At 40.1% G+C, this 72,089-nt stretch overlaps 2 protein-coding genes and 1 long non-coding RNA gene across 5 annotated transcripts; 1 reads left to right on the top strand and 2 right to left on the bottom strand.

Annotated features, from left to right (window-relative positions):
* Positions 1–16,705: 16,705 nt before the first annotated feature.
* Positions 16,706–28,334, top strand: LOC131249046 (F-box/kelch-repeat protein OR23). 3 transcript variants are annotated; one of them, XM_058249605.1, is made up of 3 exons: positions 16,706–17,704; positions 20,604–20,663; positions 24,835–26,897. In XM_058249605.1, the coding sequence occupies exons 1-3, from the start codon at positions 16,758–16,760 to the stop codon at positions 25,019–25,021; spliced, it is 1,194 nt and encodes a 397-aa protein (XP_058105588.1). In that variant the 5' UTR covers positions 16,706–16,757; the 3' UTR covers positions 25,022–26,897. The 3 variants fall into 3 exon arrangements, with proteins under 3 accessions (XP_058105588.1, XP_058105589.1, XP_058105587.1); XM_058249606.1 differs by lacking the exon at positions 20,604–20,663 and having other exon boundaries at positions 24,835–25,820; XM_058249604.1 differs by lacking the exons at positions 20,604–20,663; positions 24,835–26,897 and adding an exon at positions 27,891–28,334 and having other exon boundaries at positions 16,708–17,704.
* LOC131249047 (uncharacterized) lies at positions 22,667–22,869 on the bottom strand. Its single transcript, XR_009172660.1, has 2 exons — positions 22,741–22,869; positions 22,667–22,706 (listed from the first exon to the last, which is right to left on the bottom strand). It is a non-coding gene; the product is annotated as an uncharacterized LOC131249047 (long non-coding RNA).
* An 11,550-nt stretch (positions 28,335–39,884) lies between the features above and the next one.
* On the bottom strand, positions 39,885–60,966 carry LOC131249045 (GRF1-interacting factor 1-like). Its single transcript, XM_058249603.1, has 4 exons — positions 60,801–60,966; positions 49,081–49,157; positions 40,884–40,968; positions 39,885–40,571 (listed from the first exon to the last, which is right to left on the bottom strand). Exons 1-4 carry the CDS (start codon positions 60,879–60,881, stop codon positions 40,146–40,148), a joined length of 669 nt encoding a protein of 222 aa, XP_058105586.1. The 5' UTR covers positions 60,882–60,966; the 3' UTR covers positions 39,885–40,145.
* Positions 60,967–72,089: the final 11,123 nt, after the last annotated feature.

The following is a 72,089-nucleotide window of genomic DNA, read 5'->3' as shown; positions in this document are numbered from 1 at the left end:
TTTTCAGAAAATCTGAATTTAGAGCATCTCCAAAAAAAAAAAAAAAAAAAACTTCAAGTTCAATATACTTTTCCAAACCATCGAATCGGATTTGACGGATTGCATTGCAAAAATATATTTTCACATAAGAACTTTAAATCATGTACAAACAAGTTACAATGATTAGAAACAATTTGTCCTTAGAAATATTTTGCTCATGAACTATTAAAATTATATATACTTCGAACAGTTTTTGGAACACCAGAAAATAGGTGCGGCGATCAAGTCCTCTGGGTTGAAAATCCCTAAAGCGTAAATAGGTGGGGCGATCAAGACCCTTGGGTTGAAAGTCCCAGAAACCCAATTGGTACCTTTTGGAACATCTACCGTACCCATTGAGTGGGTGAGCATGTCAGGATTGCAAAAGGTTCCCACTGCCAGGTTCGGTAGGGTAGTAGTTTGACCAGCTAACGTACAAATAGGTCCCTCACCAAGTGCCCTTTGGATGGGTGAGCATGTCATGCAAGAGGTTCCCATTGCCAGGCTAGGTGTTGTATTGACGCGGGTGTTGGCCAACCGGTGTAAACTGGCCCTGGTGTTAAAAAGAATAAACCACACCTTTTATTATGGAGTATATCATATGTTGATTTCATTCATTCATGTTTCTTTGAATTTACGTTGAAATTTGGTGTTTATTAGATCTCCTCATTTGTTGTTTTACCTAAATAGATATTGTATCTTTTAATACTTTTATTCATGTTATATGAGGTTATTTTGAAACCTGTGTTGAGATTACTCACTAGGCTTCGCAGCTTACCCTGTTGGGATTTTAAAATTTCAGGATCAGGATCACATGGAGGAGCTTAAAGAGATTTTCTTTTATTTATTTTGTTTCTTTACCATTTTCTAAATAAGTGTAATGAACATTTAGTATGACAACATTACGATGATATGTGTTTGATGATAATCTTGAATAGTCGGAACATGGACATTTTTCTTTAAATAAATGTTTAATTATTAAAATTTTGGATTGTTATAATTTATGAATGAGGTTATTTTGTCAATATATGCGTGGAATATGAAGTGTAAACATACAAAACATAAGTCATGCCTGCGGGTACGGAATCGGGGTCGGATACACCCAGGTGCCGGATTTCGGGGCGTGACATAATATGCCCTGATGTAATGATCTCATGAGTCATCCCCACAATTAATACCCTTTATAAAAGGTATAGTGTTATGACCTAGATTTCATGTACCTGGTGTATACTTCGGATCCAAGATCCATGTCATGACTTTACACTAAGTGTACTTAAATTATTTGATAAGTTTACATTAAATTTGTCTAGCTAGTAGTACTACTATAGATCTAAGTTTCATTCATATTCAGCCACATCTTATGGATAAGAAATTGACCATTAATTTCAATCATCAGTTATTAACATACCTAATAACCCTCCCATTTAGGATCTTATGCAATAAAATAAATATTGTCCAACAAACTTGAAAGAAATAATTAATAATATAAAAAATATTAAATAGAATTAAAATGATAATTATGACTGGTATAGGGTGGCAATTTTTTCCTTTATCAAGTAGGACCACATGTCCCTTAGGTTCTTTCTAACTCGATCATGTACTCCTCTTCTTTAGCCACTGGCTCACCCTCAATCACATTTGTACGGTTTTACATAATATAAGGTAAACTGGGTAGGCCCAACGAGAAGTCTCGACATGGTTCTTCACATCAAAATAGAATAACAACAATCATATACAATATAAATTTAAAAAGCAAATACAAATGTTATACAATGCGTGAATGCATGAATGTATTAAGTGAGAATCTGTCTATTTGCTTAAGTTGAAAATCTGTCAACTAACATTTGCCCCTTAACAGGCTTCTACCATGTAGTAGGCATAACCAAGGTCCGCATCTACTCATTGAGTAAGTTTTCACTGGTATAGTGGGCTTCTGGTAATAATTTTACGAGATATACCATCTAGGGAGGTCCCTCAAGAATTAAACACGTATTGTGCATGCATAAGAATATTAAGTAGTTGTGAATGATATATTATATGATCATTCCCATTTTCAATTTTGAATAATTGTAGTTTTAATGCTAATTGATAACATCATCACAACCATCAATTTATAGTTATATCTATTCAGCAAATCAGGTCACTAGTTGCAATTACATATAAATCATATTATAAGTTCACCAACACAGTAAATCATATTATTGGTTATACTAGTATATTAAACAAATCATATCATTAATAATATAACAATTAAAATGATATATTTAATCAAATCCAATAATAGATCACAATAACAATGTTAAAGCGTACATATAACACATAATTAATTAATCTATTTTAACTTAATAGAGGGAAAACACATCAGAATCACTCACCATGATACAGTAGAAATGATTCCATAAACCAATGGTTTAATTTGAATTTTTTAAAATTACGTAAATGAAAATGATTTTATAAATTAACCAGTTCACATGGTAGGGCCCACCTTTGATCGATCTAAATTTATTTAAACAATAAGATATCACATTGAAATGAATTTATAAATCAGGAACAAATATTGCATAATTAAGGTGTTGTTAGAATTAGCCTTATAGAATTTCTGCAAATTCGGGTTGTTTTCAGTAACAGTCATAAATTTTTTTTTTGAAAGTTCGGGCGACATTTTATAATATTCTAAAATTTTATACCAGAACCCCTTCGAATTTGTGAAAAATTCTATTTTAACCTTGAAATTCTAAAATTTTTATACAGTTTGTGATGATTTAGATCAAATTTTGAGGATTTAATTACTTTGATAATTTAAGGTTCAAATTACCTTTGGTAGGTAGATCAAGGTCAACCAGTTATCATTACTTAATCAATTTCAAGGGACAACCGATAATCAACTTGATTCGACCATCCATACATTAATTTATTATAATTTTTAATAATCACATTAATTGGTCAATGCGGCCCACTAAATGGTTAGATTAATCATCAAATCTGGATGTCATCATCATCTAATGTCCAGATTTTGATACTCGATTTAGATCAAGTTTGATCTCAATTATTCAATGGTTCCATACAATAAATCAACAAATGATTCACTGTCTATCATTTCCTTGGATCGATGCGGCCTATTCAATGATCAGATCGGTCTGAAATTTAAAATTTTAATTCATTTTGTTCTTAAGAATCTGATGAACGAGTACAATTTAATCATACGTTTCAAATTAGGTCATATAATTCTTTGTACCAAGTTGTAGTTTTATGGAGAGAATTACTCTTCTGATATTAATTTAATTTCCTTAAATTAAGGAAGAACCTTGGTAAATCTATAATCAGCATGGTCCATTGAGGTTTCGAATATGTTTGATTCTTGGAATCATTATGTAATTGAGTTTTAGAAAACCCGTGAACTGTACCGATCGTATTAATTCCTATCCATTATGAAAAAATCCCACATTCTACACATCAACCCTAAAGTCATGCGCATTCGTGTACCTTTCCACATGGATAAGTTAGATGTGCACAATGAATGCCTGGTTGATATAATTCGTCTAATATGTAAATCAGTACCGAATTAAACTACTGCAGAAAGAAAACAAATAGAAGATCATTGTACTAACCTGAATAGGCGAATTCAAAATGCATCTCACACTTTCTTTCTCGTTTCTTTTATTTTCTATAATTTTCTTTCTTTAGTTCTTTGAGTCTTAGTAGGACTCTTACTCTCACACTCCCTCTTTAAGAAAGAGAGTTTGTTGGGAGACTACGAGATATGAGGGAGAGTTGGGATAAGGAGAGATGAGATGAGACGAGATCGGCGGATCTCTCTCTCACTCAAAATTCAATTTAAAAATTTATAATTTAATTTTATTTAAAAAATAGGCATTACATATAGAGATGTCAATATTAAGGTTAACTTAATTATTAATTAGCTATTCACTATTATAGTTTAAAATTTGAAATAGATAATGCATGGAAGCATGCTTTCCAAAGGACCATTATTTCAAATCCATCGCATTCTATATTTGCCGTTTACTTTGGGCTTAAGGATGTACCAAGCGCACTTTACAATTCACAATTGTAAATTAAAAACTAAGCTAGGTCAATGAACAAACATATATATACAAATACCGTTAATACATACGTGGTGGGCTCCTATCACATTGACATCTTTTTTTATATGCTTAAAAAACAATAAGGAATATCTAGAGAGGTGGCTCTCTGAACATGTGTAAAGATGGAGCCCAATAGTGGTGGACTTAGATATAGGGTTTAATGCATCTATAATTGTGGCATGTTGCTTTAAGTGGGGCCCACCTAAAATGATGTTATCACTATATGAAAATTAAGCATAAATTCTTTTATTAGGCCTTATAGTTTAAGGTCCACTATTAATGACCACATACCCATATCATGGGTCAAGAAAACAATTCTCTTTAAAGAGAGCAGTTCAAATTCAGTAAGCAATATCAAATGGTTGAAGTTATCCATTTGTAATGTTACTCGCAATTTGGATGGTCTGGAACACCATTCGAAACTAATAATGGCCATAACTAACACATAAGATTTCTTTTAAACATAAACGTGTGTATCAAACCTATATAGTGGGATGGTCCATGATTATTTTAATAGACCCATAACTTAGCCATCTCATCCTATAATAGGAGTAATTTTACAAGGTGATATCTAATATCGCTAGTGAAAATCTCTGGACATCAGAACCTGGTCTTTCTTTTTTGGTTGTCATAACTCTCTAAAAACCACAATATCAATGCATAGGGCCCAATGGTGATGGCCAATTTTCATAGTAATGTTACTCCAAGACCCAGCAAAATCACATGATCATTGCATAACTGAAATCTGTCATTAATGGAGGAAGAGATATATATACAACTCTCATGAATGGTATGTGGATGTTTTGATACCATATGTAAAACTACCTAATTCTAATTTCCATACGTTGTTCAAGGAGCTACATTAGATGGTCAAAATATGCACTTGAATCGGTCGTTGATGATCGAGATGAAACTTGTCGAAATGATGAAGTTACGCCGCTCTTTCACCTCTTTCTCATACACTGCAGATGGGGATCACTATTGGAATGAGTAGATTTGGGGACCATCATTTCTTTTATAAATCATAAGGTAGGTAGCGAGTCTTATCCATCAATGGACTTATCATGGGAATCGTCGCACCACGTCTCTTTCTTAAGGGAGAAGACTCTCATTCGAATACGGTAGAGAAGCCCTACTATACATTTCTTATTAGGGATGGTATGATACTAGTGTGGAGTACAATAGGGTTGTGCACACCTTTTTTTTACACCCACATCCACATACATTATACGGGTACTCTAAGTTATACCATGAGTGAGGACCCAAGGTTGTGCACACCTTATTTATGTGGGCACTTCCTGAAACCCGTGTGACTTTTTCAAACCATCTATTCTGCTTTCCTCATTACTAATGCCATGGTGGCCTACTAAATTGCACCATCAATATTCTTAACTATGGTCGGTATCTTAGATTTAATAGTTTATGTAATTGTTTAAATTGGGCGTATACGCTTGATTTGTTCAAACTCTACTTGCCTTTCATGTGTATTATATATTAAAACTTGACATATTAAAAAAGAACTCTATACTCTAGCAACAACATGCATAACAAATTTTTAGAAAAAATGTATGAAAATGTCAATGAACGATGAAATTATCGAACCTCTATACTTATTAACTTAGTGTGTATGCATTATACTAGAAGAAAGAAATCTATATAGAACAATCTAAAATTTTCTCAATAAATATATCACGGACTTATATACTACTCAACAATGGTATTTTAAGCTTAATGATATCATTAAATCACTCAAATTTAAAACAATATTATTAATAGGTATATGTGCCTAGAAGTTAGTGGGGTAAATTTACATTCATAATATTATATGTGAACAATATTCTACTGATTAATGGTGACTTGAAATTATTGTCTGCAACCAAGTTATTGATTAAAACACTAAGTATCAAACGAAGTCCTTCGTATTAAATAATTATATGCAATAACTAAAGAATGGAAAGAGTGATATATTTTTTCCTTCATTGTCTATTTAATTTTTATTGATTTCATTGTTATTTTGTTCAATTATGCATAAGTTTAAATCTATGCATTGGGTCCAAGTGGGCCATTGCATTGATCAAATGGTAAGCTCTCTTATTTGTTGCTATACTGAACCTTGATGCTCAAAAAGTTGGTTTGGCTGCCCTTCACCATTAGATAGGAGTTTGGAGTTTATTTAAGAGAAATATTAGAGTCGAGCCTTGCTTTAAGAATGTGTTCATTACTTCAATGGGTTAAAAAAAGAATCACTTCTTGAATTTTAAACTTGAAATCAGGAGGTAAAGCTTTTCAAAATTTATCTTAATTAATTTAATGCTCTAAAACCCTTACAATAACATCGGATTTCTTCGATAAAAATCAAAGATGAATGGTGAAAATTTTAGCTTTTAGTATGTAATCACATAGATAAAATTTTCATAATAAAGTTAACGATGCAAATCTTCTAGTTAAGAGGTCTTTCCCTCATCTATCGTAAGTGAGAGAACTATCGTTCAAACCTCTTATAGGAATCAAGAAAGATGTATGCTATTCATAGAGTGTGGCGCATACGTTCACACACATGGAATAGACTAAGAACGAGATGCTGATAGATGAAAGTGGGAGATGCACACCTATCTCCATCCTTTTCCTCTCTCTTAATGATGCCCAGGGGGATGTATAGGGTTCTCTCTTTAGTTATTCTCATCTCTTCACAGTAATATTTATAAATATAGATGAGTTATGTTTTGTGGATGTGTAAGGCCCGTATCTTAGTCCATACCATTCCGTAGGTTCCCGCGATTCTCCCGATCAAATTCCGATGACTTTCGACTTTTATTCCACGTCTGCGCGTGATCTTAAGTCGAGTCCTGCAAACCTGAGTCGACTCAACCCAAGACTTATATCCTAGCGACCGCATCGTCGCCGCAATTCTGATGCCGTATCTCGCGCGCCAAGGTGATACCTAGGCCAGGAGATATGGGCCCGCGTTCAGTTCAAGGAAAAACGCCGCGTTGTAAAACCCAAGAGAATCTCTACCCGAATGTCACCTCAATCAATCAATCAATCCCATTAAGGGTTAAGTATAAGTCAAGTACTACATCACTCAACACATCACAACCCATACCTCTCTTACATAAGCTACCCTAAAAGTCAACAATTTCTTACACAACCCATCTCTCTCTCCCATCCATCACTCCATCACCCATCTCTCTCACTCTCCTTACAACCCTCTCTCTCATTTCTCAACTCATTTTCCAAGCAACCAAAAGATCACACGTCCAAGCTTCCCAAGCTCTCATGGAGGAGCTTTAGTGTGGCCCACTTCTTACCCTCTCATCTCCCATCTTAACCATCAAAACTTTATCATCTTCCATTGAGATTGAAGCTAAGGAGACTACCTTTTCATCGGACTAAGAAGATCAACGGTGGGTGTTCATCATCTCATTGTTTTTTTTTAAAAAAAATTAATTAGGGCCCACTTGTAATGGGATCCATTTGATGTATGCATTATATTTGGAGGGACCCATAGTGGCGGGGTCCCTCCCATCTCCATCTCTCTCTCTCTCTCTCTCTTGATGTGTGGCCCACTTGATGTACACACCATCTAGACCGTCCAGGGCCAACAGGCCCACCGTGATGTAGTTTATCCATGCTGGCCACCCGCGGGGCCCACCCTGCTAAACGTCCAACAACCTGGATGAATGGAAAATATAAATATCAGCTTTATTCAAAGCTGTGGTGGGCCACACATGTGGACCCACCTTGAAGCGTGCATTGCATCCTCACCGTCCACACAACAGGACGGTGGGACCCAACTTGATGCATACATATCTACACCGTCCGTCCAGCATCCAGTAATGAAGTGTGAGTTGACAATGGGGTGTACTAGCCGGCTGCAAACAAAAATTATATATATATATATATATAATATCATTATAATATATAATATATAATATTATTATTTCATGGGAGGGTGGCCCATCACGTGGAACCCACCTCACGTATTTCATCCTCACCATCCTTGGACGGTGGGACCCACCCCACGTGTGGGGCTACTCATTGATGTATGCCATTGTCCAGGCTGTCTAGGGCTTGGACGTTAATATTGTATTAATTTAATATTATATAAATATATATTATATATTCATATATATGGTGGTGGGCCCTACGTGGGACCCACCTACTCTGCTTGAAGTAGGCAGCTATATAGCCGCTGTATTGCAATCAGCAGGGTCTGTGGGACCCCATCCACGTCGTCCATCCATTTCGATGGGCCACACTTGATGCCTGTGTCGTATCCACCGTCCAGCAAGTTGGGACGGTGGGACCCACCAGCAGTGGGAAGGCGGTTTGGCTAGGTGTCGTACACCAACTATAGCTGCTGTAATGACGCAGCAAGTCTGTGGGTCCGAACCTTGATGGATGTGTTATATCCTCACCATCCAGCCCTTGACGGTGGGACCCACCATGATGTATGTGTTATATCCAAACCGTCCAACTATTTGAGATATCATTTTATGGCATGAGTAAAAGAATGGGTCAGATCTAAAGTTCAAATGGACCCCCCCCCAAGAAAAAAAATAAAAAATAAATAAAATTGAAATAGTGGACAGTGACATCCATTGTTCAAACTTCGAAGGGCCACAGTAGTTTTCAATTAAACTGATATTTGTTTTCACTTCATTTATCTCTATGTTAACTTATGAATAGGTCGGATCTCAAAAATACATAAGGGTGGGCCCGATTCGATATACATGAGGCCCATCAGTGCGACCTATTTGATATACATGAAGCACATTGATACGGCCCAAATAATGCGACCCATGTGATGTGGCCCACTTAACATATGAAGCCCAGTGATAAGGCCCATGGGCGAGGCCCATTGTGATGTATTTGAGGCCCATTGTGACGTATTCGAGGCCCATGGGCGTGGCTCATTGTGATTTGTTTGAGGCCCTTGTATGAAGCCTAACGCGATATATGAGAGGCCTATAATGGGGCCCAACGTGATGTATGTGTGGCCATTACGTTGTGTATGAATCCCCTATGTGGGCCACTCCTTAGAAGCAATGTTGGTTAGAGGTCCACATTGATGGGCAATGATGGTTGGATGTCCACATTGTGACCTTCCCTTAGGCCTTGTTAGGCCCATTCTCATCATTTTCTTAGTGGGTCAACCCTAATCAGTGGGCCCCATTCGCCATAGACGGATGGTTTCGTGCTATCGGATTTGATATAACCACGATCGAGGGCCGATCTTTATATTATGGTTGATCGGCTGTTCACCTATGGACCCCGCCTTATTTATATGATAATTATCGGTGCCGATTATTGATGCTGATTGTCTGTGCCGATTGTCGATGCTATCATTGGTGCCGATTATCGAGGCCGATGTCAATTTTATATGCCAATTATCGGTGCCGGTTATCGACACCGATTATGAGTATGTGACAACATAGCATCATGATACATGCCCATACGCATCATCTACATGCCTGTGATGAGATGAGTGATTGATTATAATACACGTCATTGGGCAGATTATTATAGACTTTCTGGTAAGGGGAGTTGCCCACATAAACGCTTGGTACGTGCATGTTTGTTGTATGACTGGATTGCGTGATTCATGCATCTCACATTGTGTGACATGTACACTGTACGCCCTAGCGATATCAGGGTCGTAGCCTCCACAAGCATATCGTGGTTGACAGGATTGGATATCGAAAATCTCGTTTTACATTGGGTACTATAAATGTCCCTGTGTGAAAATCCCTAAACCTTTATGGTACTAGGAGGTTGCTCCAACGTCTAGACTGAGTGGATGCATGAGCGCCGAATGCCGAATACCAGGAGGCTACACTTTCCACTATGTCGTGGTCGGTTGGAAGGGGGTGCGGCCTTATTCGCTCAAGTGGAGAGGGCAAAGCTAGGCTAAGTTTGACCAGCTTGAGGAATGGGTCCGCTATCGACGAGTCGGGCCCGATGTTGGAAGACGGATAGTGAGGTCTCTTCCACTCACCTTGTTGGGCGCGATGGGACGGCAATCTGGTTGGAGTGTACTAGACCCCGGTGATATTCTATAATTGAGCTGTACTGATATGTGGACTTGATGAGGATTGGTGTGCTTGGTTTGCATCTTGCATCGCATGGCCTTGGTTTGGCTGACATCATTCATGCCGTGCATCCATGGCCTTGGTACGACCAATTCATCATCATATTCCGCATTACTCTGATATTGCATAATTGTATTACTACATTGCGCACATACCTTCACCATCCTCTAAGATTTCCATAAGCCTATGCACGATCGTTGCGTGCAGGTGACGTTGGATCGCAGCAGCGCTGAAGCTAGAGCGCGTGACAGATCATTTTGGAGCTTTTGTCTATCATCATTGTATTTCCCTTTATACGCTTTGTACTTATAAGTTTTTGATCAAAGTAGAAATATGATGGAGTTTTTGGTTGTTGTTTGTGGGTTATACCTTTGGTTATGCTTATTACGAATTAAACTGATATTGAAAATCCTCCTCGTAGCATCCGAGGATCGGAACCTGACGGATGGGCCCTGGGAGCCGAGAATGAGGTTCTAAAGAGGCTGTCAGTGCCGGATTCGATGATCGAGAATTTTGTGAGCCTGGTTTCTGAGTTTGGGGCGTGACAGGATGCATATTCGTATGGTGCTCCATTACCCTACAAACTTCTTTGTATTATATTGTGAGGGAAGTTTGTCGATTTGCATTATACATGAATATACTTATGATTTAATCCATTAAATATTATGACATTTCGCCATAAATTTAGATCCTATGTTGATTAAGTCGTGGACTATTAGATTTAGGCAATTAGGTTATCATCGAGTTTGATAAAAATAATTTTAACGGTTAAAATAAAACTTCAATTATGAGAAGCTTTGTGAAATCGATTAAAATATTTTAAATGCTCACTTAGTTACAAAACCTTTCGATGAGACCTTTATCTAATTTGATGTAAGCATAAATAAGTTTATAGGTAAATCCAGTGGATCTCGTGTTAGCCCGAGAGAGAATAATTGAATTTTAATGGACATACTTAGCATTGCTCACTTTCAATGACATCTGAAAAACTTCATAAATCGGGCTAAAGCTGCCTAGTCAAGATTATAGACCTTACACGTCCTTAGGTTTAAAGATTGATTACCTTTCATGCACTATCAAGTCCTTGATCACATGGTTATAGTATAGGCAAATAAGCCCATAAATTATTGATTTGAACTTATCCTCTAATACAAGTATTTAAAGGTCTAATATTAAGATCTTATATCTATGATACGTTTACATTCCTATATAGGATAAGGACAATGACACGATATTCACCTTATCACATCCACGTACCAAGTAGACTAGGGTGTACATTGGTTTCTAAGGTCACAACTCTGACAATGCTTGCACACCTCACATAAGTACTTAAGAAGGTCACTTTTTCTAGCCTGGGAAACAAGGTGCGAAAAATCCACCCATCAATTAGCTACATTATCTGGACATGAAAATTAGGGTTAATTCAATATTCAAGTGGGTATTCAAATAAACTCATACATAAAAACCTCTAAATTCATGTGCTATGACCTACCTGAGTTCTAGAATATTGTGGTCATCAGGTAGTTTTGTTTTTTTGTTTTTTAATTTTTATTTTTAAATCCCATTAAGACAAATCTTATGCATGGATTAGATGATATATAAATACCACGGTAAGCCCGACACAGCTAATAATAGATGTCCCATCATAACTTTTTTCTAAGGTGAGGCGTAGCTAAGTTTTGAATGGAATGATTTTTGTGTTCCAAGGTGAAAATAAAGCGAGATAGCTGATGGGTGGATCTCATTAAGTTTCACCCATGTGACTCAGTGAGCAAGGTACCTAATGGCCCTTAAAAAATATCTGGACGCAATGGAGATAGGAGTTCAATACTTGGATCTTTCTTGAGATCCATGGGCATTTGAACTCCATCACTGGGGTTCGAGTCCTCATCTCAGTGGTAGACTCTGAGGAGTTTCAACGCGAGGTCTTGGGTTCGACACCCATAGGTGCTGAAATCCCACTACGCATGTGTGGGTGCGTGTGTAAATAAAAAATAAAAATAAAAAATAAAAATAAAAATAAAAAACTCCATCACTTGTCCATTGGAGAGGCAAGTGGGTCAACTTTCACATAATGAGATTTTTAAGGCTAAGATGAATAAGCTGGACAGTTAATCAATGTCCAAATGATAACCCCAGCTGCATGGATAAGAAAGAAGATAGTCTGGATCCTTACTCTTGCTCGGGTGGTAGACTCTCATGAGTTTCAACACCCGGTCAAGGGTTCAAGTATCCATAGGTGGTGAAATTCCATTAGCGTGAGTGTGTGGGGGTGTGTAAAAAAAAGTAAATAATAAATAATAATAAAAAGAAAGAAGATAGTTTGCTACCAAATCCGTTCCGTGAAATCAGATGGTTAGGATCATCCGATGAGTGCGATTTCATGCGATGCTACATATCCATTGCATGGCGCATGATTTGGACGGTCGGATTGACCTGACCGCGGGCACGGACCTACAGCCGGCTGGCTTAAGATCTATGAGCCCCACCTTTATGTATATGTTATATCCAATCGGTTCATCCATTTCACCATATCATTTTAGATAATGAGACCAAACAAGAGGCAAATGCTCAAGTAGACTAGACCACGGGACACAATAGGGATTATTGAACGTTCATCATTGAAAACTTTTTAGGGCCCACAGAGGTTATGGCTCGAGATGATATTTGTGTTTGCCTTTCATCCAGGTCAGAGTCACCTTATGAACGATTTGGATGGAAAATAAATATCACAATAGACACTAGGAAGGTTTTATCGGCGGGTGTCATTTTCCCCACTGTTTCTATGGTGTGGTCCACGTAGAGATTTGGATTTGCCTCATGTTTCATGCCCTAAAATAATCTGGCTAACAAATGGACGGCTTAGATGTAACACAGAGACTACAGTAGGCCACACCGAACATAGGGCTGTAAGCAATCCACGTCCCCTGCATGTGTATCACGTGTACGGTGGACAAGTTATCACCGTTCAACAAAACGCAGTCGATCAGCTCCGACACGCTTTATTATAATAGTTTTCTTTTTTCCTTATCTAAAATCCAAAGTCCGGGTAGTTTAAAGAAGCATCTAATGTCGCTTTCACTTACTATGAGACGGATAGATCATCTAAGCCGTTGGTTTGCTCATCAGGTGGGCCACATTTGAACGATGAATACTGATTAGTTATTTGTTTTACCTGTCGATTTTCTCATTAATGCATGGACCCCACATAACGATGAGCAATCGAATCTCACGCACGTGTGCAACTCTGGCACTTAAATGGTATTTGTTCTGGCAATTGAAGATGCTGATTTGTGTGAATCCACATGGAGCGTGCGAGATCTGAGCCATTTGTCTGGCGCATCCCACAACATACATGTTCTCAACCAAAATCTGGCCGCCCGCTCATCTTGTGGGCCATGCACGTCCATTCAATGTGGACCGTGCGTCAATGTCTTCGACATTCAACTTTCTCCTATAAGTGCAACCCACGGGACGAGTAGATTAGCCTGAACCGTGGGACCTATGTTTCAGATTACAAACTAAGGTGGTCTAGCTAATGAATGGCTAAGATCTCACAAATGCTTTTTACGCTAGCAATTATGAAAAAAGTACCTTGGACCTACCTAAGGGGAGTTATTTGATACACTGGCTGTGCATGATACTCGGTACATTGGTATGGCATACCTTAACTATTATTAAGCCGACTACTTTGGTGAAACCACTGTTGCTAAATTATAATCCAAAACTCAAGCATTCCTAATCTCATATTCCTGGTCATGCCTTTGATGAAATAAGATTATTGGAAAATTTTTATTTTTAACTGTCCTATAAATGTCTTTCAATCTAATTGCCGATCATCAAATGAGAGAACTGGGATTGGGTGGACCCCAGGATACAACCAGGTGCATGCTAGCCATATCTATGTTGGGAACGGATTGGGTACTCCCCCTGAAACTAGCCCCATGGCTGGTGGTCAGTGATATGTGGGCCCCACCATGATGTATGTATTTCATCCATTCCGTTCATCTTTGAACATGATATATGTATTTCATCCATTTTCAAAGATGATTTTAGGGCTTTATCCCAAAAATGAGAGGAATATAAATCTAAGGTGGACCACACCACAGGAAAACAATAGTGGTTGGATATCCATCATTTAAATCTTACTAAGGCCCACTATATATTGTTTATTTGACATCCAATCTATTGATTAGGTCATAAAGAACCAAATGAAGGGAAAAAACAAAGATTAGATTGATCCAATACTTTTTTGGGCCCCAAAAAGTTTTTAATGACTGAAGTTCATTCAACACTATTTCCTATAATGTGGTCCACTTGAAATTCAGATATACCTTACTTTAATTTTATGTAAAACCATAAAATGATCTAGAAAAATAGATGAAAAGCATTGATGAAACACATACATCATGGTGAGGCTCAGGGAGCACTGACCACCAGCCATTGGCCAGTGGCAGGGAGAGTAGCCAATCCGCTTCCATCCATGCTAGGTTTGAGATTTTTAGAATGGGAAGGGATGTAACTACACCTCTCACAGCACATGAGACAAATTCTCTTTTATGTAATTTAATTAGAACTATTTTCTATTTCTATTTTTCATGTATATGACCAAAATCATATTGAAGTAGAACCCAAAATGATATTAGATTCAAATCTCAAGTAGACCACATGGTAGAAAATAGAAGTGAATGAACATCCACCGTGAAAAACTTCTGAGGGCTGATGAGGTGCTTATTTGCCATCCATCCGGGTAATAGGATTATATAGATATGGACGAAACGACCCTCCAAATATCAAGTTGATCTAAAGCTTTTGTAGGCAATCATCATTATTCCCATGATGTTCCACTTGAGATTTAAATTCGATATACTTCTGGGCTCATGTCTTAAAATAACGTAGGGTCGTGTATATATGAAATGAATACAAGACAAGTATCGTGCTGGGCTCCATAGTAGGGGATCCACCGAAGCCGTTTTTGGTCTATTATACGTCTAAATGCTAACATAAGACTTGAATTACTTGCACGACAAGTATATTTTAAGTAATTTCTAAGTGCTCGTGTATCATCTACCAATCTGCCAGAGTACTAAAGCTTTTCTTACAAAGTCCTTGGATGCAAATTATATTCTTGTTGTCGGTTTGGAAATGTGCGGGTGAACTTTCAGTAATCCTGGCCATTGATCTTGATGGGATGTAAATGGATGGACGGGGAAAATATCCCAGATAGGAACATTCTAGATACCCGTATTGGGCAATTTCTTTCAGTTCAATGTGAACCGTACACGTGTAGTTTCCACTTAACGGTGTCTCTATTTGCAGATCACAAACGATAAATTAGTACTGTTCCATTGACGGGATTTTCAGGGCATGGTCTATCCAGATTGCGACCTAACAGATCAATGGCCTGGATCAATGAACCATGGACCCACTTGTACGGACACAAAACCCAAGTAGATCTTCGGTAACCTTGGGTTGGGGATCACATACTCTGCCTGGGTCAATGCTAGAGCACTCAAAGGCACACGTGTAACATCTGAACCTCTCATCTGAAGGATTATATGATATGTGGCCCTTATTTTTTCACATAATACACAGGTTTTGAATTATCACAAGTGGGACCCGTTATACGGTGATCTCGGCCATTCGTTAATCGGGTCCCATTGGGGAGGTAGAATAACTCAAAGTAGGACTTTTTTCAATTGAATATGCAACGCTGATATACTGGTCTTTTTAGCCGTCTAAATATAGGCCGTAAATCGAACGGTTCATATGGTCCTATTAAGAAGATTTTTGAACTGCAGTCTATCAACGGCGGGGCACAACAGATCAATGGCTTGGATTACCAAACCACGCTCTCCGCTTGTTAAAAGTGAAAACTCGCGTATACTCTGCATGTCTCAAAATCAGGGCCGTAGAATCATAGGACGGACCACACGTGCACCGAAACAATCACGGAGGACTTTTAGATCCAGTGCCAGTGAGAATGCCTGGTGATCTACTCTAATATCATGCACGTGCACATCGCTTCCGCTCTTTAAGTTTTGTGCATTTCTCTGTTGGAGTTCCCCCACTCGTGCGTTGACTGTTGGAAAGATACAAAGGCGCGTCATCTGTCAACCCTCACGTGTGTCTCCGCCACTGGGACCCACATGCTAAAGATCGGAACCGTCCATCTTCTGGAATCTATTCTATAAGAGGGAATGCAATAAAATTACGCTGAAAAATTAGTTGTGACCATCACAATCTCTGTATGAATTTAGAACAATGAAAACAAAAATTTCCAATCGCTCGCATTCAACTCCAAAAATAAAAGGTGAGGATGCTCACTGAATCAAGATCATAAAAAAATAGCTTATGAATGTTAGCAATGAAAATATGGACGGTTCAAATTATCGGTCCATCTCAGAATGTGGGTCGTAGTGGGTGGCGATGAACGATGGATTGTCAGTCGCGACGGAGACAAAACGAACTACGATAAATCCTTACATCACTACCTGCCCTTTTATCTCTGTTCTGGGCCTCTCCATCAAAAATAGTCCCTAAAATGTCATCTTCTTCCTCCTCATCATCTGCAACCGAAACCCTAACCCTAATTCCAGGCCTCCCAAACGACATCTCCTCTCTCATACTCTCTCTAATCCCATTCTCCCACCACGCCCGCCTCAAATCCACCTCCAAATCCTGGCAGTCCTTCCTCTCTTCCCACCAGCCCTTCCTCGTCCACCGTTCGATCAGGACTCATGGGCCCCACCACCCTACTCTCCTCTGCATATTCCCTGAAGACCCTTCAATCACCCCTCCCTACCTCTTCGACCCCTCCCGCCTGACGTGGACCCCGCTTCCGCTCCTCCCCTGTAGCCCCCACCGCTACGGTCTCTGCAACTTCCTCTCCGTCTCCCTTGGGCCCCACCTCTACGTCCTTGGTGGATCCCTCTTCGACGCCCGCTCCTTCCCCATCGACCGCCCCCGCCCGTCCTCCTCCGTCTACCGCCTTGATCTCCCCTCCTCCTCTCCCTTCTCCTCCTGGGCTCGTCTGCCTTCCATGCTCTCCCCCCGTGGCAGCTTTGCCTGCGCTGCGGATCCTACTTCCAATTCCATTGTTGTTGCTGGTGGTGGGTCCCGCCACACCCTCTTCAGGGCTGCAGGGACCCGGTTGAGGTCTGTGGAACGCTATGACATTGAGAAGGACGAGTGGATCCAGGAGGAAGGGCTGCCGATGAATCGGGCCGGATGTGTTGGGTTCCTGGTCGGGGAGGAGTTCTGGGTCATGGGCGGATACGGGGCTTGTCGGATGGTCTCGGGGGTGTTTCCGGTGGATGAGCATTATCGGGATGCGGTGGCGTTGAATTTGAAGACTGGTAAGTGGAGGGAGATCGGGGATATGTGGGTGGATGGAGAGGGGAGCAGGAGGCTTGGGACAGTTGTCTTGGTTGATCGGGTTGTTGGGGAAATGCCCTGGATTTTCATGCTGGATGGTTCCACCATTTTCAAGTAAATTTCATTACTTATCTTTCTTGTTAATATATTTTTATTGTTTTTTGCAAGTGTATTTTCAGCATCAACTTAATTATATTGTTACTTGTAGATGGGTTTTGGGGAATTTAGAACGTGATTCTCTTTTGGGGTTTTCTAAGGTAATCGTTGGAAAAATGGGTTATGCTTAAAATTTGTAATTGTCATTGGGTGTTATGAATCGATATGGGTAGTCATTTCACGATCTTTTGCTGTTTGTATTGGGTTGGTCTAGAACTTCATCGGAGTTCCAACCCTTGGTCCTCTATGTTTGGCATGATACATTTACCGGGCCATTTAGATGGAATACATGCATGTCAGTACCTTAGGATGGTGTTGTGTCCATGCCATATGCCAATTCAAACTGGATGATCTTTTCAATTGCAAACCAATCATCCTTCACTCCTTTTGCTTGCCCGCCTTTTGATAATGCTTTGCTGTCTAGTTGCTTTTGTTTTTATTTTTTTGAAAGGTAACATTACCAGGGATTGAACCCTGGATCACTCACACACATGCTACACTTTCTCCGCCAGCTTGTCTGACGAGGTGGAGACCTGTTTAGTTTCCTTCACACACAAAAATCGGGAAAAAAAAAAAAAAAAAAAAACGAAAAGAAAGGAAAAGTAAAGAAAAAAGAGCTTGTCTGGTTGCACTGTCTTTTTTGCCTATATTCATTTCAACTTGCTGGGGCTGTATGGAGCCTTCTATTCATTCTTTTTGTGGTATCATGGGCATGGGGTATCTATTAGAAGTTGGATGGTGGAACCTTCTTTTCCGTTAGCAATGTTCTATAGGGCTTGTGGAAAGAGAGCAGAATCTTCAACAGCAAGGCAACCTCTGTGGAAACCATCAAAAGAATAATTGTCACGCGTGTTAGAAAATGGGGGTTGGCTAGGCTAGAGATGCAAGGAATTCCCAGTGTTAATCTTCTTGATGACTGAAGGGTGGCAGATTCTCGGTGGTAAGAAAAGGTTTTTCGGCATCATGAGGTGGAACTTGGAAGACATTAACTCCGGGTGTGGCATGTACCTGGATCCGTGGGTACATGGGGTACAAGATCGAATTAAATGGGTTCTAATCCAATTTCTCAACCCATTAAAAAAATCGGGTTGGGTTTGGATCGACCATCTTGGACCAGGTAAAAACTGGGTAGTTTGGGTGCGTACCTAGGTGCCTGTAAATTCCTTTAGTAATATTAAATATTAATTGATCTAAACATTTTGTGAGTTTGCTAAGCCCATGTGCATGTATGATACAACTTATCTACATGCTACCTGTGTGTCGACATGCAACAGACATGCGGGATTGAATCCGTCCATTGGGTCAATTGTTATACAACCTGAACCTAACTTGGGCCCAGCTTGAGCCTGACCTGAAGCCAAGGTCTTAAGACCTGACAAGTACTGGCTAGATTTGGGTATGGAAATTTGGGTATGGAACCTTATATCCCCCCCCAGGCGGTTAGGCTGGTCTCAGTATTGGTAAATCACGACCTGACCTGAGTCCAACGTGTTCACAACACTACCTCTGGGGCATTCGAAGCTCAACTGTGATGGGTGTTATCTTGGAACTTGTGTGGAGGTGCTCGGAAATGATAGAGGTTAGCTTTAGATGGTGTTTTTTTTTTTTTTTAGAGGGTCTTATGGCAAAGTGGGTCCAAGGAGGTGGTATTTTGGCACTTAGGAGGGCTATGTGAGCTCCCTTCCATTGGAATCTTGTCATTGAGGTTGATTCTCACAGTACTATTAAGTGGGCATCTTTTGGTGATGCAGGAATGTGGGAATTTGCTCTTTTCCATATGTGAAATTAGGTTGTTGTGACCCATAGGATATATATATGGGAAAAGGTACTATGCGCTCGACCTCACGATAAGCTCCCGTGAGGTCGAGCTGTGTGGGCCCCACCGTGATGCGTGTCAACCATCAACACCGTGCATTTGATGGGTCCCCTCTAAATTATGGGATATCCCAAAAATCAGCCGTATACGGAACTCAGGTGGGCCATACCATCTAAAATCATGTGAAGACATGCCAAAAACATATAAAATCACTTGGTGGGGCCCACTTGAGTTTTGAATGCTGCTGAAACTTGGTCTGAACCCTCATCCAAGTGGGACACACAAAATGGATGGGCTGGATTTGCAAACCACATCTCGGTGGGCACAAAAAATGATTATGAATGTTTTAATGGTGCACGGCCCCTCCCCACTTCTGTATGTGGTGTGGCCCACACAAGTCACGGATTGACTTGATTTTTGAGACCTAGGCCCACGATGGAATGGTGCATCTGACTGATGGGGTAGATGTTCGAAACGCATCACGGTGGGGCCCACACAACTCGACCTCATGGGACGGTCTTGTGAGGTCGAGCGCATAGTACCTTTCCCTATATATATATTATTGTTGTCTTTTTATTTAAAATATTTTCAAGGGAGGTCAACACCTCTCTCTCTCTCTCTCTCCAATTCTTAAGGTTGTTCTCTTCTTGTTTTAATTGATTATGAGTTAACACCTAGTCTTAAGGCCCTAGGTCCATTCCCCCACCTCATGATTAATTTAGGCCAATTCTTCAACTGTAGGACCCAGTTAGGCTGATTTTCAAACCTTAAAAGTCCATCTAGGCCTGCTCCCTATCCTTGAAGCCCGAAGCTTTAGGCATAATATTATAATTAGGTCTCAAATACCACTCGTTTCCCTCCTATTTTCACCTCCATATTTGATTCTCCTATTTTCAAACCAAATACCCTCCTTATTTTGTAATCACACCAAACTACTCATTGCAGTAACGCCAACAGTCTTTTTGTTTTTTTTTTTAAATGACGGAACAAAGTCATTATTACAATCTAATCGTTCTTGTGCCTTGTGCAAAATGTGCTCAGGCTGCATGCTACAAGAAGTTTCATTGATGGGTGTGGACCGGCTTTTATGTGTGGATCTAGGTTCTCAATTGGCTACCTCCTGTGTGCTCCTTCCTAGTATATCTTTGAGGTGTTTCAAAAGCTTTTGAAAAACTGCAGCTTTCTGATTTTACCCATTACCATTTCTGGGCTCTTTTGTATATGGAAAATCGTTTGTCTCTAACAATTATTTGTTTCTACCTAACAATATGGCTGTCTGGTAATAATAAGGTACACTTCGTGGTACATTGGTGAATGGGGGTGATCATTTTGCTTTAACTGCAAATTAACATTTCATATGATTCTACTACTCGAAATGTATGGAATTACTAGTTTGGGGCATAATGCGGAGAATTGGTAGCCTGCATTTAGTTTCTGAATTCTGTATTGCATCAAATGCTTGGTGAAACTTGTTGATTGTAATCAACCTACACAATATACTATTAGATAATGCTTGATTGTAATCTACCTATATAATAGTCTATTACATTGTGCCTATGGGAGTTTTATGTTCTCATTGCTGGTCTGCAGCCCGGATAAAGGAGGAGGTTGCTTTAGGTTGGCAGCTAGTGTCAAACTTATGCCAAAACTTCCAACATGGATCAAAATAATATGACATTCCAAACAAATGCTAGGGTTTTCCTTGTAAGCACCGCGCTATATTAGAACCCGGGTGTCGTGAGTAATGGGTAAGGGTTGGCTAGGGCTTCCCCTAGAAGCGATTCACCTCAACAAATGCAGTTGTTGTGAGAAGTAGGGAAGGGTTCCCACACCATTTTTGACGGTGCGGGTAACAAAGCCAGTCCAAGAGAATAGGATTTGCCTTGCCATATGAAATTGATATAAACTTTGGTATATGGGAAAGGACAATAATAAAAATTGTGTAGGGATAGTGGTAGAGCAAGATTTAAAGGATAAAGTCGTAGATGTTTAGAGAGTAAGTGACAAGATTTTATTAATGAAACTTGTGTTAGGAAAATGAAATAATCAATATTATTAGTGCATATGCGCTAGGTTAGAGGATAGAATCAAGAAACAATTTTGGGAGGATATGGATGGACCATTGCAAGAAATTCCGAACGGAGAGAGGATATTTGTAGGAGGAGACTTACATGGTCATGCAAGAAAAGAAAGTAGAGGATATGAGAGGGTACATGGACGGTATGGTTTTGGGAGAATGGTGGAAGCTGTCCTCAATTTCACTATGGCATATAATCTAGTTCATGCAAACACATACTTTTAGAAGAGAGATGAACATTTTATAACTTTCAAAAGTGGATCATATTCAAGCCAAATAGATTTCTTTCTACTTAGGAAGAAGACATAATGATGAATATGTAAAGATTGTAAGGTGATACTTAGAGAGAGTTTGACCATGCAACATAGGTTAATGGTTATGGACATTTACATTAAGAGATGGAAGAAAGGGAATGGAATTAATTGGTGTCCAAGAACTAGTTGCAATTTAAAAGGAGAGAAAACAATGTTATTCGGAAATAAATTGATGGAAGAAGGAAAGTGGAAGAATGTTAAAGAAGAAGTAAACGTTATGTGGAAGGAGATAGTTGAGTGTATAAAGAAAGTGGCAAAAGATGTTTTAGGAGTATCTAGAGGGGAAAGCCAATCATACAAGGAAACGGTGGTGGAATGGTGATGTATGAAAAGCTATTAACGAGAAACATGTATGTTTCAAAACTTGGCAAGAGACTACAAAATGAAATTATGATCAATATAAAAATGCTTCCCCCCCCCACCCCACCCAAAAAAAAAAAGAAAAAAAAAAGAAGCTAAGTGAGGCTAAGGGCTTGTGATGATCTTTACAATATGTTGGGGATAAGAGAAGGTGAGAAAGATGTCTTCAACAAACGAAGTCAATGGGATCAAATAATGAGGGAATCTAAGAGGGAGGTCTTACAGTGGGTGGTCGGGAATCTAGATGTAAATGTAGATTTTGTGGTCTCTATGTTTGGATTGTGAAGGATCTGGATCCATAATCTTCTTGTGGATTTGGATCCTATACGGCTGATTGTAGCGATGGTTGTTAGGCTGTATTTTCAACGGCTTCTTAATAAATGATATTGTTCACTCTTACAAAAAAATAAAAAATGATATTGTTCACTCTTACAAAAAAGGAAAAAAAAGAAAGATGCCTTCAAACTTGATAAAATGAGAGAGACAAAGAGTAGGGACCTAGGTCATATTACATGCTTTAAGAGCGGTGACCAGAGAGTTGTTAAGGACAATGAGATCAGTGAAAGGTAGAGAAGCTATTTTCAAACTTGTTAAATGACAATCACTCTGAGAGATAGAGATGGAAAGAACCATAAACTCAATAACGTCGAAGTCTATAGATACTTTCATAGGATTAGGATATCTAAAATGAAAGAAGATTTTAGAAAGATGAAAATAGGTAAGGCCCTTGGACCGGATGGTATATACCAATAGAGGTTTGGAAGTATATGTGAGATATTGGATTATTTTGGTTGACAAAATTGTTCAACAAGATTTTAAGATTGAAGAAAATGCCAGATGAATGGAGGAAAAGTACCACAATACCTATTTATAAGTATAAAGGAGACATACATTATTACAGTCACTATTGTGAGTTTAAACTTGTGAGCCATACTATGAAACTTTAGGAAAGAGTGACTGAGCAAAGATTAAGGCATGGGGCGAATGTATTAGAAAATTAGTTTGGTTTCATCTCAGTGAGGTCTACTGTTGAAGCTATTTTCCTATGTACACAATTGATGGAGAAATATAAGGAGAGGAGGAAGGATCTCCATATGGTCTTTATTGATGTAGAGAAAGCTTATGATAAGGTCCTTAGAGAGTTAATCTGGTGGGTGTTGGGAGAGCAAGGAGTTCTAAGAGGATATATTGACATGATTAAGGATATGTATGAGGGAGCAATAACAAATGTGGGGACTACTAGTGGAGGGACAAGTGAGTTCCCACTTACTGTAGGCTTGCATGAGGTATTAACATTGAGATTTGAGACTGTACCTTTTCACATTGGTTATGGACTAGTTAATGAACCATTTGCAAGAAGAGATCTTTTGGTGTATATTGTTTGCAAATGACATAGTTTTGATTGACAAGGTGAGGGAGTGCCTAAATACAAAGCTAGATTTATGGAGAGGTGCTTTAGAATTTAAAGGATTTAAAATTTAATCAGACTCGAAGTATATAGGGTGCAATTTTAGTACCCATAGGAATGTGAACAAGGAATTTGTGATGATTGTTGACCAAGAAATTTCCCAAAATGACCACTTTAGATATCTTGGGTTGACAATTTATGAAAGTGGAGAGATTGAGTAGGATGTTGCCCATAGAATTCAAGCAGGGTGGAAGAAATAGAGATGTGCCTCTGGAATTTTATGCGATTGTCGCGTCCCACTCAAAATCTCAAACTGAAAGGGAAATTTTATAGGATGGCTATAAGACGAGCAAACTTTATGGGACATAATGTTGGGCAGTTAAGGAATAATATATCCACAGGATGAGTGTAGCTGAAATGTGGATATTGAAATGGATGAGTGGCAAGACAAGGATGGAATTAGAAATGAATGCATTCGAGGGAATTTAGCAGTAGCATCAGCATGCAACAAGATGAGGGCAAGTAGACTTAGATGGTTTGGTCATGTGCAACGGAGACTAAGAATTGCGCTGATTAGGAGTGGGTTCATATAAGTGGAAGGTTCTAAAAGGGCAAAGGGAAGGCCCAAAAGGACGTGGGTGGAGGTAGTAATAAAAGACTTGATGACCTATGGTCTACTTGAAGTTATGGTCCTTGATAGAGTAATGGTGGAAAAGGATTCATATAGCCGACCCCAATTAGTCGGGATAAGTCTTTGATGATCAGATGCACGGTGACTTCAAAATGAAGTCACCTAGGTGTCCAATCACAGTTAGCAAAACTTTGTTTTAAACTCATTTTTGGAAAGAGCTCATGTAATTGCTTCAATGTTTAATATTCCTATTTGAGTAGGTATGCAAAAAAGATTCTTTGTTTTTTTTTTTTTTGGGAAAACCAAATTAAATGTTTATCTTTAAAAAGAAAACATTAAAAAAAAAAAAAATCAAAAAAAGCCAGTTCAAAATCTGGTACTGAACTAACCCGTGGCCCATCTCAAAAAAAAGAAAAAGAAAAAAAGAGCCACCCCATTGCTGTTTTTGTTCACCACCTATTTGACTTTTTAAATTTTTGAAGGATGACTACTCTATTAGAAGCGGCTAAACTGAAAAAATACAACAAAAGAAAAAAACAGGAGATATTACAAAAGCATCACCCCATCCCACTCAACAACATTCGCAAGCGACTTAAGAAAAACACGCCTGGCAGTGCCACTCAAGTTTTGAAAACACCTGCTGTTTCTTTCAGCCGACAACGCCCATAGACTAGCCAAAAGGAAGAATCTCCATCTCCTCCTAGATGCTGCAACCAACCTGCCAACATGCCATTGGACAAAGAGATTGGTGATAGACTCCGGCATCACCCAGCTAACTCCAAAGTGATCTAGCACGCTGATCCATAGTTCCCTTGCGAAATGACTGTGTATAAATAAATGATCAACTGATTCTTCATGACTCCAACAACCACCACCTATTTGATTGAATTGAGTAGAAGGTGGAAAATTTTAGTGGAAACATATCTAAGTAGCTTGAAAAGGAAGTATTCGGAGGGTTAAAAGAATGATAATTGGGCTCATTAGCTTTGTGCCTTGCCTTCTCTTGTTTTGGGCCCTTTGGCCAGTTGATTGTTATTAGGCTTTGCACCTTTTTTGGCTGGTAACCTCTTACCTTGAAAAACGAAGAAGAATGATAATAGCCCACTGCTTGTTTACCTATAGACATTACTACCTTGGTTCTGAGTATGAGTATCCGGCGGGTGTATCGGCCTGGCCAAAAACCAATGTGATCTGAGTATTGCATATCGGTATTGGCCCCATATTTGTTGAAAAATTTTTAAGCCAAAAAATTGCAGTAAAAAAGGTGAGATATTCAAGAATCTTTCTTCTTCTTCTTCTTCTTCTTTGTTTCTTGTTTTTGTGTGTTTTGAATGTGTACTTAATGCTAGACATTTGTCAGGTTGACCTGTTGAAAATCAATCAAATGGACCCTAAATGAACATAAATCAATCATGATTAGGTGAATTAGGGTCCATTACAATGAAACACAACAAAAAGAAGATGAAAACAATAAAGGAAAAAAAGAGATGGTTTACACTTTTTTCTAATTTTCCCCATAATGGTTCATTCTGCTTTGATTGTTTGAATCCCACTCGAATCTTTTGTTTTGATCCCTAAAATAGGCCTAGATCTAGTTGAAAATAACTTTTAAGCTTCATCTACAATTGAAATGAAAAAATAAGAGGAAAAATGAGAGGAATTGTATAAAAAAGAAAGAAAAGAACAAAAATATGAGATGTTTATGGCTGTATCAGTTGACATAGGGAGATATTACCAAGTTTTTTCTCCTGGGTTGTACTTCCTCGTAATGCGTATTTGTATCAAGTCAATACGGATAAAATAAGGCCGTATTGGCTGATATGTACAATACGGATATTTCAATTCGTGGTCACTAGTGCATGTAGAGATTCTAACCATTTTAATTGAAGTTTTATGTTTTAATCTAGTTTATACATATAATACACACGCACACACACGTGTGCATATACAGCCGTTTTCCCACTCCGTCTTTGAGTCGAAACCATTTTAAACCCATACTTCTCATTCTTTGATATTTTGGCGTTTCTGTTTCTGTGGCTGAATTTTTGACTGGGTCTTTTTAATGACTAGAACTGAATTAAGCAAAAACTTCCCTTATTGTTTTTGCACTGCATGGCATTTTGCTCTGGTCATATTCAATGATTTTGGGGGTATACTTCCAGAAACTAGGGGTGCACATAGGTCGGTTCGGTTCGGTCCGGTTCTGGGGTGAAACTGGAACCGAACTGTTCCTAACGGTTCTAGGATATTCGGAACCGGAACTGGACCGTTAGCACCCTAGAACCGAACCGGAACCAAATCGTTAAAACCAGTTCGGTTCCACGGTTCTAGGCTTTTTATAATCCAGCCCAATTGCATGTTTTATTTTATAATCTAGCTCATGTCCATTCGTGTTGTGATCCATTTGATGAATGGTTTAGATATTGTATAAGGTGTGTAAAAATACATTTATGAAAACAATTAAATGGTGCATTGTAAACCATAAATCATGAGTCAAATATGGAAACAATCAAAAGGTTCTTGGTTCGGTTCCGCGGTTCGGATCCACGGATCGGTTCACGGTTCGGTTCAGTTCTACATACCCCCAAACCGATGTAATCGGTTCTTTGATTTTCGGAACCGGAACTGGAACCGTTGCACTCTAGAACCGGACCAAATCAGACCGTTTGGTTGGTTCCGGTCCGGTTCCATGGTTCTACCGGTTCGATGTGCACCCCTACCAGAAACCATTTTTCTCTGAAAGATATGGAGTAACATGCCTTGCAATACATTTGTGCTTTTGCATGCCAATTTGTTCAAGAAGCATGCATTTGGTTTTTTCTGTGCAACCCATCAATTTCCATCAACTCACCTTAACATTCAGGGACTGTTTGATTCGTGTGAAAAGAAAAGAAAAGAAAAAATTGTAATAATTATCCAATGATGAATCCCACAGAGTACTATTAAAACATGGATTCCCGTGGGTTCCATTTTTAGGGTTTTGTTTGAATAGCAAGTGAAAATCTCATATTGGTGAGATGGTGGCCCCTTACATCCCGTGCATGAGAATCTGATTATGGATGAGGGCAATGATTGCTATGTGGAATCTATTATTTTGTTTGTTAACCAAACATATCGAAATGTTCCGTCATGGGAAAACACTTGGGAACCTTGCGTTAGGCACCTACTAGGGTTACTTTCACCAACGTGGGAGAAATGACTTAACGAGCATGAAATCCACACCGTCTATCAGGTATACCTTCTTGTTGGGCCTTGATCCCAAATATCTGGTTGATTCAACAGTTCAATGGGCCACCACCTAAAAATTATACCTAAAACCTCTAAATTCCTGCAGTACTGTACACACAATTTTGTAACACTTTGATTTTTGGGTATTTCTTTCATTCTGATGAGGCACATCAAATGGGTGGTTGGATGCCATATAAACACCACAGGAGGCCCTGGGAAGCTGCATAGTGCATGATATTACTGTTTGCTTATCTAATATTCATTTTGTCTGTTATGGGAAATGTTGTATTCATGAACACTTTTGTTGCAGATATGATATCACAACTAACCGATGGTGGAAAGAAACAAACTTACCAAGAAAGGCCCCGGGGGACATTTCGTGCGGGTTTGTTGCTTTGGGGGGAGAACTTTATGTGATGTTTGCACTGCGATTTGACATGAAGGCCCGGAGGCCGCAAGCGGAGAGGATGACATTGTTCATTCAAGTGTACAATCCCAAAAAGAAGACATGGAGATGCCTAACAACCAAGCTACCTCTCAGCCTGTGTGTAGATTTCCATACGGCCATCATGTGTTCGATTCAGTTGTAATGGTATATATCTCCTCTTTTTTTCTTTTTTTTTTTGTGGTACATATGCATTAATTTAAAGATGTATTTCTTGTGTTTATGCTGTATGGCTTTCCTACCCAGGTTTGTAAATTGTGAAAAATCTATAAGGACATGGATGATATATATATTATTTTGTTCATATAATGTCTGTGCACTTTCTACTTTGATATATGGATCTGGTCCAACGTTCAGTGGGCAAAATTCTTCAATTGGGGGTGGTGATTGATTGATTGCTGGGGTGTTTTTTTTTTTTTTTAAGCTTGTTAGTACACCGGCTGTCAGTTTACACTTCACTGTTAGCCACCCCCAGTAGGGAATGGATACCATGGCCTCGTGTTGAAACGAGGTATCTTTCACTGTCTACTACTTGAGCTATGGATCAGGGTGTGGGGCTGTGATTGATTGATTGCTGGGGTGTATTTTTCTTTTTTTCTTTTTGGTTTTTTTGGGTAAACTGTCAATGGTGGGTCTGAGAAGATGAATGGTCTGGATCACTTGCATGCCATTTTGAGACAGCTAAGGCGCTGTGTGGCTCACTTCTGCACATGGGGGTTTCGGCCTCCTTTTCATGCATATCCTTTTTCGTTAAGAGTAGCGGAAAACCAATCTGATAGCTAGTGGCAGCTAGTGGGCCTTTCAGAACCTACCTTGTCAAACCAATAATAGACTTTTACAAGTTGGGGATCAGACGGGATTTTATTGAAGTGCATCCAACCTGCTGTTTGGCTCAAGACGTTTAGGTCTTAATGCTCAAAACAGGCCTCAAATTGCCTCTTATGAGTGTCCGTCCAAATGGGCTCTTGAGTGTGCTTGATATGGAGAAATATGGTAATAGTTTGATGCCAATTGATTGGAGCACCGGAAACATACACAACACTGCTAGCAAAAAGCACCAAGCAGAGACTCACCGGTGACTTGCAGATGGCCCTAACGGAGGGACCAATAGGAAAATCAAAGGCTCTCCCCCCTCATTATCACAAAGAAGTAAGAAAATCTTAGAAATTTTATTGAAAAATAATGCCTAAGGCTCTTTGTAAGAGCCAATTTATTAACAAGCAATATTGGACCTTTTTTCTGCAGTTGGAAATAAGGAAGTCAACACTTTCCACCTATCAAAATACTCTTCTAATCTCAAGGACCAATAAGAAAATAGGTAAAAAGAAAGAACTAGAGAGATCAGGGAAACATAGTAAAATGTACAAAAATCATTTTGGGAGCCATAAGTCAGTGTTGGTTTGGAACGGACATGTTTTGTGGGTGTGTAAAAACTATAAAACTATTTTCATATCTGCACACCTCTTGATGTGTGGACTTATGGGCTTGTGCAATATTAGCCTGCCTTAAGCTTGAATCATCAGATGGTTTGTAATATTAGCCTGCTTTAAGCTTGAATCATCAGATGGTTTGTACTCCCGTGCTGAGATTTTCTGCCTTTCCATCCCAATGATCTGACGGAGAAATGTGGCCTGTATGTTGATCTTGTCTATTGGCTGTGAATTGGTTGCGTGGTGGGCTGCTTCCTGATCAGAGTCATCCAGCTTATCTTGGATGGCCAGGATCACTCCATCATCCTCCTAGGGTGGGAGAAAACTTAGACTTTTGAGTTTACACTTGTGTCATCTTTGCCAAATGATTCACCTACGTACAGTGCAAGATGTTTGTTGCAAGGGTGTGACCAGAGAATTGCAAATGAAACATGCTATGGTGTATCTTCTTAATGATTTCATATGGCCTGATTTTCTGCTTTGTTGGATTCCCCATTCTTGTTGTATTCCTGAAGGGAGCCGATCTTTCGTATGTATGGCCCACACAAAATTATCTTCTTCAACGCAACTGGGTGATGGCAGCGATCAATGGCAATCTTGTACTTTGTATTGTTATCTCCAATTTTCTTCTTCACCTCTTCATATGAAGCTTTGGGTTGGTCAACATGATCCTTGGCTTCTGCACTTACTTAGCCGGTAATGTGGGATGAACATGAATTCAAGCCAACCATCCAGGCTCCGTTTGTAGATAGATTTGAAATGACTTTTTTTGGGGTCCAATTTTGTGAGCAGTTGAAGGTGAACAAGGTTAATGCTAGGTCCCATTGCTTAGGCTTGTAACTAATCAAGTTGCGTAGAGGTTTTCGCGTGATGCTATTCACCACATCAGTTTGTGTGTGATGTGTGTTCGGAAGTTAAGCTTCGTACGCAATTTCTTCCATAAACATTGACAGAAGTGACTAACAAACTTTGGGTCTTGGTTGGATGTGTGATTCTTGGGACCCATGATTCTCCTTAAAGAATAGGTCTGCAATGTGGGAAGCATCCATTGTCCTGCGACAGTGAACAAAATCATCGTCTTCGAGAAGCGGTCCCAATTTGCTTTTCGCTGGGAATGTGGACGATCCAACATCCTTCCACGAAGTGCCAGTAACTAGAAGGGGCGTAGTCCAGCTTCCGACAGATGTGATGCTGTTTAGGGCTTATTTGGATACTATCAAATAAGTTACCTTTTAACTTATGTTAAGTAATTTAATTACTTTTTTCACTTAAGTTAGTTTGGTAGTAATTAGCTAAAAGTTAGCTATCTTAATAAGTATTTTCTTTTTTTAACTTTTTCACTTGTGACCTCTCTCTCTCTCTCTCTCTCTCTCTCTCTCTCTCTCTCTCTCTTAGTCCATCTATAAAGAGGCCCTCTCTAACTGTCCATATCAAAGGAGACCCCAATATAGTGAATGGTCTACATTAGAGGTGGGGCTCACATGGTAAATGGTGCACATAAAAGGTGGGTCACACACGATGGATGACCCCATATGAATATAGGCCTATATATGGATGGTTCACATTAAAGGTTGGCCTATAATGATAAAAAGCCAACATCCAAAGCGGGTTGATATGATCGATGACCCACTTCAAAACGATTCACATCAAAGGTGGGCTCCACATGACGGGCAGTGGACATTGAAGTTGGGCCACACATGATGGATGGCCCATATTAAGGTGACCTGCATGATGGATGGTCCACATTAAAGGTCTGCCTATAATAATGAATGACCCACATCCACGGCGAGCCCCACATGATGGGCAACCCACGTTAAAGGTGGGGCACACATGATGGATAGTCCACATCAAAATTGGGCTCCACATGATGGGCAATTAATAATGGTGGGCCTCACATGATGAATGATTCACATCAATGTGGGTCCCACATGATGAACGATTCACATCAAAGGTTGGCATTAATGATGAGTGACCCATATCGAAGGTGGGCTCTATATGATGGATGACCTACATTAGAGGTGGGGCCCTTATGATGGGCGGTGGATATTGAAGGTGGGCCCCATATGATGGATAATAACATTGATGGTGGGCCCCACATGATGGATGACCAACATCAAATATGGGACCTACATAATGAACAATGCACATAAAAGGTCAGCCCTAATGATGAATGACCAACATCCAAGGTGGGCCTCGCATGATGGATGACCCACATCAAAGGTAGGGCCCACATGATGTACAATCCACACCAAAGGTTGGCCCCAAATGATGGATGATGGATGTGAGGGGGACCAAACAGACTTGATGGATAATCACTTATGATGTTGGAAGCTAAACATGTTTTTCTATTTTTTGGCTGATAAGTACATTTTTAACCAAACATACTTATCCGCTTAATAAGTAGAAACCAAGATAAGCTACTTATGGCATAAGTAGCTTAAGTAACTTACGATTCAAACGTAACTGTAACAAATCAGCAAGGTCTCATCCCATGTCGGCCACAATACTTGTCATTCAACAAGACAAGTGTCTTGTCACAATCAAATTGTCATTCGTTATACAATTCCTATATGATTTTTTCTTGAAAGGAAACACAGGGAATGCATGTGTCGTCCCATCAAAGAGAAAACCTTCATGCATACAACACCTCTTATTTAGCCTATCATCGAGTTCATACACAGTGCATGAAGGGCATTGGCAACTCGGTTCAACACCCCAGCTTTGTGCTTTATAAAAGTATACTCTTGTAAGGAGAACATCCACTTCGCATGACGAATGCTGTGCTTGTATCGCCCATAGATGTACTTTAATGCCTCCTAGCTCGAGAAGAGATTAAACTCTTGCTAAATGAGGTATTGTCGCAAGTGGTAAAGAGTTTGCATTGTAATGTAGAACTCGAAGTTGTACATACAGTACCTCAACTTTGGCCCTTTTAACTTCTCGTTGTAGCATGCGAGCTACTTTCTTGATTAGGTACTACTTCAGTGCCAATTCATGAAGCGTCGCAACATTTAATTCTTTGTCAAATTAACATGACAAGGTTGAGGCTATGTAAGGCTTCTCTTTGATGTGTTTAAAGCTCTCTTGTGCCTTAGGCATTCTAGTAAATGTATTCTTCTTCAAGCAGCCGGTGAGCGACAATGATACAGAAATACCTGATGAAGCAATCATAGAAGGTAGTAAGTCCATCAATGCCTTTGATGTCATTGATGATCCTCAGAGTGCGCTAGTCTCGAATTGCTTGGACTTGGATGATCTACCTATACTCTGTTTGTTGTCATGGTGTCTGCGAGAAACAATATACGGTCCGACAGCTAGTTGTACCCGTCAGAGTTAATTCTATTTTTTTTTATTGTCAAATACGACTCGAAGATGTTAGATATAGTCATTGTGTGACAGACTATATATGAGAATGTAGTTAATGTAGACGACCACGAAATGTCTAATGAATAGTTTTAACACATGGTATATAACGTGTATAAATATACTTGATGCGTTAAATAAATCAAAGGGAATCACCAACTACTCATATAAGCATTCTCGTATCTTGATGGCGGGCTTCCACTCATCCCTTAGTTGAATGTAGATTTGATGGTATCTGCTTTGAGGTTGGCCTAGGATAAGACTTTTGGCACATGATAGTTAATCTAGCATATCAATTAGGTAGAGAATTAGAAAACGATATGTAATTATAAATTTGTTGATGGCCTAACTGTCCACACACATGTGCCATGTTTCATTTTTTTTAGATGTGAGGAGCATGAGAATGTTGCAAAAGCTCACGGTTTCATGGATTGACCATTTCTGTAAGAGCTCATGAATTTGATAGTTGAGCTCTTTGGACTCATTTAGGCTCATCCAATAATAGGCTTTATTCGGGAGGATTGCGCTAGGGAAGTCGATGTGGTGTTGAATGTCTCTCAAAATAAGGAGCCCAAGGAGTTCTTTGGGTATGATATCCACATGTTCTTTAATCAACAGTTTTTCTCTTAGCACTTTACGAACACCTTGGGCTCTTTTGTTACCAATATATGTAGTGCCCGCCTCTTAAGCTTCTTGAAGAAGCCCGATGCTAAAGGAAGTCATTGGCTGCCTTCTTGGGCTTGGTTGGAGTATTTTTTTCATTGGACACAAGATGACATCCTGATCATCCCTTTTGAAGGTGTACATTTTCATTCACCCATCATGTATGGTGTGACGATCATATTGCCGTGGCTAGTCTAACACAAGATAGCATGCATCCATCACAATGATGTCACCAACTACTTTTTTAGGCTTGATCGGAGTATCATTTTTGTATTATATAGAAGATCACCTTCTGTAACACCTCAATTTTTCTAAATGGCCAGCAACGCGTTTGTATAACTGTCTCGGTTACTTGCTCGTAGGCAACTTTCATACCCGTCATAATACCACGATATCTCACATCTCTTCCAAGCATGAGTGCACATCGTCTAGAGCCCCTGAGCGGGACTCAGGCCGTCCGTGCGTAGTACGCACTCAGGTGACGTAAACATAGAGACCTCAAAACTCCCTCCATAAGAACCGCTACATCGCCCCAATAGTAGATGCTCTATCCATTCATTCGTGCGGCACTTCGTTTGTGAGATACGCTACGAAGAACCCGAGAATGCAACTGTGCGAAGACCCACACATACACACATCTCATGCAGGGCTTGGGCTTATAGCCCATGGCCTATCATAGAAAGCCCATTTCATGCCTTAGTAGAGTATATCAATACTCTCTACTTACTTAACCCACACCTCACCATGATGTCATAGTCCACTCATTACACATGCATCCCATGCACATGACACCTTACCCAACTCACACCACATGCATATTCTCTATAGACACCTCACCCCTCTCACACCGCATGCACTTTTTCTTGTGACACATCACTCTCCCATGCATGAGCCATGGCCATGCGATGTCAACATATCCTACTAACTAGCTAACCTAAGTAAACTAACCCCTCTCCCTTAACCTAGGGCTATCTCTCTACACAAAAAAGGGCTAACCAATGTGGTTAACCATTTCTAACAAGAAAAATTCTAGAGAGTAAGAGAAAAAATGAGAGAAAAAGGAGAGAGAGAGAAATGAGGCGGGTCACCATTGGGAGAGGAAGATCCAAGCCATTCAACCCAAGGTGGTTATATCTATCCCTTGATTTTCTTATTTTTTCTAGAGATCAGGGAGATCTTATGCCTGCATCAGAAATCATGAAATTTAACTAGACTTCCTTTGATATAGTTTTCAAGAGGTGAATGATATATGAATTAGAATGGATTCCATCATCTAACCATGCGCAGGAGACCCACACATACACACATCTCATGCAGGGGACTTCATAAACATAAAAAGGGGAAAGAAATATTTGGCCATTGCAAACCCTTATTTAGCAGACCACTAAGGCACTATCATTTAAAGGCACAAAGTAGCCCATTTCACCCCTTAGCCCTAGCTAGGGATCTAGTGAGATACGCTACGAAGAACCCGAGAATGCAACTGTGCGAAGACCCACACATACACACATCTCATGCAGGGCTTGGGCTTATAGCCCATGGCCTATCATAGAAAGCCCATTTCATGCCTTAGTAGAGTATATCAATACTCTCTACTCACTTAACCCACACCTCACCATGATGTCATAGTCCACTCATTACACATGCATCCCATGCACATGACACCTTACCCAACTCACACCACATGCATATTCTCTATGTGACACCTCACCCCTCTCACACCGCATGCACTTTTTCTTGTGACACATCACTCTCCCATGCATGAGCCATGGCCATGCGATGTCAACATATCCTACTAACTAGCTAACCTAAGTAAACTAACCCCTCTCCCTTAACCTAGGGCTATCTCTCTACACAAAAAAGGGCTAACCAATGTGGTTAACCATTTCTAACAAGAAAAATTCTAGAGAGTAAGAGAAAAAATGAGAGAAAAAGGAGAGAGAGAGAAATGAGGCGGGTCACCATTGGGAGAGGAAGATCCAAGCCATTCAACCCAAGGTGGTTATATCTATCCCTTGATTTTCTTATTTTTTCTTTAGATATGTTAAAGTGGGCCCACTATGAGATTATGATGGTGTTTGGGTGGCCCCAAACCACATCTAACTAGGCCATCCCTTTGAGGATATATCGGAATGAAATCCCTTTTAGGAAACATATGAATGAAATCCATCATTGAATCCCATGGAGACCCATTTCTGTGCATGCGTTCTCCTTTATGTTGATTGTGTTTATAGGGCTCAAATTTTGAATGATGATAGTAGAATTCATAGAGAATTTATGTACCAAATTTGGAGTCAATCTGATTGTTTAACCCATTCGTTTGATTTATGTAATTTGGACCATTATTGCTATCTAATGTAGTGGTTATCACTGACATCCCTCAAAACAGACCAAATTGTGGGGCGCAACTATATCTGATAGATCTCAAATTGTGTGATAATATTAGACTTGATGGAACACGTATTTACCAAATTCGTGGTCAATCTGATCAGTTTAACCCATTCATTTGATTTATACAATTCAGACCAGGTTTGTTGTCCAATGCAGTTATCAGCACTGACACCCTTCTGAACAACCCAAATTTATAGTGTCTATAGATATCCAATGGGGCCCAAATTTTGTGTGATGAAATTATACTTGATGGAGAATGCATGTACTAAATTTGGGATTAATCCAATCGGTCTAACCCCTTCATTTGATTTATGCAATTTAGGCCAAGTTTGCTATCTAGTGCAGTGGTTAGCACTGATACCCTTCTGAATGGCTTTGATTTGCTACACCTTTGGATATCTAATTAATTTTAAATTTTATGCAATGGTAATATACTTGATAAAGAATGTATGTACCAAAATTTGGGTCATTTTGTTCAGTTTAATCCCTTCACTTGATTTATGATATTGAGTCTTTGTGTTGGCCAAGTGAGATATGTGATATGATATTAGGCCCTTGTGTTGGCTGAGTGAAATATGTGATATGATATTGGGCCCTCGTGTTAGCTAAGTGAGATATGTGATATGATATTGGGCCTTTGTGTTGGCTAAGTGAAATAATATGATATGATATTTGGTCATTGTGTTGTTTAAGTGGATTATACGTTGCATTATGTAAATGTTGGGGCAGTCCATCTATGTGATGATATGGGGGTGCTCTGCCCATGATTGATTCCGAAAAGGCCGGACAACCCACAGTACGTGGTGCGCTGATGGGACCCGATGACTATATTGTATTGCCAGGTGGCCCATCATATTCCCCTGATGTGGTGACAGGACCTGAGGAGCAGTATGAATACTTCGTGACGACTCTCGTGTTGGTTTAACCAAATTCGTAAATGCGCAGCTAGACAATCGAGTGCTTATCTGTAGCGGTTAAGATTTTGATTAGGTATGAGACTAACCTAAGATTAAGGGCTTACTATATTGAAGCTTGGCATCCAAATTAGGTATGGGATTAGCTTGGGTAGAACTTTGTGTTGGACTTCATAGCTCGCGAAATCATGCACTACTATCCCGACCACACCATGTGTTGGTTATATTCCCCACTTGTTATAACATGATGACAACATGATTAGTTATTCACCTGCTATATATCGTTATCTGTGCTTTATTCTGTTTAATTGTAAATGCTACTTGATCATGATATGTCATGCTTACCTGTGCTATAATTTAATCTAGCAGTGTTATACCTTTGATTTGGCCATGTTATGCCTCATGATAGAAGTATACACTGGGCTTTCATAGTCCATCCCATTGCTTCTTCTTATACTTACAGGGAAGATTCGTCAGTGGAGACAAGCATGCATAACTTTTTTTGGTTTTCTATTTTCAACAGTGTATTATTATTTTGAAATATTGGGGAATATAATTTTTACGGTAGAAGGAAAAGTGTTATGTAGGACATTTATATATATGGTTTCAGGTTATTTGATTATTGCCAATGTCATGTTTGGGTACCATTAAAAAAAGAAAAAAAAAAATTGTCGTCACTAGATTTAGAGTTTGTGAAGTTGGACAACCCATTCACCAAAGTTCGGAGCATTACACCTTTTGATCATCCTTTTGAAGGTGTATGTTTTCATTCACCCATCATGTATACTGTGGCAATCATATTGCCATGGCTGGCCCAACACTGGATGGCAGGACGTTGCAACACATGATCAAAATACCTTTTTTGATAAAGGCATTGCTTCGTTACCTTTAACTCGTCCCCTGGTTACCAGGTTAGCTTGTACTAATGGAGAGGTTTCTCCATCTTGATGTGGAGCTTGTGAACAGCTTCATGTAAGATCACATTCTCCCAACTTCCACTATCTATGATAATTTTACACACCTTGCCGATAGTGCATGCAGGGTGTAGATGTTACCCTTGAGCCAATCTTCTTTGGGCTCTTACTTGGGCAGCAAGAGTCTTATGTTGACTTTCAACGACTATTACCTGTTGTTCAGGCACCATCGCCAACTGCAGAATATCACAGATGCTTGGTCAGAACCTACTAACATAACATGCAGTGAATATGTTCTTCTACTCGGCGAGATCATTGCGCTCCACATGTTAGTTGAATTCTTCAGTGTATTCATCAACAGTCTGATCTCCTTAATATAGGGTGTGTAGCTGTTTACATGTGGTTTGTATATAGTTGTATGATAGGAAGGTCTTGCAGAGGAATTTCTTAATCTTGGCTCAAGACAAGACCTTAGCCTTCCCTTGGCATCGTTTGGTGACTCACAACTTGACCTGTTTATCTTTGGAAATCTATTTGTATTTGAAAACGTGCTCGATGTGTTGAGCTAATCAACAAACTATTCAGAACTTAGTCCACCCTAGAATTTGCAAATTTCAACATTAATCTTGTAACTCTTATGATGATCCAGGTGATAAGTGGGTGGAATAGTCCCAATTTGAGCGCGGTCATGAAAGGGTTTGATATTCTCATCCCCCTCTTAGATGTTTGTTAATAGAATTGTACGTCAAGAGGGAGCCTCATCTTCCTCGGATTCCTGACCCACATCATCATGTATTAGCCCAATCGTTGTGCGTTGCATAGGGTGAATTCTTCCACTTGCCTTAGTCTAGCACTCTTCTCAGCCTGTCGAGCGATCGTTACATCCTTCCTCTACCTAGGCGTCTTTGCAAAATAAAACAATTATCACACCAAGGGTGTGTAGATGCTTGCTTTACTTAAAGAAAGAGTTACTCGAGCAACGAAGCTTGCTCTACTACAAGCTAATGCCAACTCGATTAATAGGAACCGAAAACACTTGCAGTGGAGGGTGATGGCTAGCAAATCACGCCTAGTGGAGACGCACTGGGGGCTTGTAGATGGCTCAAATGGAGGGACCACAAGAAGATAAAGGGCTTCACCCCTTTCTGATACTTACATAAGAGGTAAGAAAATGGAAAATCTCAGAATTTTATTAAGAAACTAATATCTGGGGCTCTCTGCAGGAGCCTATAACAAGCAATAGGACTTCTTTCCTACATTACCTTTATCTCCTCAACCAGAAATAAAGAGGCATACAATCTCCTCTAGCATTGGCACTTTCCCTGTCCCAGCATGGTTTCTAGGAGGCACAGAGATACTATTTTTGCGTTCCAAAAAATGTGATTATTTCACGCGATGGGCCTCCCTCTAGGCTTGTGTAATCTGAGCCTGCTTTAAGCTTGAGTCTATTAGATGACTCCTGTGTGGGCTTTTCAGCTGTCTCATCCCGATGATCTAACAGAGAAATGCAGGCTATAGGTTGATCTTGTCTATTGGCTGGTTCTTGGCCGTAGATTGGCTGCGCCAGCGGGCCACTTCCTGATCCAAACAGTCTAGCTTGTCTCGGATGGCCAGGATGACCCATCATTGTTCATGTTCCATGAAGCTTTTGTGAATATGCAATGGGAAAATATGCTAGTTGGACGCCTGGGTGGCTGTATCATTGTGAAATTTAACATCTCACCATCCATTGTGGGCTCCATAGGAATGTTGGTGGAATGCACCCATGCTCTTCTATCCGTTTGGAAACATGTATTCTCTAGGAGCACATGTTGCTGCAAAAGCAACAATGTAGGCGGATGCATATGAAAGGCTTGTTGTCCTGAACCCTGTTAGTTTTGGGCCATGAGCCATCATCCCACCGGTTGAAAGGTTTGGATTTTCATAGACAGCCACACTCAAGATTGGATTTGCTGGCATTCATCGACAATGATGTGAGATGAAAAAGAACATGGAGAGGGGCTCTCCATGCTCAGTCTTAGTCTATATAGTATGGTTTTTAATTTAATTTAATTTAATTTAATTTATTATTATTATTATTATTATTTAAATTTCAGCACAAGTATTAATGGGATTTCCAAGCACAATGGGCCAGCAGTCAATAGAATCATGCAATCATGGATAAACCGGATTGGAGAGATCATGTGAGAGAAAATGTCCATTCCTTGGCTAAGTTACAAATTTACAATAACTAATACTTAATGCAAGTCTCAAACAAAACATTTCATATCGATGTTGTCGCCGTTGTCATCATCATTCATCAGATAGTTGAAGAACCCACAAGCTCAAATAGGCAACAGAATCGTCTTTAGCTCTAAAAAAAAATAAAAATCCTACAAGTTATGTTAACAACCTCAGAGGTTTCCCCATCTGCATCAGTCGGCTGGCAACGGCCACCACCGCCCCTCAGTTTGCCTCTCCTTCAGAGCCTTTCAGGTAGAAAGGTTCAGTCCCATCTCTACTCTGGCCTCCTGCATTCCCAGCCGTGGACCCCACACCTACAGCATCCTGCTTGCCTGCACCTGCCATTCCTCGGTTTGCAGCCTGCAAGCCCTCCCCAGTGCTGCGGCCAAAATTGGGGAAGCCCCTGGCTGCAAGCATGCTGCTATTCCCTCCCAAACCAGTCTCGCTGTGCAGCATGTGGAGTCCATTGCTTGCCCCAGAGCTCATGCCCAACTGGCTATGAAGAGCTTGCTGCTGCAGTGTAGACAGTGGCTGCTGTGCATATAGCATTGATGATCGGGCGGCCATGAGTGACTGTGGTGTCATCTGTTGTGCTTGCTGGTGTTGCAAGTAACGTGCCCCCAGTTGCATGGCAGCATTAGGAGGAAACTGTATGAAAGATGGATTTCAATTTTCAAGCAAGATTGATGTGGAAAGCCATACACTAAATATAAAGGAATTTTGCTCCCTTGTGCAACATCCAGGCTGTTAATCAGATTGTTCCTCTGGTGAACATAGTCTGAAAATCATGATGGTCCACTTATCAGGTGTGCCACACCTAGAAATCGGACTGTGGTCTATTGTGTAATTCATGAGGACAATCTGATTAAAGGCCTGAACTTTGCATGTGTCACTTTAGCATGTGATAGGCATCGGCAGCTAGCATTCTAGAAAAATGAGAATGCAGTAAGCAGATGATACCTGAGAATGCATGGGGGGCGGTTGAGGTTGAGAATCTGCAATAGCGGCGAGGTACATAAGGTTCTGTTGAAGCTTTATCTGATTCCTGAAATAATGGATAAACATTACCAAAACCTGCCTACAATCTTAAATGAAAACTATATGTGTTCATTCGATAGATAGGAATGAAGATTGAAACTTGATACCATCATAATTAATGGCAAAAAAAGCTCAACTTAAAAAGATTAATCCCTCAATATTCTAACCATGCAATGACTAATATGAAAGAACAAATGAAATAACATATATTCTTACATGCACCCAACATTGAGATGCCTGTTATATGCATTAAAAGCTTGGATAGGCCATAGGAGAACTTCAGCAATCTCTCTCTCTTTTTTTTTTTTTTTTCTTGGTAGCTGAGCTATTTGTTTTGCTGGAACATAGAGATATTTTACTTGTTTGTAACCGTCATTCTGTTAGAGTATACGATCTTCAGTGTACGTGTGTTGGTATATTTGAGTATGAGAGTGCAAATATATTCAGTCATCCTGTGGTGCACTATATATCACTTCGCAGTCAGATAATTTGACAAAGTTTTCAAAGTTGGATTGGCTGTTTTAAGGACCTCAAACTCAATCCTGATGCAAAAGAATTGCAATTCCCATTTGAGTGAAAAAATTTAATCAGAAAGAAAGAAGATTCATTGAACAGTAGTTGATGAGCTGGATGTATAAATAAGGCAGGTTGGGTTTATCTTCGGACGAATGAACAGGAAGTTGCTGCAATGTAAATTAGAAGCTTGTGTAAGTGAGAATGTCAATAGCCCATTCTTTTTCTTTCGGTAGAAGGCTATTTGTTTCACCATAATAGAGATATTTTACATGTTCATCAACTACCACCTATCACTTCTTAGTCAGATAGTGTGACGAAGTCGATGTTTCCAAAGTCAAATCGGCTGTTTAAGGACTCCAAACTTGATACAAAGGCTCTTAAACTGCAATTTTCATTTCAGCGAAAAGTTTCATCAGAAGAAAATCATGAGAAAAGGTTTCGATGGAATAACAAAAATACATCATACCGTATCCAAATGCTTTCAAAATATTAACCGTATTATAAATTGTAACAGGGAGTGAATTGTATCAAATTGCAAATCATATCATGATATGCATTAAAAAAATGCATAACATGATATTATCAATTTAAAACTTGTGTATGGTAAATCTGTAAATGTGTAAAATAAAGTTACAAATCATTCAGTCCATTGCCCATCTACATCCATTCTCTATGCCTTTAAGTGCAATTAAAAAATAATGTACATCTCTAGATTATTGTCTTTGTGGATATTCCCAGGCGATATCAATATCTTTCATTATCTTCAATAATCACGATAATGCCTTGGGGGGGGGGGGGGGGGGTGTTGCAAAACAAAAGATTGCAAAACAAAAGACATATAGACATATTATGTGTATTTCAAGAAATTTAACTTCTAAAATAAACAATCTAAAGAGGCAAGAATCCTTTAATAATTTATATTTCTTCTGTACTTCCTAGAATCTAGAATCATTCTAGAAAAAAGTTATCTTGATTTCTTTGTTTTCGGTTTTTGAATCTCAAAAGTCCCAAATCTCCTCTCCCTCATCTCTCAAAATAGAAGAATAAAGGTATATTTTAATAGGGAGGGCCTTTTATATATATTTAAAATGCAAAACATAAAAGAAATGAAGGAAAGAAAGAGAGAATAAATTCCATCTTTTATGCCTTCTGGATGCCCAAAACCTTGTCCTCACAAATTGCACGATTTGTGTACAGTTTGATACAATTCATACATTTTATTTATGATTTTGATAGATTTACGATTTGGGCATGCAATGCAATATATATTGTATATGCATACAACAGGATTCAGACCATAAATCATACGACTTGATAAATATGATCATATCCAATAGTCATGTCACATATATCATGACCAAAAGCCTCTTGAGATACTGTTGTTCATTCCTTTCAGAGCTTCTCTTACTGCATCTTTAGCTGCATTTCAACTCATGTAGGTTATTAGAGATATGTGACGCATGGTTGGAAGACCAGATCAATTGTGCAGCTGCTAGAGGAAGCATAGTGATACAGAAGAGGCCTGGATTTCCACAGAAAGCTGAGCCTGCTTGCTGGAGTATTCACAGAAGATTTGTGTTAGATCTTAGTTGCATGAAACTTGAGGGGGAGCAGCAGTCGCTTTAGGTATTGGAGCAGGAAAGTTGCTTCAAATTGTTAGCCAGTGTAAAAGCCTGGGAACGGGAGCAGGTATTTGAGACAAACACAGGTGCAAATTAGAAGCAACACCATGGCACAAGGATGCTGAAATAAAGCACTTGATTGGAGAAATTATCGAAGGATGGTTGATCGAGGGAATATTTGTGGGGTTTGTTGAAAGAAACGAATAGAGAACCTTCAACAATGAGGTTTCATCAGGCATATCCATTAGACAAAGAATTATGGCCATGATGATTCCTGATTAGGTGAGATCGAATTTAAAGGAGTGTCTAAAAGTGATTTATTCAGAGACTGTAAGGCACTTATCTGTCATGACTTGACCATAGCCAACCCAAAGCGAGGTAGATTTGTCTTCCAGCTGGGTATTGGAAGCTTAACCGCAACACATGTCTATTGGGTAATCTGGGCCCCTCCAGGTATGGGGGCGTTTTAAGAAACGACAGAGACATTACTGATGTTCCCATGTTCTGAAGTGATTCAAATATGGTTGAAGCTCTGGTTCTTCATGAGAGCCTAAAAATTCTCCAATTCCTTCTCCAACCCCTTAGTCAACCGAATGGGACTCTACAAATGCGTTTAAATGTGTTTCTTGCTCTAAGGCTTGCTTCTTTTTTTTCACTTTCAGAAATTAGAGCTATTGCTCACCACCTTAATGTAATTTCTTGAAATGTTCCAAGGGAAGCGAATGGGATTGCTGATTGCCTAGTGAAAAAGGGAGTGGGGAGATGGTCATCCTCCTTTCCCCTTGTAAAATGTGTGTGTGTGTGTGTGTGTGAGAGAGAGAGAGAGAGAGAGAGAGAGAGAGAGAGAGAGAGAGAGAGAGAGGTTCTCAAACATTAAACTCTCTCCTCCTTTTATTGATAAGCAAAACATGTACAAACCGGTCTATCCCCTAATGGCCTTTTAATGTGGGCTGGGCCCAATTATCTACATATTCAACTCCTTCATGCTACTTATTCAACTATCTTTCAACACCTCCCCTCAAGATGGAGCATATATATCAAACATGCCCAACTTATAGCTTACTACAAATAAGCAATCCTTGGGATCATGGTAGAGGCTTGGTGGATATGTTGGCTAACCGGTCTTCGAATGGAACGTACTGGGTGAGAATTTCTTTGGATATTATCTTTTCTCTAATGAAGATAAATGTCACATGCTTTGGATATAGTCCTTCTCTATATGCTTTGTTGTTCATGAAAAACTTGATTATTGGCTATGTGCTGCGAAGCTGCTTGATTATCACCAGTATAGAGTCATCAGTTCTCCATTGAAGAGTTGAAGTTCTTGTAGAAGTGATTGTATCCACAATAACTCACAAATAGCATGACCAATGGCCCTATACTCGACTTTAACACTTGATCGAGTGATAATAGTCTATTTCTTGCTTTTCTAGGTCATTTAAGTCCCCCCTAATGAAGGTACAGTATCCAGATGTGGATTTCTTATCTGTAACGAAGCCTACCCAATCAATATTTGCATAGGATTTGATTTTGAGGTGCCCATGAGATCTATAAAGAAGACCTTGCCCAGGTGCATATTTTAGATACCAAAGTATATGGATGATGGCTTTTCAAAGTTGGATCTTGGGCTAATGCATGAACGTACTCAACACTACAACCACAAACGAGATATTAAGTCGAGTAACAATCAAATAGATAAGTTTCCCAATTAGTCTTTTGTATCTTTGGGTCTTCAAATGTTTTTCCTTAATTGTCAGAAAGCTTGTTATTCAGATCCATTGGAGTGTCACATGGTTTACATCACAAGAGACCGGTTTCCTTTAATAGGTCCCTATGGCTAATCAGGCTACTTATCCTTGGAAATACCTCAAGGAGTCAAGATCGTTGATTTGAAATTATTCATTGATGTACTGCTTGACTTTAATTATACCATCTTTGTCACTTTCTAATGTGGGGGCATTTTCACACCGGGCTCGAGTGGGGTGGCCTGTGGGATGCAGGGGCACACTTGGGGTGGGTGGCCTGTGGAACCCACGGATTTGGAGCCCACGAGAAGGGTTCGGTCGAGGACCTGACCCATGGATTTGAGGCACGGGCTATGAGATAAAGGGATTAATTTGCCATGCTTAATCAGTTTAAGCTTTTATAGCAAGTGGTTAATTGTCCTGCATCAAATTGGTATCAGAGCGGGAGGTCTCGTGTTTGAGACTCCTCATCGGGGGTGATTAATGTGGGGGCATTTTCACACCGGGCTCGAGTGGGGTGGTTTGTGGGATGCAAGGACACACTCGGGGTGGGTGGCCCACGGAACCCATGGATTTGGGGCCTGGTCTATGAGATAAAGGGATTAATTCGCCATGCTCTATCAGTTAGAGCTTTTAGAGCAAGTGGTTAATTGTCTTGCATCACTTTCTATGATGATTATATCATCTACATAAACAATCAATGCCACCATTACCTTGGATGTTTGCTTCACAAACACAGAGTGGTTCAAGTGACATTTATGAAATCCAAATTCGACTAGAACTCGGCTAAACTTCTCGAATCACGACCTCGGAGACTGCTTCAACCCATAAATGGCTTTCATGAGTTTGCAAATTTTCCCATTCTCCACTTGAGCAACAAACCCAAGGGGTTACTTCATGTACACTTCCTCAGCGAGGTCACCATTTAGAAAGGTATTCTTGACATCCAATTGATAAATAGGCAAGGACCTGTTAGCAAGGCTCGAATAGAGTTAAGTTTAGCAACTGGAGAAAAAATTTCTTCACAGTCCAAGCCTGATGTTTGAGTATACCCTTTCAGCACCAATTGTGTTTTCAGACGTTCAATCGATCCATCTGGCATGTATTTAATGGAGAAAACCCAATAATAGCTGATTGGACGTTTACCATGAGGTAAAAGGACCAGTTTCCAAGTACCAATCTAGTGCATAGCAGCAATTTCTTCTTCCATAGCTCTTCACCACCTAGGGTGAGCTAATGCCTCATGATGGAATGTAGGAATGACCACTTGAGACAAGACCAAGGCAAAGGTATGGGCGGATGGAAGCATGAGATGATATGAAACAAAATTTGAGATCGGGTGAAGGGTACAAGAGCAAATGCCTTTAAGAAGAGCAATCAAGATGTCTGGTTCCGAAGGTGGTGATGCTGTTGTAGGAGTCTCTTCCAAAGGAGATGATGATTGGTGTGAACTAGGGATTGTAGGAGTGGTCCGAATAAGTGATGCTAACTCGTCTAAAAGACGTGGGATGGCCTATGTGGAGGGACAAAAGGACAGGGAATGGGAGAAAGATCTCTTCTTGAATATAGATTCTCCCCTTGTTTGGGAAGATGTGAAAAGAATGGCGTATACTCAAAGGTCACATTTGCATTAACTAGTATCCGATTGCGTGATGGGACGAAGCACTTATACCCTTTTCGAGTGCGAGAATATCCCACGAAAACAAATTTGATGACATGTGAATCAAGTTTATCAGAACCAAGATGTAGTGCATGGACAAACACAGTGTAACAGAATACTCGTGCAGATAGAGGAAAGAGTGAAGCATCAGGAAATAAAACCGAAAAATAGAGTTTTGTCATTAAGAATGGAGGGCATTCGGTTAATAAGATGATATGTTGTAAGTATGGCCATGCTTAAAAAACACTTAAGAACGTTCATATAAGTAAGAAGGGACTGTTCTACTTCGAGTAAGTGGCTATTCTTTCTTTTGGCAACCCCATTCTATTGTGGAACATAGGGACATGATGTCTGCTGGATAATGTTGGCAGAAGTCAGGAACTCTTGGAAGTGGGCTGAGAGATACTCAAGTGCATTATTATACCCAAGGCATTTGATTTTGGTGTTGAACTGTGTACAAATCTCAGATCGAAAAATTTTAAGCATGTCGAATACTTCATACTGATCTTTCATAAAAAATACCCATGTCATTCTTGCATAATCATCGATAAATGTAACAAATACTTGAAATTATAAAAACTAGATATTCTAATCGGACCCCACACATCACATCAGTATGAACTAACTCAAATGAGATAGATTCCGCTTATTAAGATGTAGCAAAAAGTTAGTTCTAGTGTGCTCAGCCAATTGACATGCTTCACATTTGATAAAAGAAATAGATGATAAGGAACAAGAGTTTTCAAAGAGTCTAATGAGGGGTGTTGAAACCAGGCGTGCCACTATAATGGAGTGGCGCTGGCACAATGGTTTCAATGACACAAGGTTCTAAGTAGTACAATTCACACCCTCCACTCATTATTTCATTTGTCTGGAGATCTTGAAACAAACAATGGGAGGGATAAAAGGCAACAGAGCAGCTCAATGTTTTGGTAAGTTTACTCACAGATAGTAGGCTAAGAGGAAATTTAGGCACATCTAAAAACAAGGGTAATGTGAGTACTAGGTGTGGCGACTCTTCAACTAGAACCTTTGACAAAGATACATCAGCCAGGGAAATTGGGGAACAAGAAATTGACGTATATAGAGATGAGAGAAGGGATGATGAACCTGTCCTATAGTTGGGCAATGATTATGCGAGAGAGGGGGAGGGAGGGAGGGCTTATTTGAAGCTTATTCGAAACCTAACCTCTCTTCCATTTATTAATAAACAAAATTTGTACAAACCGTGTCTATTCCCTAATGGGGAGGGAGGGAGGGAGGGAGGGAGAGCTTATTTGAAGCTTATTCGAAACCTAACCTCTCTTCCATTTATTAATAAACAAAATGTGAACAAGCCGTGTCTATTCCCTAATGGGCTTTTAACGTAAGCTAGGCCCAATTACCTACATATTCAACTTCTCCCTGCTGCGTATTCAATTGAGTACAGAACTTATTTGACTATGTCTTTCAACTCTCCTTTTGATTAAGCTCTTATCTTTCTTGCTCCTTTAGTTTAATGAACTTTTACATTCGAAAAATAAAAGATCAATTAAGAAACAAGAATTTCTCTTAGCTTCTAACACAAAAACTACAGTGGATGACATAAAGTATTAACAATTACGATCAGCAGCAATGTTTAGCTTCCAGAACGTCGCTTATCCATGTCCATATGTCGATGAAGCCGTGTGTGGGGCATCTGAGCCGTGCATAAGGTGAACCCCACTGTTTGGATTGCCTGACCCAAAAATCAGGCCGGTCAACCATCAGAAGGGCTGCACATGTACAGAAACAGCAGGCAGATTACAAATAATCAACACATGTCCACATTCAATGTGTACAAGTGAACCAGCCTATTTATAGAGGGAGGCCGACATGATGCATCACTAAGACAGGGCATCCAAAAAACATGCATCGCTACGACAGAGCATCCAAAAAACTTAAAGTATTCTTAGATAAGGATGAGTACCACAGCAGCAGGGAAACCTATTGGCTTCCTATTACGAAGATGTACACATGCAAATTGGGTTTGAAATACACAGTTTTTACAGTATGTGGAAATGAAGTAAAAAAAATGCAGTAGCACCTGACCCAATCTAGCATATACAATAATTGGAGTTGTTTCCATAAAGAAAAGATGAAATTCATTATGCAAAACATCAGTAGCGGCTAAGTTCTTTTGGTAAAAGGAAAACAACTTGATGAGAAAGCATGATCAATCACTTCTATTGTTTCAGGGGTCATTAAAAGTTGAATTAATCATGATTGGTGTATTTCAGCGCACTGGCATTAATCTCAAGAGCTAATCTCTCGGACGGACCCTGCCATGGATTATACACCGTTCAAATATTGTTCTGATCAGATGAACTATATGAAGATGGAACTTAGTGAATGTGGCCCTTAGCTATCCATTTACAGATCACCAATTTGGACAGTTAGGATAGGCCCAATCCATGTGACTTATAGCTATGGCTAACCCATGGAGAGGTCTACCAAATGAATGCGCCAACATGCCCCCCCTGGCCTCTAAAGGAGATTTAAAAAAAGCTACTAACGGTCTATAGTCATGCTGCATTATAAAATGAAACTGTACTTACTGTGCACATTCACCAAGTTTCCCTGCATTCTGATTGTCGAGAATCTGCAGAATCAGTGACTTGTTTTCATCCAGATACTGCATATGTAAATTCATCATGAAAAAAGAAGCTAGTTAAAGTAAAATACAGGTGAAGTAGGTAGACAGCTAAATAGAAACAAAAGCTTTCCTAACCTACACAATCTCTGTGCAAACAAGAGTAAAAACCTAGCATGTGTTTCAACATCTGATACTTGCATAAAGAGGGACCCACTTAATACTTGACCTAGCCCAAAAATGAGGCCAGTCAGGTCATCAGGCGGGTTCCAAATGTACGGTGATTGAGGGTTTTCAAAATATTCACATCATCCACATGTATGAAAATTGATGGTTTTGGAAACATTCAACATACACGCGTAGCCACCCAGTGACTGGACTGACTCATTTTTTGGGTGAGATCATATATATGACAGGGTCCACTTGATTCATGGTTTGCATGTCCCACATACATGCCAGGTTGGCACACATAAAAGTCCATGTGGGCTTAGGAAACCAAATGAAACAGGGCAGGAATTATCTAAGAAGGTGCTTTAAGTGATCTAACTGAATTCAGAAAAGAGAACCAAGAGATGCTTGAAGTGATCTAATCTAACTAATTGGCAATTCAAAAGCCTCTTTGCTATCCTTGATTGCAAATCCAAGTCAAGAGGGAGGATAAAGAACAGTCCATATATTTGACAGTATGTTGTCCAAGTCAAGAGGGAGGATAAAGAACAGTCCATATATTTGACAGTATGTTGTCCAATCAATCATGTGCCCTCAGGGATTCTTAAAAGTAATTTTCCTGTTCACGTTTTGAAAGAAGATTGTCCAGCTTTTTTTTTTTATGACCTAAGGTCTTCAATGTATGATCTCAAGTCCCTAGATCAGATGACAAGTTCATTAAGTGCATTTTTATTGGATATAAAAGCTCTTGGAGAAATTATAGATGTTACAATACTGAGTTTGAGTGATGGGAAGCAGCTGTGGTACATAACAAGGAGGAATTATAAGAGCCTTGATCTGAAGTTTTCAGGACTATCCTTGGTTTTTCAGTTCTGAAAATTGGGATTGTGGATCAGTAAGCCAAACCAAATAGATAACAATGAAGAATTATAAGATCGTTGATTGAAGCTTTACAAAGTAACCTGTGGTCTTCAATTCTGAAAATCAGAATCTGTGGATCAGAAAGCCAAACCATTGGTATATTCCATCCCATCCTGGATGGACTAAGCCCCAAGTACCTTTCAGATTAGAAGACCGATCTTAGCCCCCAATCTTGGGACTTTTCTCAATTGAATGTGAACTGTTGTATCTCTCTTCCTATTTATTTGTGGGACACAAATCTAAAGGTTATGATTGTGCAATGGGGGAAATTTCGGGTGTACACTTGGCATTCCATCCGAACAAAAACAAACCTATGGTCTGGATTACTGAAACATGGGCCTCACTTGTCAGAAATGAAAAACATCGTATGCAAAGTCAGTGTTAATCAACCATTCATGGTTGAAACAAAGGTTGCAAGTTGGTCAGGAATGTAACTGATAACTGTTTTTATTAGAATTTAAGATTTTCCAGTTGTGAGGCATTAACTTGTAAATCAAATAATATAAAGGAGGACAAGGTTACAAATAGCATATGAAAGAATTACTATTGAGTTATTCTCCACCAGAACTCTGTTGCCTATCCATGTATTCCAACAATTTCAAGATTTGAAAAGAATCTTCAACTTAAATTACTTAAAAGTTAGCAAGTTCAGTAAAAGGAAGGTAAAGATTGAGCATTCTTGCAACCAAGGACATGCATAATTTCTTTACACCTCTATTTCTTCAATAAAGATCAGTCTTTGTTGGATTTTTTTTTTAATTATTATTATTTTTTAAGAATCAGCCAACAAGACACAACAGTACCCAACTTCAAGCCTGGGGTAAATCTTGTAACTTTTCTTTGATCAATGACAATCTAACTCATTTCAGTATGAAAAAATAAATATGAATACAAAAAAGATGCAAGATGAGGGGAAAATTGAACTTGTCAAGCCACCTCCACCATCAACTAATTAGCCCAGATTAGTCTCTACAGACTTGCTGAAAGGTTACCTTTATGGTCTAACAAATATATCTTCATATCTTGTGATTGAACAGATACAATACAAAAATAAATAAATAAATAATTAATTAATTAAAAAAAATCTTTCTATAAAGTACAAGCACAAGTTATTATCATAAGACCAATCAAGCAAAGAAACTGAATAGTTTTTAAAATCTACTTGTAGAGGACTCTGCAAAACAATGGTAGCAACGTTAAAAAAAATCATTCATAGATTGATCAAAGTTCGCAACATAGTTTGTTGACAATGCATTGAGTAAGAGGATGTGCAGGAATTTTCTTTTCTTTTCTGTTCTTTCATTTTTTTTTAATTTTTTTTTTTATAATAGTGTGCATAAAAAATGTTCCAAGAATCAGTCAAAAGATTGATGCAATGTGGTTTTTATTTTGCAAGAGGCCTCCTTGGAAGCATTCACAGACAATCAGATTCAGAATAAGGCGAGTTTTTGTTTTACCTTTCTAGTATCCCTCTTCATGCCTGGACAGTGGAAGCCACTAAAGCCATGGTAGAGTCAATTAACAAAGTGGCGGAAGTTGGTCTGAACTCAGCAAACACAACAGTTGCAGAATTTGCTAGAGTCAAGATTTGATGCTCCAATGGTGGTTAGGAAACAAAGAACATCAAACTATGGGTGGAGAGACATTGCTTCTTCATAGTAGTAGAGAGCAATAGGAGAGGTAGGTGACGTCGCGTTAATGCATCTTGTAGACGTGTTCCAAATTTAATGATATTATTAATTATATTTCCGATGTTATCATTATTGCCATGTTAACAATAATAAAACTGTTGGCATTTTAAAATTTCCAAATATCACCAGTATTTTCAATGATATCGGTGATATTATCAATACCCACAATATTTTGAGAAGAATTCCTTATAGAAGCTCCCTGATATCAGCAATACGTTTGATGATATCCTCAGTATTAATGATAATATCCTCGATACCAATGAAACATTCATAAAAAGGTGAAAATTGACAGAATCAATGATAATACCGATCAATTGATTGACTACAAATTTTATATATTTATTTTGTACTGATTTTTTAAATTTTTTTTTTTTTAAAGCATGTGATTTAGGCCCCCTATAAAATGGAAACTTATCATGTATATTTGTCTTTTTTTTTTTTTTTTGCAATATTTTGATTCCTAAATGTGTAAACATGTCTTTTTAACATCTCTTGAAGTTTCACTAAAAGACTCCACCTTTTTCCCAATGTTTCCCTCGGACAACAATATTTTTCCAAGTACGCGTGATAATGTCAGTTATACTGATACATGATTTTGTATCCCCACTCATTAATATATATAACAACACTGGTACTCTAAACACTGCTTGTAGGTCAATTGCAAAGGAAAGAGGAGCTTAGACCTCAATCAACTGACCGTCCAAAAAAAAACTGGAAAAAGAACCAAGGAAGAAGATGATTATGTGGCAAGAAAGAATGGTCAGGTTGGTTATGATGTGGAAGGGGAAAGTGAGTCAAGGGGATTTATGGTGGTGGGCCCATCATCATATCATGATGCCTAGGGAATGTAGACTGTGTGGTGAAGAGGTTTAAATTTCAAAATGATTAGAAATAAGCTGTCCAGCTACCTTGATCGGAGAGTCTAGACGACCACTCAACGAAAAGAAAGACAAAGAAGGGCCATTTCGGTCTTTTGACCTAGCAGAAAGCACCATGTGGGTGGGCTTTAAAGAACGTGCCCATTATGTGAGGGTGAAAGGGACTTTTCACAAGGGAAAAGATTTCTGAAATGCAGTCGGATATATATGGTCCAAAGGATGCGATTCATAACAAGCTAACCATTGAGTAGTAGAGATCAAGGAGATCGGTTGGCCACAAGGATGGATTACGATCCCTAAACCAAAGAAGATCTCTATTATTTGCTTAAGGTATACAATGTGCAGGAGGCAGGAAAGGAAGTCAGGTGAGGATGATATCATCCCCCAAATAAGGAGCCATTTAGTTTCAAATGTTATCAAAGTGGTTGATCAAGTAGCAGAAATTCCTCTTCTTTTCTTTCTTTCTTTCTTTTTCTTTTTGAAAGATGACTAGATTTTATTAAGAAAAGCCAAAAGAGAATACACCCACTTACAAGGAGGGATGATGAGGACTCGTTGAAGAAACTGAGAAGATAAGGTAGAAAAGTAGAAAATTAGGAGGGATGGCCGAATGGTTTGGCACAAGAAGGAGAGTGCATTAGTGAATGACTCTATTTGGATCAACGAAATGATAGAAACAATGGGGAAAGTTGTTGGTGTCATGTTTGAGCCAATGCAAGATGACTTCAAACAGTTGTTTAGATACATAAGAGGAAAGGGAAAAGGATAATTGAACCAAATGAAGTTGCAAATGGTAAAAAACCTAACATCCATGGGAGAAGGGAATTGCTTAGATCTCCTCAATTAATTAAGATTAAGTAAAAGGTGTTGAAAGGGAAGGCAGAGTATGCGGATGCAATCATCAGGAGAACTGGGGGAAAAGGAACATAATCCAATGGCCTGATGAAGCAACCAAAAGTAAGGGGTCTCGGCTGCCCTCACGAAAAAGCATTGGTGAAATCAGTTTGTAAGACTCAAAAAGCCAAGCTAGTCACTTTGCAAGAAACCAAATCCAAATCGATAAGCGATGCTTTGATCAAGTTTATTTGGGGAGGTAGTCATTTCAAACAGGTGAAGTTGAAGCATCAAGCAGAATAGCATAATTTGGGAAAAGGATGGAGGAATATTGGGTATGCAACTTATCAGCATATGTGGTATTCTAAACAAAATAAGACAACTTCCAACGGTTTCCATGTCAGTCTATGGGCCAAATAATCCTGAAGAAAGGGGACTTTCGGTTAGAGCTTGATGTTATTAGTCAAGATGAAGAAACTTGTGGTGCATTGGGGGTTAGGTTTGTGTGTGTGTGGGATTCACTTGGTCCAATAGGCAGCAAAGCCCGTCATATGTCCAAGGCTGATTCAGGTGTTTCACAACAGGTCTTAGCAAGCACCCCAACCTAGCAAGGGAGATTAACCAACTTATTAGCTACTTGTCTAGGACTCTAGAAGGCCCCCTAACACAAGAAGTATTGATAGTCCTTCCTATAATCAATCCCTCCTTGGATCCTAGGAGCAAGGATTTACAGTTTTTTAGGAACCTTCCTTTGGATACCCAGATTTCTGGTCCCTCTTGTAGTTCTCAATCTAAAAATTGAATCGTGAAAGAAAAAAAGAAAGTTGGAATAAAAGGCATCCTTTGTCTAATGGATAGGACGTGTCGAGTTTCATGACTCATATTGAGAATGATACGAAGTTCCATTTAGAAGGATATCGTCCTCATAACTATCCATATTGGTTCTTGTAGCTAGCACTACTGGAAACAACATGGAATAAGGTTTGATCCTATTATTTCAGAGGAGTGGGGTCCACATTTCCCAGGTTTTCATTAAAGAGCTAGCCTGAAGCTGATGTCTAACCTATAGTTGCACAAAGACTGAAGTGGAGCAGCAAACTGATGCAGGTACGGGAGCAGGGAAACGACTGTTCCAACTTGTCAGCAAAGTATAAATTGCTAGGAACCAAGAGGGAAGCATGATGTCCAACGTGCGATTCAAAGCAGGAGTAGCACATAATTAGAAGGATCATGCAACTAATGTCTGACCATTGCCTGACTGTTCTCGATTTGATGATGGATTCTTGGAGCCCAAACCTTTTCGATTTGAGCTGATGCAGTTAAGAGAGATGTTGCAGACAAAGGGAGTAGCAGCATTCTCTTAGCATTGAAGGAAACACAAGCATGGGGGTTGGCGCAAAAAATTGAGACACCTAATCAATTTTAAAGAATGGCAAAAGAAGCACTTTGGGCAGTTGAAGAAGTAAAGAACCAAATCCTTGAGGAAATTCATGATATTGACAGGATAGAGGAAGCAAGGGGATTGTCCGAAAAAGAAAAGCAATGATGTCAAGATCTTAAGAAGATTTTGATACGAAAATTAAGGATGACAATAAATGGAGGCAAGATCTAGGGCAACTTGGTTAAAGGAAGGAGATAGTGATATTTGTATTTCCCTGATCTAGCATCTGCAAGAACAAGAAATAACCATATTCAATCTATTTTATTGAAAGAGGCCAGCTGGAAACCCAGTTTGAGATATGCTCGGCAATAGTGTAATTTTGCTTGTTTATTTAAGGTGGAAGATTGGATTCACCCTAAACTTGATTGTCTCTATCGCAATAAGATTTCAGAGGAGGTTGACATCCTCGAGTGTTTAAAGATTTAAACACGTTCAAACAGCAGTGTGCGATTTAGGTAAAGATTGTGCCCTTGGGCTAGACCGGTTTTCCCTTGCTTTTTATCAGATCAGATTCAATGAAACGGGGAGGATGGGGAGAGTCTTGGGATCACATTGCATTGCTCTTATCCCAACATGAGATGGGATTGTGAGGCTTAAGGATTTTAGGTCCATTAGTCTCGTCGGATGTCCATACAAAGTTTTGGCTAAAATCCTTTCCACGAAACTAGCTCATGTTTTACTCCCAAGAGGCCATTAATATGGGAGTTGAAGTTGTGCCCTAAAATCCAATTTGAGCCCAATCCACTGGCCATGAGGATGTGATATTGAGATTGTAGATCATGATGAAGGGTCCTAGATGGATATATTACTATGCCTTCGATAATATGTGGTGGTACCTTAAATGTACATAAGCATAGGCTAAGTGGAGGAGGGATTCCTCTGGTTGTCCTTGGTAACTTGGGATTGTAGACAACAGTCATTGACTAAGGGAGAGTTGTGGTCCATGGATCTTGATGCTCTTTTAGACCATGACCATCCAACAGGTTTTAGGACAAACTTGTGGTTTATTGTCATCGTATGATGATGCATATGGTCATCCTATGTGAGGGGATTGACTATGAGTCGGGATAGAAGGTCTCCACCATTGGGCACAACTTTAATTCAGTGTGCCTTCCTCTTATGTGCCATGGACAAAGGATTCTGGTTTGGAACTATTGGGCACTTTCATTGGTGAATCAAGGTTAAATCATTTGTTTGGGGGCCCATTTGTATGGGCTATGATCAACTTGAGGGTGTATTGAAATCTGATTTATCATTAGGCTTGAGGACATGTGAGGGTCAAGATCTTGATTATATGTGCTCTAGCTCGCTTTACGAAGTCATCGCATGGCCAATAGTGGGTGTGGTTGGGTACATCCATTAAGGTCCTTTGATTCCTACATGAGCCAACGAGGGATCCATTGGTTCCCTAAGAACTCATTTATAGCATTTGATCTTAAGAGATCAAAAGCTCATTAAGTGGTTTTTCCACTAGGCCTAGTGCTTAAAAAGTTTTTAAAAAGTTTACAAAAACTAGTATACCCTTCAAACCCTAAACCCCTCATAAATATACCATAGAAAGAAGAGCTAATCCCTGCCAGAGAGCCTTGACGCCACCTCCTTTGAGTGTCATGGAGAGAGAATAGAGAGAGTGTAGAAGAGATTCCATCTCTCTCATTCTCTCAAACACGCATGCATGTGTGTGGGATCCACCTGCGTATGGGCGTGCATCTCATCAACCCTAAATTAGGTCTGACGTGGTGAGCTCTCAACTCTCCTTCAACTGGGATAGGTCGAGGAGAGACTCCTTAGCTGGGAAGATCAGCATCTTTGATTCAAGCTCTACATTGCACACGTGCGGTTTACGCAAAATCTAACCGTTGGTCCTGGTTTTGGGATTTTAGAAATATGATCTTATCAAAAGTGAGGATGCTTAGGGTTTAATTAAATTCTGGAAATTTTGAAACACTTTAAATTCTATTGCTTTTTGAAAATTTCTAACAATTGGCATGCATAAGTTGAGGAGACTAGGTACTATTTGTAAACCTGATATGAAAAAAGCTTACGATTGTATCAAGTGGGATTTCATTGAATATATGATGAGAAGGTTAGGGCTTGGCATCAAATGGACAATTGCCTCCGATTTTACATCTCTAGTTCATTGATGATACCGTCCTCTTTTGTGACGCAAAGGTTGCAATGGTGGATAATTTAAGGAGATTAGTGAGGCACTTCAAAGTGGTTCCGACTTAAAAGTCAACGTCTTCAAGAGCGAAATGTTGGGTGTTTGCATTTCTAGTGAAGAGGTGGCAAGTTTGGTGGATGTTTTTGGGTGTTGAGTTGGGTCGCTTCCTTCAATGTATCTCGGGCTCCCTCCTTGGAATAGAAAGCCTACTAAACATTTATGAGATAAGGCTATTGAAATGGTTTAAAGGATGCTTTCCAGACGGAAGAGTTGAAACCTTTCGTTAGGGGGGAGGATTATGTTGATCAAAGCTTTGCCTTGTCAAATCTTCCAATCTATTTCAAGTCCTTTTTTAGATATTCGGCTTCAGTGTTGGAGAGGTTGGCAAGTTTGAGGTAGGACTTGTTATGGTGTGGCATTGATGAGAAGTAAAAATTCCACTTATTGTGATGGGCTAAGGTTTGCAAGTCGTATGGGGAAGGGGGAGCTAGCATAAGGAAATTTGAGAGCTAGGTGTTACTTGGTAAATGGCTATTGAGGTTTGACATGGAAGGTAGGTTGTAGAGAGGTGATCATTACCAAATACAGAGTTTAGGAATGGGGTTAGCAGGGAAGGGCTCATCTCTTTATAGGACCTTTAGGTTGTGGAAGGGGGTCCTTGGCATGGAGAATAGGTTTAAGGAGGGGATTCGGTTCTCTACGAGAAGAGGATATGATTCTGGGTAGATTTATGGATCGGGAATGTCCGCCCCAAATTACTTTTTCGAGATTAGCTAGGTTTGCTACGTACTTTGATGCAACCACCGATTGCTACTATTCTATCTCTGACAACGCAGTCATTTGGTCTCCCCTCTTTTGGAGGAATATGTCAGATGCGGAGGTAGTTGATTTCATTCGGCTCTTAGAGTGGCTTACGCATTCTAAGCCATCTTTGGGAGATAAGGACTCACTGGTTTGGATGTTAAAGAAGTCGGGTCGGTTCTTGGTCTAGTCTCATGTGGTCCTGTGGGGCCCCTCTTAAGGTAACAACTTTTACTTGGCTTGTTGGTAGAAATAAGATCCTCACAATCAACAATCTTCAGAAAAGATCTATGACATTTCCTAATTGTTGTGCAATGCGTTTGAGGGATGTGGAGACGATTGATCATTTGTTGATCCATTGCTCGTTTGTTCGAAAGGTATGGGAGAAATTCCTTGCCATCTTTAGATGGCCTTGGGTGATGTAAGGGTCCATTGATGGCCTATTCCTAGCTTTGCATGAGGAGGGATCAGAAAAGAGTTGGTGTACTGGAGGCTAGTTTTAATGGTTGTTATTTGGGCAATTTGGGAATAGAGGAATAACGGGTGCTTTTGGGATGTGGGTCGAAGTTAGATGCCTATAAGAGGGCAAAGATGGATATAATAGTGTGGGTCTCCTACTTCAAGGGCTTCAACTAGAGCAATTGGTCTATTTGTTTGCTTTTTTGAGCCTTCTTGCACTTTTCTTAAAAATATTTATCGTTACCTTTCAAATTATTTTTTAAAAAAAATGGATGAATTGGGTAAAAGAATATAGATGAATGGCTCTCTCTCTCTCTCTCTCTCTCTCTCTCTCTCTCTCTCTCTCTCTCTCTCTCTCGGTTAATAAATTGGACCTCCAATGGCTTTTAAAAAAAATAATAATAATAAATAGTTCGAAGGAATTCACATAGGGTACTCCCCCTTCCCTATAATTTTGAGTGTTAATAAGAATACTCGACAAACATATGAAAGAAGACATCCGAAAATGCTTCAAAACCAATAGTTCGAATATTCTGGTGTCTCAATTTTGCAGATGAAACTCTCCAGCTCCACGATGCTTCGAAGGACTAGATTCTCTACTTGAAAACTATTATCTAGTGTTACGAAGTGGTCTTCGGTTAAAAGGTGAATTGGTCCATGATAGACTTAATTGGGTGAGATTAAAGAAGCACAATCTTTCGGGTCTTTTGTAGTCTCATTGTTGTAGTGCAATGAGTGGAGAAGATGTTTGCAATCTGGAAAAATGAAGTACCTACCCTTTACTGGGAGGATCACTTTAATTAAATTGTCCCCTCTAATTCACTAAGGAACATACTATGGCAAGGAATGGAGGAAAGGGGGAAATATCATCTTTTGGAATGGAATCCGGTCTGTAAGTTGGAAGGAGGGAAGGAAAGGTATTATGCAATTGAAGCCTTTGAATAGGTAGTTGCTTAGTAAAGGATTATGGCATTTTTTTAACGAAGAGAACAACCTGTGTTATTGCCAAGAATGGGGTTATGATTCACAGGTGGGGGCCCTCATTTTTGCTCAAATAACAGTGTTGGGTAGTTGGACAGTATTTCAAAGAACAGACAGTTCGTTTTCTGAGGGTATAAAATATGGAGTTGGGAGTGGCTTTAGAACAAGAATGGGGTTATGATTCAAATAACAGTGTTGGGTAGTTGGAGAGTATTTCAAAGAACAAACAGTTCATTTTCTGAGGGTATAAAATATGGAGTTGGGAGTGGCTTTAGAACAAGACTCTGGGAAGACATGGAGTTCGTAACGTCCTACCAATTCTTGTTTGGGAATCTTTACAGGCTAAATCAGATCAATGTCTCTCGAATGCCGAGTAAGTTCCTCATTCTGAAGAAACAATGCCGGTTAAGGCCACTCCAACCACTAGAAGTGACATGGAGATAACCGTTAGTTGAACAGTTTCTCAATGTACAAATCATCTCAGTCAGCATTAGCCAGTTTGGTTGCACCTATCTATTCGGGCGGGCCCATGTGTCCACCACCCAATGAAAATGAGGTTTTGCCATCCACAATCTGTAGGATGCACCAAATAGCTCATTTGAAAAGCATGCAAGGGGCTTGCCTGTTCCATTCTCATTCTCATTCTCATTCTGGGTTACTTCCAAACAACCCTCATAGTTCATCAGGCCATTTTTTCCATGCAGATCTTCATCTACTTGTATTTCATTTGAAACAAAACAAAGTAACTCAAATCTTTGATCTTCACTTGTCATACCGAAACATGATACTAGAACACCCTTTTCTCCACTCGTCGTACCGAGAAATGATAGTAAGAAAAAGCACACAGACAGAGAAATATACAAAAAAGAAGAAGAAGAAGAAGAAGAAGAAGAAGAAGAAGAAACTGACCTTCCCAAAACTAACACCAATCCAGACGAAAAGAGATTCAAAACCAACCAAAACTAGATAGATAGAGAGAAAGAAAGAGTAGCTTAAAAACCCATTTGCAATACAAGCAAGGAAAAAATAAAAATCAAAACAACCAATAACCATTACACCTTCAAAACAAGCAAACAAACACAAACACACAACACAACAGACCTATTCTATACTTCATGAAACAAGATCAACCCATCAAAACACACCTCTATAAATACTTCAACAACAACACAAAACCATCAAAGAAAGGGAAAAAAAAAAAAACCCAAAATCCAAGACCAGAACATGAAGGAAGTAAAACTCATTTGAATAACAGAAAAAAAAAAATACACTACCAATGCAGCAGGACAAAGGTAAAAGAAAGGATATGTAGAAATGGCAAAAAGAAGGGAACGAATAAGGCAAGACCTGTTGAATGATATCTGTAGTGATGCTGTTGGGATCGAAAGCTGCCATCATGGGTTGCATCTGCATTAGATGTTGCTGCATCTCTCTCTCTCTCTGTTTTCTCTTATTACAAGCAGCTTCTCAGGACAGAGAGAGCAGACAGAGAAGACCAGGAGAGATGGGGTTTTGGGTTTTGAATTTACTTTTCATTTATTTCATCTTTAGTTTTTGATAGATACATACATTTTACACTTTGGGTAACAATGTAGTACAACTACCATGTTATTACAAGAAGTATAAAAGATGGTGTACTAATAGCTGAAGTGGGTGAAAATGTCAGCTTTCATTTTAATAATTTTATTTCTTGTTATGGGTATTTTCTGACCGACCAAAAAAGGAAAACCTACGACCTAATCGTGGGTCACATGTCTGCTGGTCGTAGACCGCACGGTCTGTCATTACTGAAGATCACCCAACAAGACAACGCTCGTGACCTCTTTTTCTCTTCTTTCATTTATTGCATGTACTGAAAATCGCATGCGCCTGCTCCCTGTCTGGATGCACCCTCATATGTACCTTACTTTTTTAATAATTGGTAATTTGATAAACACATTATCAAAATATAGCTTATTAGCTTAAAATTACTTAGGACTTCTTTAGCATTTTTGCCCTACTTTAATAAAACTTTAATAAAAACTTTTCAAATAAAGTTACTTTAAGGGGCGTGTTTGATTTTCCGAACACGCTTGCGTTTTTTTTTAGCGCTAGAACCGAGAACATTGTTAAATACATGTGGGGGGCCTACTGTGATGTATGTGGGTTATCCGCACTGCCCTTCTATAATCCCATCTTTCAAAGTAGGGCATGACCAAAAATATGACGCGCATCCAAAACTCAAGTGGATCCCAACACTGGGTTTAGGAAATCAAACACCTACTTTTAAAAACTTCCCAAGGCTTATTACCTTTGGCATAGATATATCATACATATCAGGGTAGGCTCAAAAATTTTAACCAATTGTTTTGGACCAATTTTCTAAATAAAAATACAAGTGCGTTTTCAAACGGGGTAGAAGAGTTATAATTACTCATCTGTAGGGCATTTACATTGGATTTGGAAAATCAAACAAGCCCTAATAAGTTCTTTACCTTCTAACTTTTATTTTAAATAAGTTGATTTGGTAAAATCTTGTTTTCGAAAATAAGAAACAAAGCTTTTATTTAAAATAAGCATGTTTAGTAAAACAATTAAATAAGACTTTTTTTTTTCAAAAAAAAAAAAGGATAGTTAATGTCATTTTTAAAGATTTAAATAATTCTATTATAAGACCAATACAAATGATTGTTTTTATGAATCTCATTATATATTAATTGTTTCTCTAATGGCAAAAGAATGGATGGTTACAATCTTCATGGTTTAAGATATTTTGACTATCTATCATGTTGGACAACATTGAAAGTGGATCATCATTGTGTGAGTCAAACCTTTAAAATGGGTTATCCATCAAGCGGGACCCATCTTAGATGTGGACCATTCATCATTAGGGGTTGACCTTTGATGTGAACCATCCTTTATATGGGGCCCATCTTGATGTAGGCCATCCATCATGTGGGGCCCACAATCAATGCTAATTTTCCTTTAGGTGGGGCTCCTTCTATTACCCATCATATGGAATTCACATTTGATGTGTCCATCATGTGGGCCCCACCTTTGAAACTAGTTTCTGTTATGTGGGGCCCACTTTTGATGTCCACCATCCATCGTATGGGGCACACCTTCTATGTGTATCATCCATCATTAGAGTTGTACACGAGTCGAACCGAGTCCAGCTTGGCACAGCTCGACCTCGACTTGGCTTGGTCCTCGAGCTTGATTAGCTAGGTCGACTCGGTTTAGTCAACAGCTCGGGCCAGTTCGAGCCGAGTTCGAGCTAAGATCAAGCTTGTGTAGCATTTCCTCAAACACATGGAGTGCGCCTTCAATTTCTCACGGTATGTAAAACAGCAACAACAATTTACAGGCAAACAAAACATAGTAAATACAGTCTTGTATTATACATGGATGCATGAATGTAACGGTTAAGTATGGATTTAAGACGTAGTGGTACTCCGTTGGCTACTCACTGACCCACATGGATCGAGTCTTATAATGCTGCTATAACTAGTTGACTTAGAAATTGATCTGACTTAAGATGTTCAATCGAGGCTACCTTCTTGACTGGTGTGGAGTGCAAACTGAGTTTCTAAGGGTTGTGGTGGATGGTCTCAACTTTGATGGAAGGTCCTACCCTGCACATGATAAGTTCAAGTTACCTAGCTAATCGATCTCGGTTTTCATTAATGTTGTTTTAAGAGGTAACACCCATGTACCAGAGGTACAGGGTGTTACAGTCTACCCCCTTAAAAAAAAAAAAAATTCACCCTTGAAATTACCTATAGCATATTGTTGAACAAGTAAGGGTATTTTTCTATGGCTTCAGCTTCTCATTCCCAGGTTGCTTCTTCCTCTCCATGGTGCGACTAGAGAACCTTGACTAGTGGTATCATCTTTGTCCGCAATCCCTGCTCCTTACGATCTAGGATGCGAATAGGCTCCTTGGTACATGAAGCATCTTTAGTGAACTCGACTTGCTCTCAGCTGATGATATATTACTCGTCTGGCGTATACTTCTTTAGCATGGATATGTGGAAGACGTTGTGAATTCTAGCCAGTGCGGTAGGCAGTGCTAAGGGGTATGTCATGGTTCCCACACAGTCCAAGATTTCGAATGGACCAATAAATCGCGGTGCCAGTTTCCCCTTCTGCCCAAACCTTATCAAACCCTTCATGGGTGAGATTTTCAAGAATACATGATCGCCTACTATGAACACCAAATCACGCCTCCGATTGTCTACATAGCTCTTCCGTTTGCTTTGGGCGGTTCGTAAACGCTGTCAGACCACATCAATAACCTGGGTAGTAGCTTGGACAAGCACGGGCCCTAACAAGCTCCTCTCCCTAACTTCTGCCCAGCACTAAGGGGCTCGGCAAGGGCGACCATAGAGAGCCTCGTACGGTGCCATGCCTATGCTGGACTGGAAGCTGTTGTTGTATGCAAATTCTGCTAGAGCGAAGTGATCGTCCTAGTTGCCTTGAAAGTCCAGGACACATGCTCTCAACATATCCTCTAAAATCTGGTTTACCCGCTTAGTTTGTCCATCCGTCTGAGGGTGGAATGATGTGCTGAACTCGAGCTCAGTGCCCATCTCTTCCTATAACCTCTTCCAAAAGGCAGAAGTAAACATGGCGTCTTGATCCAATATAATCTCCCGCGGAACTCCATAGGATCGCATGACTTCCCGGATGTATAATTTCGCCAAACTATCGATGGAATCTGTCGTGCGAATCAAGAGGAATCGGGCAGCTTTTGTCAATCTATCGACGATGACCCAGATCGAGTCGTGCTTCTGCTGCATCGCAGGAAGGCCGAATATGAAGTCCATGGAGACACTGTTCCATTTCCATTCATCTAGTGGCAGTAGCTGCAGAAGGCCTGCAGGTTTACGATGTTTAGCCTTTATCTTTTGGCACACCATACATCTTGCTGCGAAGCTTGTGATGTCCCTCTTTATATTGCCCCACCAGTACTGCCTCTTTACCTCATTGTACATCTTTGTACTCCTCAGATGTATGGTTATTCTGGAGTGATGTGCCTCTGTCATCACCTCTTTTCTCAAATCTGCATTATCAAGCACGCATACTCGCCCCTGGTATTTGAGACCGCCATCATCATCAATCCTTCAACCAGGCATTTCTTTGCTCCTACACCTCTCCTTCATCTTAACCAGCCATTTGTCCTGATCTTGGACTGAAATTATACGGTTCATTAGGGTCAACTCAATGGTTAGAAGAGCTAAGTAAGCATCTGGCTCATCGAGTGTGAGCTGGATGTTGAAGTCCTGTACGAATTCCATCATCTCTCACTCTTTGATCATCAGGGTGGCTATCAGTTCATGTTTCTTCTTTTGATTCAAAGCGTCGGCCACAGAGTTTGCTTTACCAGGATGGTAGGATATATCAAAACGAAAGTCTTTAAGCGTCTCCATCTATCGACGCTGACGCATATTCAGATATTTTTGCGTGAATATATATTTCAGATTCTTATAGTCACAGAATAACTGGAAGTCTTTCTTGTAGAGATAATGCCTCAATATTTTTAGAGCGAAAACAACAACTGCCAACTCTAAGTCATGAGTCAGGTAATTCTCCTCGTGCTTTTTCAACTGGCGAGAAGCGTAAGCGATCACCCTGTTGTTCTGCATTAGAACGCAGCCTAAACCAAACTTCAAGACTTCGTTATATACTATGAACGTTTCTCCTTCTTTTGGAAGAGTGAGAACTGGCGCAGAAGTCAGTCTCATCTTCAGCTCTTGGAAAGCTGCTTCCGTGTTCTCATCCCACGTAAACCGATTGTTCTTCTTTGTCAGTCGGGTGAGCGGCCGTGCGATCTGGGAGAATTCCTTGATGAAGCGCCTGTAGTATCCTACCATGTCGAGGAAACTCCGGACCTCGGTAACTGTAGTGGGTTACTCCCACTTAGATACCGCTTTCCGACTTCCCTGGATCAACCGCTATCCCGTTTGCCTTAACCCCGTGTCCTAAAAACTTTACTTCCTCTTCCCAAAACTCGCACTTTGACAACTTGACATATAACTGATTTTCTTTCAGGGTACTCAGGACTGCCTGCAAGTGTTGCTCATGCTCCTTCCGGCTTTTGGAATAAACCAAGATGTCATCAATGAACACGATCACGAACTGGACCAAGTACGGCATGAAGACCCGATTCATAAGGTCCATAAACACTGCGGGAGCATTTGTAAGCCCAAAGGACATTACCAAGAACTCGTAGTGCCCATAACGAGTTCTGAATGTTGTCTTAGGGATATCCTCATCCCTAATTCTCAACTGATGATATCCCGAGCACAGATTTATTTTTGAGAAATACTTGGCATCCTTGAGCTGATCGAATATATCATCGGTACGTGGCAGGGGATATCTGTTATTGATCGTCACGTCATTCAGTCTCTTGTAGTCTATATAGAGACGCATTGACTCGTCCTTCTTCTTGACAAACAGAACTGGCGCTCCCCAAGGAGAAATGCTGGGGCAGATGAAGCCCTGGTCAAGCAGCCCATCAATTTGATTTCTCAACTCCTCTATTTCGCAAGGAGGCATGCAAAACGGGGGCAGTGAAATGGGGGCGGTCCCTAGTTTAAGATCTATGAAGAAATCCACTGCTCGCCTTGGGGGAAGCCCTAGTATTTCTTGAAATACCTCTAGGAATTCCCGCACAACTGGTATCCGACTGATGGAGACTTCTTCTGTCTTGCCTTCGGCTAGAGCTTGCAAGCTCTTAAACTCCCTGTGCTTACCCTTTCCCTTCAAAGTGAAAGGGGCCTGCCCGGGAATGGTTATCGTAATCGTCTTACCACGACAGTCCGTGACTGTGCGCACAAGTGTAAGCTAGTCCATCCCTAGGATGACGCCGAACTGTCTAATGGGCATGACGACTAGGTCCACAGTCACCTTGTGATTTGCGAAGGTGATGGGACATGCCCTACACATTTTGTCTGTTTCTACAAATTTACCCATAGGGGATGCTACAACTAGGGGGTATGCATTCGAGTTGTATTCAGTCCTAATCTAGATGCAATAACAGAATCAATGAAATAAAGAGTTGCATAGGAATCAAATAAGGTAAGTACAGGGGTACTGTGAATGTGAGCGGTACCGTGGATGGTCTGGAGAGGATCCTGCTCGGCTTTTAAGGCAGTGACTGTGTATACCCAAGCCGGGGGCGCCCTCTACTGGGCTGAGGGTGCCAGCCTAGGTTGTTGGGGCCTGGGCGCCGTCCTGGCTGTCCCCGAATTCTGCTGGGGGCGGTTTCCCGGTAGTAGAATACCCTGATCGCGTATTCTTCGGAAATAATTTTGGGCAATGTGGTTCATGTTGCCGCAGTATTTACAGCTCCCGTCGGAAGGTAAGGGCAGAGCTCGTGCTGATAGCGGCCTAGACCTCTCTGCTGGAGTAGACGGAGTAGGAGGCGCATGCCTTTGTCTGATTTGGGCGTCTTGGGCTGGAAGGCGGGAGCGAATGGTACGCTCAAAGTCCTTCTGTACTTGCATCGCCTTATCCACCAATTCCGAAAAGTCCCCGAAATCCCAGGTGCACAGCCGAGATTGTATCCCAGGCTTTAGCCCCTCCTTAAACTTCTCTAACTTATACTCCTCGTCTTCAAGGGCTTTGGGTAAATATCAAGATAGCTCGTCAAACTTCACCTCGTATTGGGCAACCGTCATGTTCCCTTGCTCCAGTTTCAGGAACTGAGCGATCTTTTCACTTCGGCATGACCGTAGGAAGTATTTCTACAGGAACTTCATCCTTAAGCCAAGCCATGTTCAGGCGTACCCAGCGAGCACACCTCTTTGCACCCTGTTCCACTAAATTTCAGCCTCTCCTCTAGCAGGTATGTGGCCAAATTGACCTTTTGAGCATCGGAGCACTCCAGGGGCCCCATCACCTTGGCAATCCTTGCCAACCAATGCTCAGCCTGAACCAAGTCAGGCGCTCCTTCGAAAGTCGGTGGACGGAGCCTCATGAAACGATCGAACATGTCAGCGCCTCTCACCTCTGCATCGCGTGACATCCCTCCACGGCTTTGCAGGGTCTCCATCATGAGAGCGTGTGAATCCTGTTGTTGCTACATGAAGGTAGCCTACTGCTGTTGCATGGTCGCTGCTATTTGCGCAAAGGCTGCGAAGGCGGTGGTTACCGTCGGCGTGTCTACATAAGCAGTAGTTGAAGGTTCAACTGAAGGTGTCCGTCGCTCGAAATACTATGACTGTAACCCTGACATGAATATATGGGGAGAGGGAGAATCCCCTACAACTTCCAACTCGGTGTCCCCGTTTGCCACCCCAGGCGGAAGGCCTGACGTGTATACGGGACTGTGCTCCCATAGACGTTCCGTTGATGGAATCGGGTGTATATCAACTGTATTCGTCATCTGTGACCGTAATACGGGTGGCATAATTTCCTGCGGAATTAGAAATTACGAAATCAGAAATCATGCCGGTTGCATGGCGAGGAAGTTTAGCTTCTAAATGCCATTTCTGGTTAAGTTTTCAAGGGGGCTATGGTTTCTATTTGTATGTTCAGATGACTAGCTTGCTCTTTCCTAGATGGTTCATGCTCTAAGCCCTTCCTAACTATTGAGGATTTCTTCATAGGTTCAATTGTTCATTCTACTAATACCTAAGGGGCCTAAGTGCTCTGTTTCTATGTTTACTCATCTTATTTACTTTTTAAGATAAATTTTTAAGTTTTGTCCAGGTTTAATCCCTTAAGGTATTTGTATGTTGATCCCACGGCCAGGCTATCTCATACTCCGCTTTGATACCAACTTGTAACACTCCAGTTTTCGAGACCCGAGTATTTAATTCATTTCTTGAAAATCTAGTGTTAACCGGTGATCAATAGACAATCAAATCAAAGTGCGATTAATAGAAGCAAGCGTCGTATAAATATAACCCATCTCAAAATGAATATCCTGGGCCACTTAGTTGGGGCCTATATATAAAATTCCAAAATGTAATTGTTCAAAAATAACCATAACAACTAGTCTATTGATTTAAGCCATAGTAGGCAGCTGCTTCCTGATGCGACTCCTCATCGTAAAACTCCTCTTCAGCGGTAGTTGACTCCAGGTCCACCGCACGACCATCATCACTTGTACCTGCCTCCTCTGTATCGTTGAACATTAATGAATGAGTGACCAGCTCAGTGTGATCTCCCCTCAAGATTACGCACCACCGCACTAGACAAGAAATAGTACAAAAGATACAGGTAAACAAAACATAGTAAATGCAGTCTTATATTATGCATGGATGCGTGAATGCAATCATCGCCTTGGTGCAGAAGTTGGGCTCGTCACCCATGCAATCATTGACCTAGAAAAATCATCCAGTCGGACAAATACGTACATCACGTATGATAGCAATAGACACTAGTTTGTGCCATGTATACATGATTAGTCAACCATTATTAGTCTAGTTATAATCAACCATTTTTAGTAAGCTCAAGGTCACTATGGGGGCTTGACACCGGCGTAGGCTGATAGCTCGAGCGTAGGTCTCATACCACCATCCCTGGCTCATGAGGCTACCGTCTTAGGGTGTGTATAGAACTCATCAATATGTGGCCAATCAATTCTCAATATTAGGGAACTACCATCGTATGCTGATTGGGAATGAAATGTGGAAATCATTAAATACAGTGACTAAAATAAGACGGTATGTATGGATTGATACGAGTAAACAGCAATGAGTATAAACATAGTGTAGTTCACTCCACAGTCAAGTAAGTGGAATCACTCTATAGATGGTGAGCCCCATGATTCAATCGTCACTAATTATAACCTCTATATTGAGGGTCTATTCATCACATCTGTTCCGTTACACCCTAAGCTCAGACTCTCTTTTAATATGAGTTTTCACAGAGAGGTTTCAATCATTATGTGACTTGCAACCAATATAATCATATGATTTATAAAGATATAAATATGATTATATTCTAAACATACAGTTTTAGCAAAACTAATCAAATGCTTTGGTGAATCTAGGACGTATTTTTAGATAAGACAGTCATGTGATTTAATGAATTTCTAAAGCATGTGATAATGGTAAACTAATCAAAGGATCGAATCCATGATCGATGATCAAAAGGGTTAGAGATTTAATTATTTTCAAAATATATGTTCAGTAGTCAACCAATGGCTAAATACAATTATAAGGCATGTATTTAAGCTAGTAAGTCAAATGATCATCCACTCCTAGGATATCATTTACAACTGCAAAAAAAAAAAACCATCCTTAATTCAGTTTAGAGATGGAAAGCTCAGGGGGAAGAAAAATCATCACCTGAGTTGGTGTAGTACTGTCCTTGATCTGATCCCCATGAGAAGATGGTGGCCCCAAGTCACTTGAATAGTCCCCTAGAGAATTTGTTTGCATTAGGCAACAAGTCCTAAAGTTTTAAGTATTGTTAAAGGTTGGTGGGAGTTTGAAAGGCCCGTATTTGGAATTGTTTGGGCTTTCGTCAAGGGGTTGGGCCTACCAGTTGCTTGCCCCAACGAGTGCCCTAACTAGGCCTGGAGTTTGCCCTCAGCTAAGGGTTGAATTGGGCCTGGTTTGGCCCATCAATTGTTGCCCACCTACGATCCAGAAACTGGGCTAAACTGGGCCCAGTTTGGCCCAGCCATTATTCACTAGTGATGGCCCAAGACTGGGCCCAATCAGGCCCACCGAGCATGGTGAGACCCGCTGGCCAGGTGTGGCCCACCCTGATATTTGGTGAGGCCCACAGATCATGTGCCGCCCACCCTGACATTTGGTGCGACCCACTGATCAGGTGCGGCCCACCCTGATATTTGGTGTAGCCCACTAACCAGGTGCGGCCTGCCCTGATATTTGGTGAGGCCCACAGATCATGTGTGGCCCACCCTGATATTTGGTGCAGCCCACCTGATATTTGGTGCGGCCCACTGATCAGGTGTGACCTACTGATTTTTGAAATGGGGCCCGCTGAGATGGCGACTTAGGTGCGGCCCACTGGGATTTCATCTCAGGTGTGGCCCACCTCTGCTGGAGCTACTTTAGGCCCAGTTCTGGGCTGGCCTTTAGTCCAGTTAACAGTCACATGAAAGGCTACCTTCAACCCAGATTAGGGCCTATTTGGAGGGTATTTTTGGGCTGGATTGCGGCTCCAAACGGACCAAGTTTCACCCTATTTTCTAGGGCGTTTCATAACTTGTAATTAGGTCTATTAGGAGGCCGTTTTCTGGCCGGTTTTACAGTCCGTTGCAAGGGCCAGAATGTCACGCCCCAAACTCAGAAAACGGGTTCACAAAATTCCCGATCGCCGAATCCGGCGCCGACAGCCTCCGTAGTACCCCATTCTTGGATTCCGACACTTACATGCCAGATTCCGATCCTGGGATCCTACAAGGAGGATTTTCAGTATGATTTTTTTTTGTAATGGAGCATAACCACAAGTATAACCAAGTCACAAAACAACATCACCACATATCCACTATATCAAAAATTTTAAGTACAATGCGTATGAAAGAGAAATACAATATAATAAAAGTAACATAACTCCAGAAGCTCGGCTGAACGCTCCAAGCTCAACGCTGCTGCAACCTAATGCCACCTGCACGCATCCATTGTGCATTAACTTATAGAGAGCTTAGAAGGTGGTGAAAGTGTGTGTAAGGCGAGTGTCAAGTGTACAATAGCAGAGTAATGCGAAAATGTGCAGTGAGTCCATGAATATAACCAGCCGTACCAAGGCTATGTGATGCAAGGCATGAAAGCTATCGGTCATACCAAGGCCATGCGATGTAGGACATGAATGATATCGGCCATACCGATGTCATGCGAGGCCTACGTAGCCGAATCTCATATGCGAGATGTAATCTAAGCAAGCCAGTACTCATCAAGTACACATATTAGTACAGTTTCTCTCTAAATATCACCGGGGTTTAGTACACTCACACTGATTGCCTCCTCCCTAGCTGCACAGCCAAGCAAGTGGAAGAGACCACACTATCCGCCCGACTCATTTGCCAAGCAGTAGTCTGCCAATACCTACCCGGCTCGTCGATAGTAGACTCATTTGCGAGCTAGTCAAACTCAGCCTAGCTTATAGCCTCCTCACTCGGGCGGATAAGTTCACACCCCCTCCCAACTAACCACGATACAGTAGGAGACGCGGCCTACTGGTATTCGGCACTCGGGCGCTCATGTTCCACTCGGTCTAGACATTGAGGCTACTCCTGGCCTCGAAGGTTCTGAAATTTTCACCCAAGGACATCCTAAGTGCTCATAGTGATAGAACCAAATATTTTCGGTATCCGATACGACCATCCACGATGTGTTTATGAAGGTTACGGTCCTGATGTCATTAGGGCGTGCAGTGATCAAGTCACACATATGCGAGATGCATGAGTCACATCGTACAGTCATGCAGCAATCCTGTGCACACCACGCACTCATGTGGGGGCACTCCGTCTCATAAGGAGTCCCATAAATGTCTCAGTCTAACGGCTTATGCTATGATCAAACATTCCTCATATCAAGCATATATATGATGCGTATGGGCATGAATCATGGAGCTATACTAAGCAGGTTATGAAGTGATGAATTATCAACAAGTATGGGCCTATCAATGGGCCCTAAGGAGAGTTACAATGCGGACATTTAACCAAGATTA

Source organism: Magnolia sinica, chromosome 6 (assembly GCF_029962835.1).
Source record: "Magnolia sinica isolate HGM2019 chromosome 6, MsV1, whole genome shotgun sequence".
Taxonomy (NCBI): Eukaryota; Viridiplantae; Streptophyta; class Magnoliopsida; order Magnoliales; family Magnoliaceae; genus Magnolia; species Magnolia sinica.
Note: the sequence above shows the minus strand (reverse complement) of the source record. Positions and strands in the feature narration are given on the sequence as shown.

Excerpts from the sequence above, each read along its gene's own strand:
- LOC131249046 (XM_058249604.1), top strand. The coding sequence starts at position 16,758 with ATGTCATCTTCTTCCTCCTCATCATCTGCAACCGAAACCCTAACCCTA. Across the intron at positions 17,705-27,890 it reads GATGGTTCCACCATTTTCAA|ATATGATATCACAACTAACC; the intron begins GTAAATTTCATT and ends CTTTTGTTGCAG.
- LOC131249045 (XM_058249603.1), bottom strand. The coding sequence starts at position 60,881 with ATGCAGCAACATCTAATGCAGATGCAACCCATGATGGCAGCTTTCGAT. Across the intron at positions 49,158-60,800 it reads CTACAGATATCATTCAACAG|TATCTGGATGAAAACAAGTC; the intron begins GTCTTGCCTTAT and ends TTACATATGCAG. Across the intron at positions 40,969-49,080 it reads AAACTTGGTGAATGTGCACA|GAATCAGATAAAGCTTCAAC; the intron begins GTAAGTACAGTT and ends CCATTATTTCAG.